We start from the raw sequence: 72,089 nt of genomic DNA on the forward strand, positions 1-72,089 counted from the left end.
ATAGGTGTCCTTTCTCTATACAGAGATAATTCTAAGGGTAGAAGGAGGTGAACATGCCTGACCGATGACTGAAACTATCCTGCAGACCCTCTAACTCGGGCTATAAAGCTTCCCTCCTCGTGTGTGTTCTTATATTCAGAAAGCAGTTGTCTCTGAATAAAAACGGAGGCAATACTGAGACAGTGCAGGGAAGAAGGCAGTTTGCTTGCATATCACCAAGCCTAGATAGATGCTTGGTGTTCCCTGGGCACAAGCACCAACCAAGAGTGATCCCCGAGCACAGAGCCATGGATAAGCCATCAACACAGCTGGGTGTGGCCCAATTTTCCTACCCCTCCACAAAAACTTCATTCAGAGTGTGATCATTCTGTTTCTTCCTGTTATTTACTGACAAGAACAACTTATAATCTGTTATGTCGTGGCACCTTTATTTATGTAAGCATTAAGCATGTGTTTCTCCCCCTGATCCTCACCCTCAGACACCAACTAAAAGGGATGTGACACTAGTAGCTGCCTTTCTGATACTCTTATTAATATTCATACAGGAGCAATCCAATGTGCCTAAACTAGGTGATGCAGAATTTTTAGCAGTCTTTTGATGGAATGTTTTGGGCCTGTTCCATGACAGTATGACATTATATGCATGAAATTAGCATGTAGAGATACAAGTGGAAAAATAAAGAGATATTGTATTATGGTAGCAACAGAAAATATATGTGATAAAAAGTCCAAATTATAAGTCAAGAGTTTAAAACAAAGAAGAACAATATATGGAGCCAGAGAGATAGTATAGAGGTTAGGGCAATTGCCTTGAACACAGCCAACCTGGGTTTAATCCTGGCACCCTATGTGGTCCCTAAACACAGCCAGGAGTGATCCCTGATACTGGTGATGAAATTGGTGTTTGAAAATTGTATACAAAAACTTAACTATGAATAACTTTTTAAATCACAATACTAGGAATAACCATAAATCATGGTACATAATTAGAAAAGAATTAAAATTTAAAGGACAAGACTATCACTGTCAAGATGGCAGTGGGAATGTGTCAAAAGTTGTTTATAAAATTAAAGTCTTGGGACCAGAGATATTATATAGTGGGTAGTGTATTTGCTTTGCACACTGTCAGCCTAGGGTTAATTTAACCATCCTCTATGGTATCCTGTGTACCAACAGGTTAATTTCTGATCACAGAGTCAGGTGTAACCCTGAGCATTGCTAGGTTTCACCCCTCCTACCCAAATTACAATTTTATTTATTATCAAAAGTTCAGTAATAGGAAAATAAGTGCTTCCTATTTGTGATGAACCTTGCTATTTAGTATTTTATAGCACCTTGCTATTTAGTATTTTATAATCCTCAGGGCTTATTCTATTTTACTTATGCATTTCTCATGTTGACTATGCAGTGGAACTTACCATTACTGTGTAATAGAAGAAAATGTGGAGCTTAGGTAGGAACAAGCTGAATATCAGACTGAGTATTTGAGGGTTTCTAATGTATTTCACTTATACTTGTTTTTATTCCTTTATTATAATTGGATTTCTTCGCTCTCAATAATTAGGGTCCATGTTTTGGTTCATTTAAGATATAGAATCTTCAATCTTTGTTTTATCTAGTATTTATATTATAGTCTGTGTCAATTCTAAGCTCTGAAGCTGCCCTCCAAAGATATAAGCCTAATTCCTAGATTTCAACACCCATAGAAGAGCCCCCTACCCAAGGCAAATACCCTTGATCATTCTGCAGTTCTCTGGAAATCACTCAGAATCCCTACAATGCATTGATATTCATAACACACCTTCTTTTCCATACCTTTATAAAACCCAGTACTAATTTCTCATTGTTGTCTCAGAACAACAATTGTTGTCTGAGTGTGTTGTCTCAGAATCCACTCAGTACTGTGGAAAATTTTGGAGGAAGGATGAAGGGGTTTTCAGGATAAGGAAGACTTGATGCATGCAGTGATCTATATCCTCTATATGATCTCATGGAAATTTCCTCTCTGCTAGTGTTCTAATATAAATTGAGTCATGCTCAGTCCTGTCTGAAAGTATTGCCATGGTGACACTAAAGCTTTAGTCTAAAATTTTCATCTCTGAGGTAAGGTCCACTCCATGCAACTTCAAGGCAATAAAAAGAGTGTGTTAAAGAATATTTTTTTACTGGCAAAGAGTTTCTTCCCAAAGTTCAATGCCTTATGATTCTGTAGGACTCTTAGCATAATATTATTTCTCTCTGAGTAAATTTAGAATTTGCCTGATAATGATGTTGTAGGTGCTGCAGGATCCTACAAATATAAGTGAACAACCTTTAATAAAACATGAAAAATCTCAATATATGTTGGTAATTCTTTTCCCATAAGAACAGATATTTCACTAGAAAAAGGGCAAAGCTGCCAGCTAATCTTTAGATTAGTAGCAGGCACTAGGAGTGTTTGGCAACTGCACAAAGAGATATCAAAGCTAGAACTTTGTCTTTTGATGAAGTATTGCCCTTTTCCCCAAGTAATATCTAATTATTAATGCTCTGCCCTAGAATAGTAACACCCGTGCTCATGCACTCATTGTCAAAGGCCTGGAGTACAGAGCAGACACTGGCTAATAATTATAAGATTTTTGAAAGTAAGTAAAAGGTCATTTGCAGGGATATTGTCATTAGGATGCCATTTCAAGATATGCTACATAAAAATAGGTCTCATCTAAAAGCTGCCTTCCTAACAAATTGATATTACCATAATTGAGGTATGGTATGATTTTTTTTAAAAAGGGGGGAATGTAAATATTGAACTGAACCTAATTTTGTTGCTTATATTACTATATATTAATGTGACCTGAAAGTATCTCTAATTTTGTCATCTGTAAAGTGGGTTCATCAGTATCATTTCATTGGTTGTTATGAGGATCAGGTGGATGAAGAAAATCATTTTACTCTGAATAATCTAACTGCACTGCACTGTAGTACTGTTGTCCCATTGTTCATTGATTTGCTCAAGCGGGCACCAGTAACGTCTCCATTATGAGACTTGTTTTTACTGTTTTTGGCATATTGAATACGCCACGGGTAGCTTGCTAGTGTGGGCAGGATGCTCTCAGTGATGGAACATTGTATGTCTTAAATCCAACTATGAATAACTCTGTAAACTACGGTGCTTTAACAAAATAAAATGAAGGGGGTGGAATAAACAAAATTTATCACTTGAAAAAATTATTAGACTGTACTGCTAGAGTTGATGAGTATACAGGTATAGTTAGGATCAGGGAAGAGAATATCTAACTCTTAGTGTTTTATGGCCAGAGAAGACAAAGCCTACTAGACCTTAGAGAGAAAATTAAAAATGAGACCAACATGGAAGAGGAGAAAAGTTCTAGATCAAAAGGACAAGGGTATGAGATTCCAAAAGTGTAGCTAGGGAGTATAAAGTCTTAACATGGCTGCATGGTATTGAGGGTACATAAAAACTTAAAAGCATAATTCCCATATAACCCACTGATTCACCCCCTTGCCCTATATTGTAAGAACACAAAAAACTCAAAGAATACATGAAACACTCGTGTTAATTGAAAAGCTAAATACAAGAATGAAGATAAGGAAACAACCCAAAAGCACCGTGACAGTTAAATGGATAAAGCAGTTTTTGTATAAATGCACAATAAAATATGACTCCGTTATAAGAAAAGATGAAATTTTACCTTTTGCTATAATATGGATGGAGCTATGGGTATCATGTTAATTGAAATAAGTCAGAGGGAAACAAGAAAAAATCTAGATGATAATACTTACATGCTATCTATAAAGAAACAAAGCAAGCAAGAGGACAGTTTCTAATTATAATAAACCCTTGGACTCCAGCTACATAAATGAGATTGTCAAGAGGTGGGGGGTCAGGTTGTTGCCCTCCACAAGGGAAGGAGAAGCAGACAAAAGGGGACAGGAGCACAGTGGTAGGAGGCTTTGGGCACTCTGGTAGTAGTGGGAGTCCAATACCAAAAGCATAAACATCAATTAAAAAAAAATAAAGAGAAAACATATTCTAGAAAGGTGGGTGAAATTGTAACTTGAGAAAATTTGAGTTTTGATATGATTTTTCCCCATTGCCATGCTGACAATGTAATGCAGTGGACTTTAGTTAAGGACTTATTGCATAAAAATGAATAATAAAACTCAAATGAATAGGCATTTGCAAGAAATTTCAAAGATAAGATAAAGCCTACTTTAACACAGGGTAAAATCCAGTAGGGCATAGTAAGTGAAAACCAGGTTACCGAGTTTGCAGTGAAGTGGCACACAGGAGATCTTGGGATGGAGGTGTTACTGGCATGCTCTCCACCCAGACGAGATCTGGAGCAGCCGCACATGAAACGGGTCCTCTGCTCCTTAAAGACTATGATCCTGGAGGGCAACTAACCACTTTTGGCACCCAGCAGCTTCTTATAGAAATGCATCTAGACTGTGAACTGAGCTACAATCCCATGCTGCCCGGGGAGGGGAGAGGTTTTTCTCTCTTGACCTTTTTCTTTCTGCTGGCGTGGCCGCAACAGTGGTGGCGGCACCCACGTGGCGATTGCCGTGTTCTAGAACTCACTACCCAGAGGTACGAGTTTGCAGTGATGTGGCGCGCAGGAGATCTTGGGATGAGGGTGTTACTGGCACGCTCTCCGCCCAGACGAGATCCGGAGCAGCCGCACACGAAACTGTGAACTGAGCTAAAATATCAGAAATCCAAAACAGCGGCCGCGTGAGCTCATATAGTCTTCATTCTCAGCAATGGAAAACAAATTATCAAATGATACCTTTTCAGCAGGTTTGATTGTTGGAGGAAATTTCTAAATAATAATAGTTTTCTGTTGAAATATTGAATGTACTCAAGTATAGAGAGAATAAAGTGAAGATCATTAGCCACACGGGTGGGGAGGTATGGAGGGGGGGTTATACTGGGGTTCGTGGTGGTGGAACATGTGCACTGGTGAAGAAATGGGGTGACTGAGTGACTGAGACTTGAACTTGAAAGTTTTGTAACTTTTTTCATGGTGATTCAATAAAAAAAATTAAATTAAAAAAAATAGGTTAACTTTTTTTAAATTTTATTTTTGTGGGGGTGGGGTAAAACAATTGACCCAACTGCAACATGATAAACTGAAATAAGAAGAGAACTGTTTTAGTGGAAAGAGGTAACAAAGCAGGATTATGAACTAGGTTTGAAAGTCCTTCAGGTTGAATAACCCCAGACCATTCTCTGCTTAAAGCAGAGAAGCACAGTTCTGGAGGTGTGAGAACATAACCTGCAGATGTGAAGTGTGGCATTATTCACCCAGATACTTCACAGCTGAAGTCAGGATAGCTAAGGAAAATATCAGAAGGCCAAAAGAAAAACATCCATAGCGCCCCAAATGAAGGGTAAGGAGAATGAAAGGGGAAGAAACCACCGTGCTGGCAGAACCACCGTCCTTGAGGTCTCTGTCTTCCAAGCAAGGAGAGTCCTGTGCCCTAAAACCATTCTACCCCTACCCTTAAATTTTCTCAATAACATACCCAGGATTTCCTCAACGTATATGATTTAGTATATGATTTAGTATACGTGTAGCAATCCAACACAGGCCATCATCCTGGAGCCACATCTTAGTCCAGGGTGCGAGTTCTCTGTTATTCTGTCTTGGGGCTACACCCTGTGGCGCTGGGATTGAGGCCTACACCTAGCTCAGGGGTGGCTCCTGGTGGTGCTCAGGAAACCATGCAGTGCCCGTGATTGAACCCAGGTTTCTGCATACAAAGCCTGTATTCTGGCCATTTATCTTTCAGCCCGAGATGGCCAATTTTTAATGTGTATTTATTCAACCTGGCTGGAGCGATAGCACAGGGTAGGGCTTTTGCCTTGTACACGGCCGACCCATGTTCAATTCCTCCGCCCCTCTTGGAGTGCCCGACAAGTTACCAAGAGTATCTTGCCCATACGGCAAAGCCTGGCAAGCTACCTGTGGTGTATTCAATATGCCAAAAACAGTAACAACAAGTCTCACAATGGAGACGTTACTGGTGCCCACTCGAACAAATCGATGAGCAATGGGGTGAGAGTGACACGATTTTACTTTGCTGATTTTTTATGCTAATTTTAAGTGCACACTTACTTTGTTTTGAACAGAATTCATTGTTCCAGGGTACCAACGTGCAGCCACCATCTAGTGGTCATTTTTAGTAACTGCAGGCTTGGTGTGTTGAGTAAAGGTAATATTTTTTTACACTGTGCAGGAACATAATAATTTCAAAGACTTTAGTGAAAAGTAGACCTCTGTCATTGATGGAGCCCACGAAGGATCATATTTTCTCTCTTTTTAATGTGATCTATGAAGAGTAGAAACAAATGACCTATCTCAGATCTCCTTTCGAGCGGCGTAAGGAAGTTGTAGAATAATGAGTCTCAGTTTCAATAGAGTAATCGGGCTGCAGGGGAATTATATACATCTGATTAAACAGGTAGAAACATGGTCTAGCCAGTCTTTGAAATATTAACTCTTTATGGTATTCTTCACAACCTTACAGGATCTGGTCACTGGCTCTCCCCTACTTCTTCTAGGTTTCTTTCTAATTTAACTCTTGATTGTTACAATGCAGACACAGTGACCTTGACATTACATGATTGAGTTCATCTCTGCCACAGGGACTTTGCAGTTACTGCTCCATCTCTCCAATCAATTATTTTATCACCATATTTTCATCTTATGTTTCTGTAATTATATTTTATTCTCAGTGCGACCTGTCCTGACAACTATACATCTAAAGTTCTTTTCTCTTAGTTTACGATCACTGGTACTTATCACCATTCTTTTCAAAGCCAAAATTTTCACATCAACAGGACACACTTCACAAGGAAATGAATCTGAAATGTGTTGCTTGCTAGTGAGTAGAGTAGGATCGTTCCATTAAAATTGGAGCTCAACAAACAGCTGAGGACTCAGGAAATAAACTAGAAAATGCCTCTAAAATATCTTGACAGAGATGTAGTTGGTCAAAGCGAAGTTTAAGTAGAATATTGGCTAGGCTGAGGGCAATAATTTTAAAATATAAAATTAGGATATGGCATTGAAAACAAATGTGCTTTAGAGTTGAGCGCCCGAGTGGAGACAAACTAGGGACAGTATTAGCATAAACTTGAAGATAAACCAACAATTAGCAACCAACATTTTAATAACCAAGAGGGTGAGGTTAAGAATCAAAAAGTGACACACAAACAAATCTCAGACACAAGCAACTTGTTCCAGAGAGTGGGCCTGGGACTGCGCAATAGGCCCTCTCCACTGGGCTGCTCCAGACAGGGGCAGGTGCTGTCCCTCCACCTTCCCTCTAAGAGCCCTGGTGGTCGCCATTTTCTAGAAGTCAGCAAGAAGCTCCAGGTAGGAGTCATGGTGATGGCCAATCCCCATCTCAAGGGAAAGGGGAGGAGTGGAGGAGTGAGCCCTCCTCCTTCTCCCCTCCCTGATGGGATGCTGAGATGACACCACATTGTCCACTCTCCACTTAAGCTCCCACATGGCCACAATCCAGAGACACACAAACAGAATCTTGGGCCTGAGCAACTTGTTCTCACTGCCGTGCGACATTGTATTATATCCATAACAAGCAATACAAAACACACAGTCCAGCATTGCATTTTCGGCAGGTATAAATAAGGGGTGGTAGACTGGTCTCAAAGTATCAATGGAAACTAAAGTAGAGAAAGAGTATTTTGCAAATTGTCTGCCACACAGGCAGGGGGAGGTGTGGAATGGGTGGGTGGGAGGGGGATACTGGGATTTTGGTGGTGGAAAACATGCACTGGTGAAGAGATGGGTGTTTGATGACCACGTGAAATTTTTGTTACTGTACTTCACAGAGAATTAATAATAACAATAATAATAATCACTGTATCACTGTCATCCCGTTGCTCATTGATTTACTCGAGCAGGCACCAGTAATGTCTCCACTTTGAGACTTGTTGTTGCTGTTTTTGGCATATCGAATATACCACAGGTAGCTTGCCAGGTTCTGCTGTGTGGGTGAGATACTCTCAGTAGCTTGCCAGGCTCTCCAAGAGGGGTGGAGGAATAAAACCTGGGTTGGCCATGTGAAAGGCGAATGCCCTACTGCTGTGCTATTGCTCCAGCCCAATAATAATAATAATAATAATAACAAGAATCAAAAAGTACCAACCCACACTCCACCACCACTGCCATGTTAGCTCATCTATTGGTCCCTGCTTCAGAGACACATGATTGAATCTCAAGAGATCAACTAGTGGCAGAAATTTCTCAAATACACCCATGTCTGACTGACAACTCCAGGGTGACTTCAGGAGCCAAAGAGGACATGTCCCACTCCTGCCAACCCCCAGCAGCGCCCTCCACCCAACAGCTGCCACCAGGCTAGATCTGAATTGACCGTGTCACAGTGGAGCTCAGCAAAGATGTCAAATTGTTGAAAATTTCAGGTTTAGTGGGGCTTGGGACTGAAAACTCCAGGCCTTCTCTGATTGAGGTGGGCAACCTTCTTGCAACCTCCTGTACTTCAGGAAGCCTTGGCAGTCTCACTCACATTCCACCCCCAAGTAATCTCACTGCACAATTATATTCTGGAGATCCCGCATTTTGGGGACTGTGAAGTCGCATGACATCTACAAATTCTATAATACTAAAATTCCAGTAGGAGCACACCAGATTGGATGGGAATGTAACATAGAAATAAGCCAACTAAACTTTATGAAAAAATCAGCCACAAATGCTTTTCTAAGAAGGGAGCATAAAATGAGGCCCCCATAGCCATGCCATTGCACTCCACACCAGGCTGTTTTCATTCGGGCACCCCAAGTGAAAACAAGTGAAGACGGGGGCGGGGTGGTAAGAACTCTCCCCGCTCCATGGTACCCAGCCCCAGCAGCTGACCTCCACAACTTAACCGCCACCATGCTCCAGGCCGTTCCCCACAGCTTGTGCTGAGCCTCACATATGAGTGAACATATTCCTGGACACATCATCAGACACTTCCTACCTATTTTCCATAGTTACCGCACCACATTTGATGGGGTTCAGATAGTAGACAACAAATCATAGAAGGAAATATATATATATATATACATATATACACATATATACATTTATATGGGCTGGAGCGATAGCACAGTGGGTACGGCGTTTGCCTTGCATGCAGCTGACCTGGGTTTGATTCCTCTGTCCCTCTCGGAAAGCCCAGCAAGCTACCGAGAGTATCATGCCTGCACAGCAGAGCCTGGCAAGCTACCCGTGGCGTATTTGATATGCCAAAAATAGTAAAAACAAGTCTCACAATGGAGACATTGCTGGTACCCCCTCAAGCAAATCAATGAACAAGGGGACAACAGTGCTAGTGCTACATTTATACATATTTTCAGATATATATACTAAAACTCACATCACCCAAACTTTAACAAAACGTCAGCGTATTCTACAGAATGTCTTAATGGCTCCTGCCAAAATAGAACAACCTTCACACTGTTTCCTATAGGAACACTTTTTTGTAAGCATGTTCAGCAGTTCTTCATAACAGACAGTATGAAATATTCTGCTCGTGTTCCTGGAGCGAGCAGATATCATTGGGCTACACTAGCACTTAACAGGGATGAATGGAGACGTTATTGGCACCCGCTCAAGCAAATTGAAGATAAACGGGATGACAAGTGATACAAGTTCAGCAGTTCTTCATAATAGACAATATGAAATATGTTATTTTGGTTGTGTTTTGGGACACGGCTTGGGGCTTAGGATGGAAATATCCCAAATTTGGTGGTGGGAAGGTGTAATGGTGGTGGAACTGGTGTTTGAATAGTAAATGTAATCAAATATTGTGAACTAACATATACAATTTTTTAAAAAATTAAGAAAATAACAAAAAAGCAAAAAAAATCATTAACACAGAAGACTCAACTAGCAACAGCAGTTTAGTAAATCTTTGGACAAAGACTTAAAGTTTCTATGGTGAGATAGAACAATATTTACAAATTTTCTTTTACTGAAGTATTTTTCCAATTCCATTAGCCATTTAGTGGTAACAAACAATATAAAATTCATTATTTGGGCTTTCTTTGTGGGCAGACTTGAGGGGTGATTGGGAAAATGGAACAACAGTGAAGGGAAGAAGACAGTGATAGGATTGAGATTAGAATACTGAATGCCTCTAACAAATGCATCGTGAACTTTGTAAATACAGTTTTTAAATAAAGTGAAAAAAAATAGAAAAATACCTTGACCTTGACTATTAGATAATATATTTTCTGCTCCGTTAGAAGCAATTTCTCTATTTACTGAAAAGTCCTTAATAACATCAATAAGAACATAAGGAGCATGTACTTCTCCAATTTCATAACGCTGAAGTATCACCTGAGATTGGAAGCAAAAGGAATATAATTGAAAGTGGAAATTCCTTTCAGTCACATGAGTACCATGTCTGATTCCATGTCTATGGAATTACTATGCTTTGATATATTAAATTACTTCATATGGTAAGTCTGCAGTAGATACCCCAATGTATGCTTTTAAAGATATGCTTCTCCAAGTGTTTTACTCTTGACAATATTTTTCCATGCTATCTCTTATGATTCTCACCTATATCTGAGTAGACCACTGAGTAGAGCAAGTTTTTAGTTCTCATTTTATATGTCAAAAATATGCATGTGGAAAATAGTGAACTTCCCTGTATCCAATTTCCAATTACACAAACTATCAATTTTAGTCAATTCTACACCCAATATAAATAAGTTCTAATTTAAGTATAAAGTTAAATATAAATTTATATCGGAATATAAATGCATATATAAATATATAAATGTAAATATATAAATTAAATGTAAAATATAAATTTATATTTCTAGAAAATATAAATTTAAAATAAGTAATAATGTGCAAGTTTTAATTATCAGACATAACTAAGATCTGTAAAGATTAGAGCATAGAATTTTTTTCCATAAGACTTACTGATACATCACAGAGATAATTACTTATCCAAGAACATATAGCAGTTTTAGAATAAAGTGTGAGGCAAACTAGTTATAAACATAACAACTAAATGCTGGGATATGTACAAGGCTCTCTCTGCATTTGAAGAAGCCCACGTTTTCTCTTGAACATGTTATCCTCTCTCTCTTTCTCTCCTTCCTTCCCTTTTCTCAAAAAAACCTCCAAATAAAATCTGTTTTACTTAAAAAAAAGATTAATGAGTTTTATAATAATTATATTATTTTTGTAGATTACTGAGTATTTAGGCTGGAGCGATAGCACAGCGGGTAGGGCATTTGCCTTGCACGAGGCCGACCCGGGTTCGATTCCTCCTCTCCTCTCGGAGAGCTCGGCAAGCTACGGAGAGTATCCCACCCTCACAGCAGAGCCTGGCAAGCTCCCCATGGCATATTCGATATGCCAAAAACAGTAACAAGTCTCACAATGGAGACGTTACTGGTGCCCACTCGAGCAAATTGATGAGCAATGGGATGACAGTGACAGTGATACAGAAATGCAATTATATGTAGGATGTAGATATCAGTGCTCATAAATATATAATACATGGCAGTGTATATAATTTATGACAGGTGAATGAGAGTGATGAATGAAGAGATATATAATAACATAGGTAAGTAAAAAGCTTAGTCATTACAGCTTTTTATAGGGTCTGATGAGGCAATGATGGGAAACAGAGAAATATGGAGACACATCAACTGGAGGAGTCAGTTTCAGGTGCTACCAAATTTCAGTGAGTTTCAAATTGAATTGGCTTTGTTTCTCTTGGGGTGAAGGAGAGAAAACTGAGAGAGCCCCCCATTCCCAAATCCACTGTGGCAGTCACAGGAAAGGGAAAGTGCCCCCAATTCCCAACAATCATACTCAGGTGATTGTTGCAGGAACTCATTCCCGATGCCCAGAGCAGGGTTTAGTGTATATAAAACTGTTATATACAGCGAGTGAGCAAAGTGTACTGACAGCTCCCACTTACATTAAATTGGGCATATAAAGGTTTTCTAGCTCCTTGTGGGTGTGTACGCATGTGCACAAGTCTATGTGTCTATGTGTGTTTTTAAAAGAGGGTGAGCTGCTATCTTCTTTAGAATTTTTTCTGCTTCTTGGATACTGATGCTGTTCAATGTTTTACAGACGTGAGCACTCAGTGTGCTTGGAAACCTTCAGTTATGAGGGAATGACTGTGAAGATTCACCAGAAAGATGCAGTGAGCCAGAGCAAGCAACGCAGTATCAGGTCTCTAGGAACTTACACCATCTGAACTGTCAGGAAAACAAATGTGACTGAAACTCACACATCCTTTTTAAAAGAGACTGGCCAAACAGATCTCTGCCTTGGGTTGTTGCGACGGTGACAAATGATGTGTTATTTGTTCCCCTTTTTTTTTTTAATTTTTAAAGCGGTTGCCAATGCTGAAATATCCCTGGTTGTGTTGGACTCAACGCTGCCAGCAATGTAGAGATTCCCTGCACAGTGCTGAGTTCAAGCTGATAGTCATACCACTGTTTTCTATCTTTCCCAGTAATAACCAAACAAGAGATTGTCTAAAAGTAAGTAGGCAAGAACTCAGCTTGACTAAATTGCAGTCATTATAGTGAATCCATCTGGAAAATAAAGTGTGGAGGGTTCCAGTGTCTTCACTTATGGGCACATTGTCAAGATCATGAGGGTATTTATGTAATTCTAGAAGTCTTTTTGGTTTAGAATTCTTTGAATGCACAGTTTGAGTTCATCAAAGAAAGCCACAAATTTCTAGGTTAAAGTATTTCCATAAAACAGCTTGCAAATGAGAACTGCAATGCCAAGAAAAATCAAGACACTTAAAATAACGTTCAACACTTCTAATGCAAAGCACTTTGTAATTCTCTACTAGCCAAATCTTTCTGGAATGGAGATCAGGTAATTTTCTAATTATCCTCCTAAGAAAACAAGTCAGCAGTTGCTCCCAAAGTAACACATGGTCAATCAATATCTGGAATTAGAAGGCAAATCATTCTCAGTCCAGGGACCATGCAGAGCCAGCAACAAATCTGGGTGTAAAATATTGTAAGTTTTAGCAGCGACCAAGATGAGGAATTCATTCCTTAATCAAAAAATATGAATATGTATGTATATGTATAAAGTCAGGAAAAATAGAAGATCTTCCTTGAATTAACAGCCAGACACTTGTTCATTTGAGTTTCTCAAATCTCCTTATAATATATAACCTTGAAGAGTAGAATATAAAGTGTATGTGCATGTGGGTGGGGGAGGTAAGAGAAGCAGAGTAGAAATGGAAAATATTATGGCAGAGATTTTCAAAGAGAAAATAGATATTAAACATATAAAATTAGTTGAATTTTAAAAATTAATGTTATTTCTGCATCTCAGGAGAAAGACAGTAGTCCTCATAAAAGTTTTTAATGGACTATAATAATTAATTTCATGTTATAAATTTATTCTCCAAAGAGAACACATCAAATAAAAGCATGTTGTTTTGATTCTCTGGCTCATAATTTTAAGATTGTCAAGATATTATTTAGTTAAAATAGAGGCCTGCCAAACTTTTGTCTTGATTTTCCATTTAAGTTCAGAAAAACACACTTCTTCCTCACCCCCACCCCAAAACCCTAAATGATAAGTTTTGAATCATAACTGATCATGTCATCTTACATTTAAATGAGTGCTCATCTTTTACGTGACTGATGTATTGGTACTTAAGTGAATATTATAATTTTTTGGATCTGGAAACAATACAATTCTGCTTTACACACAAACTATAATTCAGGAGCATTTTCATGAAAATTAACATGAAATAAATTCAGCAGTCATGCCCATAAGCCACCTGTGGCTGACGCCAGATAATTTCATCATTAGCTGCCAACCAGATTGCATGTCCTTCTCTTCCGAAAGAGGGCATAACATGACACTTGCCATAATCATGCTACTGGATCCTGCACCAGGCTGTTTCTCTCAGGGCTCCCTGGAAGGGGGTGGGTGAGACCCCTCTCCTCCCCAAGGGACCCAGTCCCAGCAACCAAAAACCTAGAGAACTCACCACCGCCCTGCTCACTGCCACTCTCCACACACTCAGGCCTCACCCAAGAATAAACCTATACCTGGACCTCGGGCCCGCATTCATTGCTGTGTGACACTCCATACCACACATGCTACCCACACTTCAAGAGTACCGCACCACATTTGATGGGGTTTAAAATAAGAGGCAACCAATCTTAGAGGGAAATAATTTCTTTACAGACTTATAGAAGGACTTAATGGTCTCTGGGTGAAATACAACAATCTTCACACTCTTCCCTCTAAGGATACTTTTTTGTAAAGTGTTCAGCAGCTTGTCATAAAAAACAAGACAAAATATATTATTTCGGTTCTGCTGTGGGGCAGGGATTGGAGTTCGAGATGGAAACTTCCGAAATATGTGGTGGGAAGGCATAATGGTGGTGGGATTAGCGTTTGAAATTTAAATGTAATCAAAATTTGTGAACTACTCTATAAAAAAAAGAATAATTTTTTAAAATATACCTCAACACAATGCTCTCATTCTTAAAGAGGTTTATTTAAAAACAAAGACATTCCGTAGATGACACTGGCCATAAGTTACTGTACACCCTTGGTTACCTTTAAGATATGTTCAAACCAGGTCCACAGGTGCAACAAATCATTAGCTCATGCTCCTGGTGTCTTCTGTACAGGCCCACTGAAAATTTGTATACTGGTGCCTCCAGACAATTGTTACACCACAGGTTTCCTCCACCATACTACTTAAACTTATCACAGAGCTGCAACTAGATATTTATGACTCAGAACCCCCATTCTGCAGCCAGACCTATCCAAACATAGTGCAAAGGGAAAGGTGTTTCAAACCAACATTCAGGTTCTTTGAAATGCATAGTTACCTCCAGACACTTGACAGCAACCACTGGTTGCTGACAACCACTGGTTACTATGCAGTTCTACCCAGATTTCATTTTCAACCTTTAGTTGCAGTTGCAGACTGTTCACACTTGGTGCCACAAGCCTTGACAAATACTTGCAATTTTACATCTTAGAATGCTATGCATTTTTCCTCAGACTACAACTTCTTCCAGAACTAGAAGATGCATATCTCCCAGGAGTTCAGTAGATTGACCTAACTCCACAGCAGCTATTGTGCATGCATGACTGTGAGCCCTCAGTGCGCGCACTCCACTCCAGCACCCTGTCAGAGACCAGGCACCTGCGAGTGTGAATCATGGGAATCTATGGAAACTGGAGCAACTTCATTCATGTAGTTGTTGCAGAGTATTCATGGCTACTAATTGCCAACAGTTATCCAGGTCCATGCAAATTAAAGTGAACATGTGATTGTAAAACCCTGATTTCCACATAGGAGCACAGATCTTGCATGGCACCAAACATAAAAATAAACAGAGAAATCCACCTGGACTAATAGATGAAGAGAAAGTTTTGAGAAGAATTCCAAACACATAATTATTTTCTAAAGGCCTTGATGAAGACTTCAAAGCAACAATTTAAAGCCAAGGAGAAAGAAAAGAAAAAAAGTCAGAATTTTCCCACAACATGACTTATAGTCCTTCCCCAGGCACCAGTAGAAGTAATCCATGAGTACAGAGCTGGGTGTAAGCCTCGGCACAGGTCTACAGGGTTAAGAACAATGATAAGGTCTAAAGAGCTGAATGCAGGAACCTAAGATCAAATCAATGAACTCAAGGAAAAGGTTGCTCTAACATCAAAAGAGAATAGTGGATCCTTTTCTGGTTCATAAGCATGATGATTGGGTGTTCACACCCTTGTGTGACATGTGCCTCCCTTAAATCTTTTATGCATTTGGCACATTACCCATCTGATGTGACAAAAGAGAATAGCATAAAGTAAGAATAATTTTGAAATTTAAAAAAATATGATATTTATGAGACAGTGTCAAGGAGAACAGTATTGGCATCATGAAAGTAGGAAAAGTGAAAAAGAGGATAACTTACCACTTGAAGAACTAAGAGCTTTCCAAACTACAGAAGAGAAGGATACCCATGTTCAGGAAGCAAAAAAATTTTCCAAAAGAAATAATCCCAAACACACAAGATACATCATACGTTAAATGGCAAAAGTCAAGGAGATAGGGTCCCAAAAGCAGCAAATATAAAAACAAAGAGTCGTAGATAAAGAAATCCCATAAGATGAGCACAGATTTCTCAACTGAAACATTATATATAGGAATAATACAATAACAATTGTATTATTGTTGTTGTTGTATTACAATAATAATTGTATTGAAGGGAATAATACAATATATCTATCATGTTGAATAAAAAGGAACTCGATCAAAAGCACTATACACAGCTAAGTTTTCTTTCTTTTTTTTTTTGTTTTTGCTTTTGAGTCACACCTGATGATGCTCAGGGTTTACTCCTTGCTCCGTCCTCAGGAGTCACTCCTGGTGGGTTCTGGGGATATCATATTCGTGTCTGGGACTGAACCCAGATCAGCCATGTGCAAAGCAAATGCCCTACCAGCTGTACTATTACTCCAACTTTAGCTAAGTTTTCATTTAGAATCTATAGAGAGAAAAATAATTTTTCAGATTAACAGGTAAGGAATTCATAACCAATAAACTGTCTGTCAAACTTGCCCCATAAGTTCCCTGAGCACTGCCTAGGTCAATCCTGCATTCAGACCCAGGAGTAAACCCTAAGCATCATCCAGTGTTGTTTTAATTTAAAAATTTAAAAAAAATAATGATAAATGAATTTTTTAAAATGTTTAAAAATAAATTGTCTAGCCAGATCAATACTACAGCAGGTTAGACTCTTGCTTTGCATGTGGCAATTCAGGGATCCAGCGCTGGCATCCCCTGAGCCCAGCTGAAATTTTTCCTTAATTTCAAATCACAAGCTTCTCACTCTTATAGCTTGGCATGGTTTCTTATCTTCAGGGTTAGGCTAAATATGTAAATAGAAAATGGGATGAAATTCAAATAAGTCTTCAATCAAGTCTTAACACATTTAATGATTCACCCTTTCATTAATATATTCAAATATATCTAACATTCAAAGATATGTTAGATACTAAGCTGTGAATGTGTGAATTTCATGCAAACGTATAAATATTAATTAATTCACATATCAGGTCTAATTGCTATTCAAAACCAGACTTTTCAAAGATAACCGATATTACAACAAAATGAACTAAATGCATGACCCTGTTTTATTATAAAGCACATATTATAATAAAAGATACAAAAAGAAAAGAAATATATAAAATGTTGGATGATGAATTATGAAGAAAACAACATGATGATACAAGTGACCTAATAAATGATAACCATGAAGGATGTCTCTGAAGAAATAATTTTACCCTGAGATGTTAATGACAATAGTGAAACCATATGCAAAGATAAAGCAAAAGAGAAGAACGAGCATCAAAGACAATAAACTTGGCATGTAGGATGATCAGAAAGTAGGTGAGAGTGGCTATATCTAATTATTTATTAAACTAAAATGTTTAGTAATATGGGAAGATGAAAATAGTGAATAGGACAGAAGGATACAGTAATTCATGTTACTACATGAATTTTTAATGAACTATATGAACTGGATAATAATAGTACAGGATAAAGCACTTGCCTTGTGTGTTTCTAGTGGCTAAATGTCGGTTTCACCGTACATTTAACTTTTTAATATCACCTATTTCTAGTACTTTTGTTTCAGTCCATTGTGAAGGAGTATGCTATTTCTGAATATTTAATTTGTGTAAGATTCAGGATTCCTTATTTTGTTCATTAAATTTTGCTTGATCTGTGCAGACAACTTCAGTCCTATAATATTGTTCCTCCATAGACATACCTTGAAGTCTGGTTTCATGATAAATCACAGAGGTCCAAATTCTTGATCTTAGTTTTTATTAGACTCTTACTGAAACTCAAAGAATTCTAGATATTCATTATAAAGATGTAATCTATGTTCAATATTAATAAAAGCTTTTCTGTGTTTGCTCAGAATATCTGTGAGGTCAAAGACTACTCTTGATATACAATTTGTTATGCTTTTTCTCTTTCTAGTTCCAGAGGAGTTTAAACATCAAATGCATAAATCCATGTTCTTCACTTTGAAGAAATACAACTATTTTACTATTTGGGAGTAAACTAGATAGAAACAAAAATGGTGGCTGTGTTTATTTGATAACTAGTCTCCAATTAACTGGGTCAGATTTATCATATTCAGTTTTTGGTGATAGGAGAGAAAAAAATATATATGTACATATGTATATTTCTATATATGAAGTATATGTTGTTCTAAAGCTCTATCACATATGAATAAAACTAAAAATATTATTAAAGGGCAGAGAGTCTCTTGCCCGCACGCCTGGCTGTCTTCCCCGGGGCCCCTTGGAGGAGATGGGCTCCAGCTTCCCTCCCCACCCCGAGCAGAGCTCCCGGTAGCCAAAGACCACCGGAACCTAGCTACAGCCATGCTCGAGGACCCTCTCCACACGTTCGGACAGGCCTCATGCATGAAGGTACTGGCAGAGGAACCCAGGTGTGTGTAATCCCATCAACACCAACATCCAGAGAGAGACTTAAAAGCAAGCTCTCAGAAGTGCAATATCTTGTAGCCTACTTCTCCCTCTGGGAGAAACTAGCAAGCTTCTGAGAGTTTCCTGCCCACATGGGACAGACTTGCAAGCTTCCCATGGTGTATTCATATGCTAAATCCAGTAACAAGTTTGATCTCATCCCCTGACCCTGAAAGAGCCTCCATTGACATTGAGGGCCGAATCAAGACAGACTTCTAAGATCTCAGGGAAAGGACGAAAGCAGAGGTTACTGAGCGTGCTCAAGAAATCGACGATTAACAGGGATTTCATGATTGTGATTCATGATGATTAAAAGAAATTCTCTAAATTAACAAAAATTTCCCCCATGATAATTTTTATATGAAAATCAGTACTTAGCATTATAAGGAAAATATGCAGCTTCATTGCATCCACAAATTTATTCTTTTTTCAAGGCTTTAAAAAGTGTTTTCTAAATGTATCACAAATGGGCTTATCAGCCAAATGTAGATAATTCTTTTGTTTTCCCCATGTTTAAATCGTGGACTTTTTCCTTCAAACAATGTACCTAGAAGCTCAGGATGGAGAGCCTCAAGCTCCAGCCCAGACCCACAGCAGCGAGTCCCATTGTCTGCAGTCAGCGCTAATTTTCAGAACCCAAAAATGTACAGACACTAATGCAGCCACGCAATGTTGCTGAACACGCTCTTCATATTGAAACCAATGAATGAAACAACCAGACTACACTGACCTTACACAATCTCATATTTCAGTCAACTGAACAGAGTGGAGGGATGGACCAGGAAACAAAATCCACTTTCTACTTACAGGAAAAACATCTAAAATCAGAAAATAGATACAGGCTCAGCATGAAAGGAGGAAAAACAATAATTCAAGCCATTGGTAAATGGAAAAAAAAGCTGGGACAGTCATACTTATATCAGACAAAAGAGTATTCAATTGAAAGAAAGTAATTAGGGGTATACAATACTTATTGGTTAAGGGAACAATAGATAAAGAATTACTGATTTTAATCACCAAATGTAGGATTAGCAAAGTTTAGAGGGCTGTTGCTCGCAAGCCTAAAAATATATGCATGGAAACACAAAAGCACTGGGTGACTTGAATACTGCACTGTCACCACCAGACAAGTCAGCTAGACAGAGTGTCAGTAAAGGCAAAGAGCACCAAATGAAGAACTAGAAGAGCTGAGACTAGCAGATATATGCAGGACCTTATGTCCTCAGAAAAGCCAAATATACACTCTTCTCTAGTGCACACAGAACATTCTTCAGATAGATCACATATTAGGCCATAGACAAGCCTCCATGAACTCACAAACATGAAAATCATACCGAATATCCCATCAATCCACAATGCCACAGATTTAGAAATTAATCAAAAAAGAAGATGTGGAGAAACTCTTACACCTAGAGACTAAACAACATGCTAATAAACAATAGTTGGATCAAAGAGGAAATCAAGGAAGAGATTCAAAAATTTCCTTGAGACTAATATAATAAAGAAACTATCAAAACCTATGAGACACAGAAAATGCCATGCTTAGAGGGAAACTTATAATAATACAGGCCTAAATTAAGGAAAAAGATAAAATCAATAACCTAATGCACATCTCAAGCATCTGGGGGATCAACAACAAATTAATCCAGAGACTAGCAGAAGGAAGGAAATAATGATAAACTTAAATAAAGAGTATAAATCAATGAAATAGAAAGCAATACCCAAAAATCAATGAAACCAGTAGCTGGTTCTTTGAAAGAATAAAGAGCAAACCTTTTGCTAGATTCAGGAGGTAAAATGGAGAAAATAATCAAATAAATAGGATCAGAAATTAAAGGGAAAATATTACAATAGAACCCACAGACAGAAGTCCAATACATCATGAGAAATTACTATGAACAACTTTACTCAGTTAAGCTGGATAATTTAGAATTGTACAAATTGTTAGAAACACGTTATCACCAAAAAGTTAATGAATAAGACATAGAAAGCCCTAACGGGCCATCACAAGCAAGTATATTGAAACAGTAACAATTTCCAAAAAAATAAGCCCTGGTGAAGATGGGTTTACTAGTGAGTTTCATAAAATATTCAGAGAAAACTTACTGATGTTGACCTCTAAGTGCTTTCAGGATATCAAATTAACACCTGTATGAAGCCAGTGTTACACTGATGCCCAAAGCAAATAGAGATATTTCTAAGAACCGCAACTTCAGAACAATCTGTTAAATAGTCATCAATGCAAAAATTCTTAACAAAATCTTAGCAAACTGAATCCACCAGCATATCCAACGGAATCATACACCATGATCAAGTGGTATTTATACAGGGATGCAAGAATGGTTCAATATGTGCAAATTAATTAACATGATATACCACATCAGTAAAAGGAAAGATAAAAATCATATGATCATATCAATCAATGTGCTATCTATAACAAGCTCACAGTAAATATTTTTTTCAGAGCTGACCCAAAATGTTAATGGGCATTTCCCAAACTGTTTTATGATACCTCAGCAATTTGCTTCAAACAGTGTGTAAGTCTCATATGATAAATAGCAATGCCCAGGGATTTTAAAAAAATGTTTTCATTAGTGAATCACAGTGAGGTACACTTACAAACTTGCAAGCTTTTGTGTTTACATTTCAGTCATAAAATTATAGCTTACCCATCCCTCTACCAGTGCCCATTCTCCTCCACCAATGTTCCCAATATCCCTCCCACTACCACCGCCCCATCCCCCACCTCCCCACCGCTTCTGCACCAGGGCATTCCCTTTTATTCTCTCTCCTTTTGGGTGACAGCTAAGATAGAGAAGTAAAGTAAAGGAGGTTGGGAGGACCCATTCAGGCTGAAAGGTGCGTGCTGAAAGTAGACTATAGACAGAACATGGTGGTCACTCAATATCTCTATTGCAAACTACAGCAAATATTATTCTTAATGGTGAAAAACTGAAAGAATTTACACTGAGACCAGATACAAGAAAAGGATGTGAGCAGGTCCCTTTCTTACATAACAGTGCACTAGAAGTCCTAGCAACAGCAATCAGACAAGAAAAGAAAATCAAAAGGGTCAAAATGGAAACAAAGAAGTCAAGTGATCTCTATTTGCAGATGGCATGATATTGTACATAGAAGACCCAAAAGAGACCACAAAAAAGCTTTCAGATACAATAAACAAATACAGCAAAGTGGCTGACTACAAAATCAATACACAAAAATCGCTAGCATACTTATAAATAATAAATCAGAGGAGAAACAGATCAATGAATCTATCACATTCAAATTTGTGTCCAAGAACATAATATTTCTAGGAATCAACTCAACAAAAGAGGCAGGGGATCTATGCCATGAAAACTTCAAAAACAATTAAGAAGAAATATAAAAGGACCTAGATCACCGTTGGCCCCTAAGTATAGGGAGGAAAAGAAAAGATAATGAGGGGAGAGTGGGAGCAGAAGAGAAATATGGAAAAAACAGGGGTAAGGGTAAAGGTAAAGGTACATCTGTGGTGTTAAGGAATGATAGGCTAAATATTCAAATCACAGAGTGAACAATCTGAAATCATGAAACCAAACTTAATAACCAAGCTTAAAATATGCCTGTTAAGATGGAAGATTGGTCTGGGGCAGATAGGTTGAAGGTAGGAGAGAGAATCTAGACACACTGGAGGAAGTTGACACTAGCAGAGGGATTGGTGATGGAATATTGCTTGTCAAAAACCCAACTATAAATAATTTTGTAACTTACTATGCTTCAATGAAATAAAATTTGAAAAAATAATAAAAATAAATTTATTTTAAAATAAATTAAAAAATAAATAATAAATAAATATATGTATATAAGCATATATTTATTATGTAATATTATAATTCAATATACAACTTTCCTGAATCCATGTGTTTTTTTTTGGTACAACATTTCCACCTTTAGAGGAAAAGTCATTGAAAAGGTGTTGTTAACTTTTTCAATTATTTTATGTAGCTGTGTTTATACTCTGATTCTTTCATCAATCAATACCAATTAAATTTTTTCTGAGCAGTATGCTGACCCATAATTGGTGTTGTCACCAGTTTTTTTATGCCTTTCAGAATCCCAAGAAGAACTTTATTCTTTCTTCTCCTCTAAATTTACCTAGGAAAATTTAATGCATTTGAAAACTCCTTCTGTCTGAATTGCTCTCTCTCTCTTGTCTCTGTCTCTGTCTCTCTGTCTGTCAGTCTCTGTCTGTCTCTGTCTCTGTCTCTGTCTCTGTCTGTCTGACTGTCTGTCTGTCTGTCTGTCTGTCTCTCTCTCTCTCTCTCTCTCTTTCTCTCTCGTGCACACATGCAGTTTTTGAGTCACTCCTGACAATGCTCAGGAACTGGCTCTGCCCTCAGGATCTTCTAGCAGTGCACAGAGGGACCATATGGGATGCCAGGGATAGGACACTGGTCAACTGCGTGCAAGGTAAGTGCCCTACCCGCTGTACTATTGCTCAGACCCCACTCCTTTTTCTCTTAATGATAGAGAATTTTCAAATTTTTCCTTCAGAAAGAAATACAGTAAATATTTCTATCTTTAGAGACCATATTATACTGATCACAACTACAGAACTTTAATTGTACAACAAAGGCATATATAGGCAACATGTAAATGAATAAGAATAAGCATGACTGATTTTTAAAAACAAAACTTTACTCAAAGATATCAAAATTTGACTTTTATATAAATTTTTATTTCATGTGTCATGGAACATTCTTCATTTAATGTGTTTCAACCACTTTAAGATAAAAAATCAATTATTTGCATTAGTCATACAGAATGGCAGAAAACTTTCATTACTTTGCCAAACAGAATGCAAGGGAAAATGTAACTCTTCTCATCATGTTAAGTTTGTACTTCCTTGTTCTTTATTGCCATAGTTGGCCTTGAAATATTTTAATATTTTCAGGCACACATTTTCCTTTTCCCTCTAACTTTTGTGGATGGTCATGCCATTTAAACAATTGCTCTAAACAAGATAAACATTTTTTAATCTCTTCTTCTCACATTCATATACAGATAATAGAATTTCTGTCAGATGAACAGATTAAGAAGATGGAATAAAATATAGTTTAAAGAAAATGGAATCCTGACATTTACAAAAACATACATGGATCTAGAAGTCATAATGCTTAATTAAATAAGTGTGTTATAGAAAGATAAACACTATTATTTCATATATATGTGATATATGAGATACATAACAGAAATTATTTAAATAAAGCCAAAATGCACTAACCCTTTTGGCATTAAATCTTTTTATTAGAACAAAATTTGGAGAAATTAAAGAGATTAATTAAGTGAGCATTTAATGTTTATGGAAGATATAAGAAAAAGACTCGAGTTTGTGAAAAATAATACTTCATTTATATACATTACATATATCATCTAGGTAAATATTCATAGTAAGTTTGTGTGGAGGCAAATATTTCAACTAATAAATTTGCAGATAACTTAGAAGTTAATATGCATTGGTTTGAAAATATAATATTAAACATAGGACAAATTTAACTGCAATCAGAAACAAAGTGGGTAAAATAGATAAATTAGATAAAAAGAGTCAATTATATAAAGGAAAAATTTGGACCAGTAGTGGTAAACTTAATTATATATATATATATACACACACATATATATGTGCATATATACATAAATATTTGTGCATGGTATTGATTTATAAGATTTATAACACTAGCATATAGTGACGTAATATTATAGTGCAATCTTAAAATCCATAATATATGTCAATATTTATTATTTTTCACTGCTCAACAGTTCAGTTTCACTCAAGTTTTCTTCTACTTTCTGGATAATTTGTTGTCTTTGTAATTCATTCCCAATATAATTAGTTACCTTCTAACTTTTTGTTTTCCATTGTGCTCTCAGTTATACAATTATTCTGCTAAAATTTTTCTAATAACTTTCCATTAAAATCAGAACAAATGTAAAATCTATAATATGGTTCACAAGCCCTCTGTAATATGACTAATAATTATCTCTATAAATTAAAATTTATCATTTTTAGCCCACACCAACTTATAATTTTTATACCAATATTTTTCTCGACTTCATACCTAAATTCATTCAGATCAAATTCAAATATTACTTCCTCAGAAATTATTTCTCTGAAACACTATATAATATAGTGTGCTTCTTTCCTTCTAACCAAATGCATTTTTAATAAATTTTAACATCTAAGTGATTAACTTACTTTGACTTTCAAGAAAGAAAAACATTTCTCTCTCATACTTAGATTATTCATCTCTAAAGTATAGAGAGTTGAGAGGATTCTGAGAAATATTTATTACTTTTTAAACTTTCCATGGAAAAGTAACTTGTTATAGAACAAGAGTCTTATCTACAATATATTCAGTGTGTTTAACACAAATTTGAAACAGGACATACCTGCATTTTTAAAAATTTATTTACTTATGTTTAAAAGTAGCATTAGCTTACAAGACCTTATGCATTATAGGCGCAAATTTTCACACCTCTTTTAAATATGTTACTACTCCAAAACCATTGATAAAGTACCAACATTTGGTGACATTGTCTACTGGATACTCTCTTGATTTCTAACCCCATTTACTCCTTTCTTTGGGCAAAATCAGATGCCTGAATTCACAGTCTTTTATGTTTGGAGTAGCCTATCCCCTTGCTTTGTTTTTTCATATCTCATATATAAGTCTGGTCATCCAATATTGCTTTTCTCCTTCTGATATATCAACTACTATGCATGACTCCATGCTGTTCCAAACATGTTCTAACCACACAAAGAGTGTGGTTACATTTTTCTTATATATGAGAATCCCTTTGTGCTTTCATGTTAAGTACTCAAAGTTTAGCAGTGTTGAGTTAGCTGATCATCCTTAGTTACTGGGGGATTTTTTGCATTACCTATGCCAGTTGTGGAATGGCTGAACCCATCTAGTTTCCAGTGAGTGGAGCTCACTTCCTAAATACTCAGCTCTTGTTTTCGGCAATACACTGAAGGTGTTGGCCCATCACCGTCTCTGAGGTTACAATCAATAAAACTAAACTGTGAAATCTGTGCATTCAGTGATCTTGCATTGGCTTGGAAATTCTCACTGGTGCCTCAACACTGGGGAAATTTTGCTTAGTTTGGAGCTTACTGCAACTGAAAAAAAAAATCTGTTGGGTGAGACTCTTTTATCTCCTAAATGGTTTCTCCCAGTCCAGCCTAAACTGCATGCTTTCTCTGCTGACACTCAACAATTCCTAGTCTCTTTTCCTCTCAGTAATTAAAGTGTAATTTATGTTCAGTCCCCATGCTTTAGGGTATGGGGTTCTATACCCACACCCAAGGAAATCTTCCCTCAGCCATTAGTTCGTCATCGTTGGAGATCTGGCCATCTGGTCAATCACAGACCTTTGAAGAAGGGTTCATCTCTAAGATTACTGATCCCAAAAGCAGCTTGGGTCAACAGCACAAAGTCCCCACAAAGTCCCTGAAACCTACATTCTTTTTCCCTTCAATGAATGTATATGTATATACTAAACCTCTGTAAAATCTTGCATATATCTGTGTGAATGAATATTTTGTGTTCTTTAATAGGAACATAAATTTTGGGTAATATATCAGATTTTTAAAAAATATTTTAACATATTTTAGGTGCTAACAGTTTTTAATACTGGTATCTTTCATGCTGCTTTCATAGTTTTACTGAATTTGATTAACCTAACTATAATTTTATAGTCCTCACTAAAACCATGGGCCACAGAACTCACCTAAGCTGTTCTCATCCAAATGGAGACATTCTAGCAATGCTTCAACACATACACTGCATTAAAAGCTTCTCTTTTTTGTGTGTTACTAGGTATTGTCACATAATTTGAATAATGCCTTTTCCCAAATTGCATAAAAGAAAGTAAAATTAGGGCTAGGGGGCTGGAGCAATAGCACAGCGGGTAGGGCGTTTGCCTTGCACGCGGCCGACCTGGGTTCTATTCCCAGCATCCCATATGGTCCCCTGAGGACCGCCAGGGGTAACTTCTAAGTGCAGAGCCAGGAGTAAACCCTGTGCATTGCCGGGTGTGACCCAAAAACAAAACAAAAAAAAATTAGGGCTAGATGCTTCAGTCTACAAATAAGAAGTGTCTAACATTCCCACTGATAATTGTACCAGAGTAGAGGGAATGTAAGTTTAAAGTAATTTAGTGGGAAGTTGGAAATGATCACTCTGGAAAAGAACTGAGTGCTGAAAGGAGATAAAGTGATGTACATGATAACCTCTCAGTATTTGTGTTGCAAAACACAATGCCTAAAAGGGGGAGGGCTGTAGAGAGAGAAAAGAAAATTTGCTACCATAGAGATGGAGTGGGGGATTGACCCGAGGGAAGCTGGAGACATTTGTACACTGGTGGTGGGTAATGTACATTGGTGAAGGGACAGGTATTAGAACATTACATGACTGAAACCCAACCATGACCAATTTTGTAACTATGTATCTCATGGTGATTCAATTAAAAAATAATTCTTTTTAAAACAAAAACTAAGGTATTATATTTGGAGCAGACTAAGGTCCTCATCCTCAAGCAACCAAGACTGAAAACAAGGATCAAATATCCAAATTCAGAAGACTAGGGGAAAAGAAAGAAATGGGAAAGTATTTGGGGAAGCTCCCAAATGATGGGAGAGGTCCCTTAAAAGAATTCAAGAGAACCGCTGAAACCTTCCTTCTTGTATGATCTTTTAATAAAAATGAGTGTGTCAGCACTTCTTTGTTAACAGGGAAAAGAATACCAAGATAATTATATTCTGGTGTCCAGATCTAGCAGGATTTAGTTCATCCACGTTATCAGGCCCCACCTAGACTGCCCTTGAGACTTCCCATACCAGATTCCCTTTCTTTTGGGGCAAATCCTTAATCTTTCCCTTCCTGTTCCATTTGTCCCAATCAGAAGACTAGGAGACATTAATATCCAGGAAAAATCTTGACACGCCATCAAGCTGCTTTCCTAAGGACCACAGGAAAGTGGCTAATACAGTGCCTTGCACAAAGCCCACCAGGCGTTAATCCCGGGCAACCTACCTGGTCCCCCAAGAGCCCCACCAAAGAGGGGAGTAAGCCCTAAGCACTGCCTGGAATTGCCAAAACAAAAAAAATGATCAAACAAAATTAAAAGGGAGCAGGAACAACTGATGAGAGACTAACGGCATTATCGGCATACAAACCTGGAAAGATTTCCACCTTTTGTTCCAGGTTGGAACAAAAGCTTTAAAGAGGGGGGTTACATTTGACCCAGCAATACCACTGCTGGGAATATATCCCAGAGAGGCAAAAAAGTACAATCGAAACAACATCTGCACATGTATGTTCATCGCAGCACTGTTTACAATAGCCAGAATCTGGAAAAAACCCGAATGCCCCAGAACGGATGACTGGTTGAGGAAACTTTGGTACATCTATACAATGGAATACTATGCAGCTGTTAGAAAAAAGGAGGTCAAGAATTTTGTAGTTAAGTGGATGGGCATGAAAAGTTTCATGCTGAGTGAAATGAGTCAGAAAGAGAGAGACAGACATAGAAAGATTGCACTCATCTATGGTATATAGAATAACAGAGTGGGAGACTAACACCCAAGAACTGTAGAAATAAGTACCAGGAGGTTGACTCCATGGCTTCGAGGCTGGCCTCACATTCCGGGGAAAGGTCAACTCAGAGAAGCGATCACCAACTACATTGTAGTCGAAGGCCATGTGGGGGAAGGGAGTTGCGGGCTGAATGAGGGCTAGAGACTGAGCACAGCGGCCACTCAACACCTTTATTGCAAACCACAACAGCTAATTAGAGAGAGAGAACAGAAGGGAATGCCCTGCCACAATGGCAGGGTGGGGTGGGGGGGAGATGGGATTGGGGAGGGTGGGAGGGATGCTGGGTTTACGGGTGGTGGAGAATGGGCACTGGTGAAGGGATGGGTTCCCGAACTTTGTATGAGGGAAGTATAAGCACAAAAGTGTATAGATCTGTAACTGTACCCTCACGGTGATTCTCTAATTAAAAATAAATAAATTAAAAAATAAAAAAAATAAAGAGGGGGGTTATGGGGGGTGGGGATGGGGGGGAGGTTTACTGTGGTTCTTGGTGGTAGAATATGTGCACTGGTGAAGGAATGGGTGTTCGAGCATTGTATAACTGAGACTTAAGCCTGAAAGCTTTGTAACTTTCCACATGGTGATTCAATAAAATAAATTAATTTTTTTTTTAATTTTTAAAAAATTTCAAAAATAAAGAGAGGAAATGGGAGTCTGGCTTTCATCAGCAGACCTAAAGTGACATAACCATTTATATATAGCCTAGTAGTAGACTTTTAGAAAATCCAAATATATTCATGAGAAATAATAGTGAGCTTGCATAACTGAGTAACATATGGTACAGCGGGTAGGGCGTTTGCCTTGCATCCCTCTCGGAGAGCCTGGCAAGCTATTGAGAGTATTCCACCCGCATGGCAGAGCCTGGCAAGCTACCAATGGCATACTCGATAGGCCGAAACCAGTAACAAGTCTCACAATGGAGACATTATTGGTGCCTGCTCAATCAAGTTGATGAACAACTGGACGACAGTGCTACAGTGCTACAATGAACACACACTACATGTATATGCAACATTATATAACTAAAACCCAATCATTAACAACTCTGTAAGTATATTTCACTGTGATTCAATCAAATCAAAAAAAGAAAGAAAAAGAAAAGAAAAAATATATATATAAAATCTTTCATACTGTCTACTGAGAATTTCTCCCTGAAATTGTGTTTCAGATCACTTTGCCAAAGCTAAATAACTTACTGTTGTCTAGCTTTAGTTGTTTTCTTTGTGCTACACACACACACACACACACACACATACACAAGGGCACACATGCACAAACACCTGCACGAACACACACACACACACACACAATTATGAGCTACAATGTCACCTCTCTTTCAGGATTCAAAGAGGAAACCTTTTCTTCTTTATTTGCATGTTTTAATGATTGTGTGTTTTAATGATTGGTCTCTGTCTGACTAATTGAGCCCATTCACCTGTGACAAATGTAAGCTGTGCTATACTTAGGACAATACATGTTGGTCACTTGTGTCACAAGTGTCACTCAGAATATATTTTGCCTGTACAAATTGCTGATGTTCAATGAAATTTATAGCAGTTAAATTCCAGCAGGTGAGTCTAACTAAATGGCTCCATTTGTTTAAAAAAGATTAAGAGTTGAGAGGGGAGTGGAAATGTGACAATTGCTATTTCTGTCCTTATGCAAAGTCAACCTGATTCTGTATTGCATAGTAAATTTGTTCTATATGGCATATGTTTCCCTGGCAAAAATACATTGACTTAAAGGTTCTTATGCATTTTTTAAAAAAATAGCTCACTATGCTATTTATTCCTTCTCCTTAATCATCTAGAATACATTCAGAAGGAAAAATATAAAATAAAGATATATTATCAGTTATTCACTATAGCAATATCATTTTTTTAAATAAATAAATTCCCTCATCCTATATACTTTTATAGACAGATCAACTTGAAGTGACTTTCCAAAGCTCTTAGAGTTTGAGCCACTTATTGTTCATAATTTAAAATTGTATCTTCTGCACATATTATAATTTCTCAAATACAAAGAAAATTGATAAGTTTGTTTCTTGAGTAAGTTACAAATGAAAGAACAAATTAATGGAAAGGAATATTTTTTCTCCTGAATTAATCCACAAGATCTTTGATGTTACCTTACAGGAATCAACTTTTCTTATATTTCTCTATAATGTAACAAATATTATCTTTTCTTTACTACTCATTATTATTTTATTGGTGGCTGGAGCAATAGCACAGCGGGTAGGGCATTTGCCTTGCATGTGGCCAACCCAGGTTCGATTCCTCTGTCCCTCTCAGAGAACCCGGCCAGCTACTGAGAGTATCCTGCCTGCACAGCAGAGCCTGGCAAGCTACCCGTGGCATATTCAATATGCAAAAATAGCAACAGAAAGTCTCACGATGGAGACATTACTGGTGCCCGCTCGAGCAAATTGATGAACAACGGGATGACAGTGCAACAGTGCTACTACTCATAGTTAAATAATAGAGTAACTTTAGTTTAAAATATTGCTTCCATTATAAAAATGTTTCATTATTTATAAAGTTTGAATCAGTAACAAAATAAAGAACTGTAGATCTTAAAGTCTTAGTAAACATATTTCAATTCTTTCTTTGAACCTAGTGACACACCAATATAAATTGGTCTGTTAGTGAAAAGGGCAACATTAATCAAGACAAAATAAATTCCTCTCACCAACAAAGAGTGATTAACTCCCCAGGTTAAAAAAAAGTGATGTTTTTAGACCTCTTTATCTAGATTATATAAAGGAAAATTTTAAGTGGAGCAGTGTGTTTTTTTAGAGTACTGCTCACACATCAAACACAGCCACCCTAGCTCAAATTGTTCCTGATCTAGACTTGGAAGAATTAGATCTACGGAATTCCAGATTAATAATTTGCTTTCAACTGAAATTATGAAAAATAAGCAGAATCACATACAAGTAGAATCTCAGCAAAGCCTGATCCCAAGCTGAAGTGTTCTTATACACAACATGTGAATTAAGTAGCAATTTAAAAAAGAATGTGGTCTTATTAAAACATTACTCATGTGGCTTCGTGAACACAAACTAACTGAACATAGAATTCGTAATGTAAGGTTAAATTTGCTAAATTATTTGGGGAGGTGTGTCCCAAGCAATGCTTAAGGGGCCCAGGGATCACTGCAAGTGATACTGGTTTATTTATAAATACATAAATACTCCTGTACAACTTTCCAGGTTGGAAAGTTCATTGTTACGACTCAAGGGTATCCTGCATCTGTGATAAGGACCACTAGGACCTATAGGGTTACAAGTAGTGCTGCCACCAGATGTGTAAAAGTGAAGGAGAGAACCCTACTAAAACCACCTTTCAAAATCAAATCATCCTACTAAATACCATTCAACTAAACCCTTAAACCAGGTGCTTTTTGTTTGTTTTAGAGCGGTATCCAGGAGGGCTGTTCTCAGCCCTGTATATGGGAGTTGCTCCTAGAAGTATGTGAGGAACAAGCTGTTGTGCCCATGCTGAATTGCAAGTCTCTCCCATGCAAAGCATGCCGTCAGCTATCTCGTTGTAATAGTAGAATTAGTATAAGAAACGGACATTCCATTGTCAAGCAGAACAATGATAAATAACTTGAAAAAAGGTCCAACTGAAACCAACTTGTGATTTGGAATAAAACAGAATAGGCTAGACTACAGGAACTGAACATTGGAATCAAGACCAATTGTGTGTAATTATATATATAGGAAACAAACTATAATTTTCAAGCATGACTTACGCCATTTCAGCAAATTCTTTTAAGTTTTTCATAATGCCTCCAATTGAAAAATCTTTTGGCTATTATTATATATTGGGACCCAGTAGATCCTAAATAACTAATAGTGTCCAATGATTAGATGTACACAGTACGGTCAACAGTTTTCCTTCCGGACTTCAGTTTTAATGTGTTCTATCTCTGACTAATTTATCATGAATCAAAACTTTATAGATTACATGTGTTTACTTTCTAAGATATTAAGTTCAAACTAAAATTTCCATTTCCAACAAAACAGCAATTGCTCTTTGATAAACCACAACTGAAACACATATAAGTTGAAAATTTCACTTAAAAAAAATTTAAGGTACCATGATTTACAATTATTTTTATTGACCATCAGATATGTAATGTTCTAACACCAACCCCATCACTAGTGTAAACTTTCCTCCACTAGTGTCCCCAGTTCCTACACACACACACTTCCCATGCCCACCTTTCTCTATGGCACTTTTTTTCCAAGCCATTGTGACTTATAATACCGTCTCTGATAAGGTTTCATTCCTGACACATTCCAGCTCTGTACCTCCCCCCAAAGTGACTACCTCCTTCCACCATCATCTGTGTCTCTTTCCCTATTTTATGTCCTCCTAAATTTCCCTATGGTCCTCATCCTATTGAATGCCAGTTCTTGGCTTTTGTTGCCTTCAAACAATTGTTTTTTCTTATCTATGTGGTTCTTTTGTTTGAGATTTTTTGGTTTGTTTTGCTATGTTTCAAGCATGGGAGAGATAATTCTGTCAGTACCTCTCATTCTGACTTATTTCACTCAACACTATAGTCTCCAGATCTATCTATGTAGCAGAAAATTGCCTGGTATTTCATGTTTCTTTCAGTTAAATATTGTGTATATGTACCATAGTCCATGTAGTCAGTGAATTTCACTTTTACTGTGTCTTTTGTTCATCCAAACTATTTCAGTGTTTGTTTCCCGAATCTTTATAATATTAAAAATAACTAAATAAATAATTGAAAGAGTCATACAGAGAGCTTTTGGGGTGGGCAAGATCATGAAAAGATAGGTGATTTTTTCAAGATATAAAATTTTGTGGGGAAGAGTATTATCTCACTAATAAAATACTTAGAGAAATAATTTCAGAATCAACATTTTGGTCTTGGGAACTCTGAAAATTTTAAATTACTTTAAAGGGAGGGCTGGAGCCATAGCACAGTGGGTAGGGCATTTGCCCTGCACGAGGCAGACCCAGATTCGATTCCTCTGTCCCTCTCAGATAGCCCGGTAAGCTACCGAGAGTATCTTGCTTGTATGGCAGAGCCTGCCAAGCTCCCTGTGGCATATTCGATATGCCAAAAACAGTAATAAGTCTCACATTGGAGACGTTACTGGTGCCTGCTCGAGCAAATCAATAAGCAATGGGATGACAGTGACAGTGACTTTAAAGGGAAGAGAATATCTAATTTACTCTTTGAAGTACCTTTAATTTGCCCTTGCCCCCTAATTAAAGATCTTCAATCAAAACTAAGCATCTTCATAATTTCTACAGGTCCCAAACCCAGGTCTCATATTTTTATGAATTTCTTGTCTTCTCTCCATTTTCTGTATACCCATATATGTGTATATATACACATATAATTATATAGGAGATTGACTATAAAAGATTCAATTGTATTAGCTGATTAATAGCAATCAACAAGTTTGACTCAACTATACTATTCAACCTCACTTGTGAAGAAATAAGTCAGCAAAAGGAAAACACCATTAATTCCTAGACTTCCTTTGTGCTCTGTCATGAGCAATATGTCTAGCACTAGTTGCAAATCCAGAGTAATTTCAATTTCCAGGAAATAGTTCTGCTGTGGTTAAAGTATATAACCCCAGCCCCTTGGCTTCTATAACTAAGCTGCTATCTTGACCACTCCATGTCGAGTGGAGGTTGTTCGTAATCTTCCAATCTCTGTTCTCTCACCATTTTGTCTTTGCTTTCTTTTCTTTCATAGCTTAATGAATACCCTGCATATTTTATTACTGTTAAATACCCAGAAAGCTTTCTACTTTACTAGGCTTTAACAGACATTCTACATAAAAAGAAATTCTATACCGAAACAAAATTTGGGAGTTTCTAAGCATAATGCTTTATTGTTGTACCATTTATTTTCCTTCAACACACAGTAAGAGTACATCCCTTCAGTTGAGGTTCCCAAAGCTCTTAGTTTCTTTACTAAAAGGAAAACTGTGCTTTTCCTTTTTACCAGCAGTTTTAAATTGAGAATTAAGATGGTCATTCCCGGACTTTTTAACGTTAAACACCATGGCTTACAAAGTTGTTCAGAATGCAATTGTTTGGGGCATTCAATGTTCCAACACCTATCCCTTCATGACTGTTGGGCCCAGTACTTGTAAAGAACTTTAATACCAAGACACTTTATAACTGTCACTTAAATTCCTCTTGTTCCTCTAAGTATTGACATTAGTTGTATTTGGCTGCCCAGAATTCCTTCTCTTTTACTCTGATCATAGAAGATAAATTTTTCTATAAGTTATGATTCCACATGTTGAGTGTGATAACCACTCCTTATTACCCTCACTTCAGTGGTAGTCATGTCAAATCTTGAGCACAATGACTTGGTAAGAATTTAGCAAGATTAACAGAAAGGGCAATGAAAGCCTATATTAAGATATTGTGACTGATACAGCTATCATAAATATTCTTTCTATCAGATTTGCTACAGGAGATTTAAAGACACACAGCTCAGATCCTAACATAAAAAGAGCATTTAAAATGATGTTACAATTGTGTACTGAAAATAATTTTCAGTCATCATTTTAGTTTTACTGTATCACTGCCATCCCATTGTTCATCAATTTAATCGAGTGGGCACCAGTAATGTCTCTATTCCTCTCAGCCCTGAGATTTTAGCAGCCTCTCCTTACTCGTCTTTCCCAATGATTGGAGGCTCTTTCAGATTCAGGGAAATGAGACCTATCCTTACTGTTTTTGACATATCAAATATGCCATGGAAAGCTTGCCAGACTCTTCCTGTGTGGGTGGGATACGCTTGGTAGCTCGCCAAGATCCCTGAGAGGTATGTATATATTGTTATCCCATTGATCAACTATTTGCTTGAGCAGGCCCAGTAATGTCTCCATTCATCCTAGCCCTGAGATTTTAGCAGCCTCTCTTTACTCGTCCTTCCCAATGGTGCCACATTTGAGGCACTTCAGCGTCAGGGGAATGAGACTCATCATTGTTACTGTATTTGGCATATAAATATGGTATGGGGAGCTTGCCAGGCTTTCCCGTGCAGGCAGTAAACTCTCGGTGGCTTTCCAGGTTCTTCAAAAGAGAGAACTAGGCTATCAGATGTGGATGTGCACTTCTGTGAGCTTGGTTTTATAGTCTCTGTATGTTGGCCGTTGATAGGATTACAAGGTGGGGGGAGAGGGGGGGTAGTTTCTCGTGTGACCGCCTAACTACTGGAAAGTGGGGAATCTGGGTGGAAGAGGCTCAGTCCCAATCCGAGCATCCTTGGAGATCTTGGCCCCGGGTTCCGCACACCTGGGTTCCTCTGCCATTTCCTTCATGTGTGAGGCTCATTCAAATGTGTGGAGAGGTGCCTTGATCATGGCTGTGGCTGAGTTTTATTTAGTTTTTTCCATTGAATTCCATTTAGTTTCCATTTTAGTTTAAGCAACAGAAATTTGTTTGTGTTGGGAAGGCTGCAAGTTCAATTTTTATGATTGTCATAATGTGGTTCATTTCCTCTTAGACTTCTCTCCTTGACTTGCAGATGGCTGTCTTCCCACTGTGCATTGAATACCCTTTTTATCCCCCATGAAAACATGCTCCTGGAATCTCTTTTTTTGTAAAAATTTCCACTTTAGGGGCTGGAGCAATAGCACAATGAGTAGGGAGTTTGCCTTGTATGCGGCCGACCCAGGTTTGATTCCCAGCATCCCCTATGGTCCCCTGAGCACTGCCAGGAATAATTCCTGAGTGCAAAGCCAGGAGTAACCCCTGTGCATGTCCAGGTATGACCCAAAAAGAAAAAAAACTTTCCACTTTCTATGAAGACATCAGAAATACTGGATTAGGATGACACCCATGAATAGCTTTATTTTAATTTAATCATTTAAAAGGCTTAACTAAGAACACAGTCACATGCTCAGAAACTTTTGATCAGAATTTTAATATCAGAATTTTGAGGGGATAGTTCACTTATGACAGTGATCTTACTATTGTACTCTCACTAAATGCATGAGAGTTTTAATTTCACATTCTTGTACCATTAATTATTACCTTTTTTTAAATTTTATTATAGCAATTTATTATAGTAATTCTAGTAATTCTCGAGAATATGCCATGGAGAGCTTACCATGCTCTACCATGAGGGTGGGATACTCTCAGTAGCTTGCCGGGCTCTCTGAGAGGGATGGAGGAATCAAACCCAGGTCAGCCGCATGCAAGGCAAATGTCTTACCCTATGTGCTATCCAAGAATTCAAAAGAAATAAATTACAGAAGAACACATAACAAACAATTATTGCTAAGCTATACATCCTTTAGATCCTCTATTTTTTTCTTTCCCATTTATATTTAATTGAATGGTAATCTTTTCTACTGGGTATAAAATTATTGGGAGGAGAGAAATAGAACTGAATTTTATTTTTTCTATGCTCTGTGTATATGTCCCCTCTCGGAGAGCCAGGCAAGCTACCGAGAGTATGATGCCCACATGGCAGAGCCTGGCAAGCTACCCAGGTTGTATTCGATATGCCAAAAATAGTAACAAGAATCTCTCAATGGAGATGTTACTGGTGCCCACTCAAGCAAATTGATGAGCAATGGAGGACAGTGACAGTGACAATTCTAGAGGAAGGGATATGCTATTTTCTAGCTTTAAGCTGCATTTGCCCTACTGATCAATGCTGTTGTGCATAGCATTGCATATCTCTTTTTTAAAACATAAGTAATATTGCAGTTTAGCATTATATGTATCTGGTGTTCAACATTTTTTAAAAGTTTGCATTCTCTATTTAGTTTCCCACTAAATTTCCAATTCTATAATTCACCTTACAATTGTCCCCTTTTACCAAATTTACCCTCCTCTTTATTTCTGGTAGCCTTTAGTTTAATTTTTACTGTATAATTTTTTTTCAGTTTGTTTTCCCAATGTATCACATTATGAGAGGACCCATACAATGTTTACCTTTCTACATCAGACTTATTTCACTAAGCATAATGCCATCTATTTCCGTCTATACTGATACAAATGATAGCATTTCATCTTTTCTTCAATAGCATGTAAGTTTTATGTTATGTACATGAGTCATATATTCTTTATTCATTTGTCTTAACTCATTCATTGATTGACAAGAATAGTTTCTGTATCTTGGGTATTTTAAATATGCTATATAAAACATAAAAGTATATATATTTTTAATTCATATTTTAGCATTTGGGGATAAAATCCATAAATATGACAACTACATTTTATTTATTAGTAAGGAGAATCTACATATTGTTTTTCATAAAGTCTGCAGTAATTTACATTCCAAACAATAACCTTCAAGAATTTCCTACTTCCTACATCCTATTTCTTTTCTTTTTTCTTTTTTGATACTAGCCATTTTTATGGACATATTCAATTGGTGTTTTTAATGACACTCATTTAATAAAAAGTGAACACATTTTCATGCACCTATTGGCTATTTGAATGTGTATATGTTTAGTAAACTGGCCCCATTTAGTGTCTATTTTTAAACAAATAACTTCGGAGAGGGGATTCCTCCAATAACTTTCTCAGCGGACTGACAGACCCTCCTGGTGATTCTCAACCTATGAGGGCAGTGGTTCCATAAAGGCACAATAGGTGTTGCTCTACCTATTGGTGTCCTGTTGTGCCAGATATTACCCAGGCTATCCTGGGGATCTGCAGGGCTACACCCAGAGATGCTCAGTGGACTGCCTGGTGCCAACTATCCAACCAAGGTCCAAATGTGCAAATCATGTGCCTTAACACTTGCACTATCTCTTTAGCCCTACAAACAGTTAAATTTTTGGTGGGGGGGGAGAGGGGGGATTTTTTCATTTGATGCATCTTACTTCATTATTTTTACTTTTGTTTTTTTGATCACGCGAGTTAAATTTCCATACACAGTTCTAAAGCCATAGCATGCAATATATTGCCAATGTCTTTTTCTATGTATTTTATAGTTTCAAGTCTTATTTCCAATCTATTAATACATTTTGTATTATTTTGTGTCTGTTGCTTTAAAGTGTGGTCTAGTTTCTTTGTTTTGTATGTTCAATTTTCTCAACACCAATTAATGAGAAAATTTAACCTTGCTATGTTGTTTTCACGAGCATCCTTTGTAGTAAAATCTTAGTCCACATGTATGTCTTTATGCTCAGACACAGCATTGGAAATAGAAAAGATTGTTAAAAAGCAGAAAAGAAAAACACTGCCCCCACCAGGGTGGAAATTAGCAAAGAACTATGTGAAGTATGGGTTATTTTATTTACTTTTTTAGAGAGGTAGGTATTATAAGGAAGTTGGATCTTTGTGTTTTGCATCAAAGTAATATAGGACTCCCATTTAATTCCCAGCAATGTCCTTGCTAATTTAGGGTTCTTTCTTGTTGCTAAATAAGATTAATATCTACCTTTCCTGATAGGCTGGTGGGGTCTGTATGTTTAAGACCCTTTAGCTTACAAATTTGGCCTTTAGTGTAGGTAAAATTTGTGGTCTCAAGCCCAAGAAATTGGGTCTTTTTTGTGATCCTGAGGGAAAAAGGAGCTCTGAGACTCAAAGAGAACTCCTGAAACTTGCAAGATTGTTTAAAATGTAGGCTGGTAACCGCTAAAATGGAAGTACTCTCCAGATAGTGGACAAGGTAAGATGCTTGCCTTGCACATAGCTGACCAGGATTAACTCCCTGGAACCACATACTGACTCTGTTAAAAGTGATATTTGAGCCCAGAACCAGGAGTAAACCTTAAGAATGTTCAGGGGTAGCACAAACTCTACAAAAAATGAACAAAAGAAATAATATGGAGCCACTCATAGCAGCTAACAAGGAAACAGGTTTCCTCTTTCACTGTCACCTGCAACCTTCTGTTAGCACAGAGAGTGGTATTGCCCACTTTCGAAACACTACCCTGGGTGAAAGGATAGTCAACTAACATTGAAGAGATATTTACAGTGTCTACTCAGCCTCCCCGCTAGGCGGACCTGGGTTTGACTCCTCCGCCCATCTCAGAGAGCCTGACAAGCTATCGAGAGCATCCGCCTGCATGGCAGAGCCTGGCAAGCTACCTGTGGCATATTTGATATGCCCAAAAGAGTAACAACAAGTCTCACAATGGAGATGTTACTGGGGCCCACTCGAGCAAATCGATGAACAATGGGCCGACAGTGCTACAGTGCTACTCAGCCTTCCATAAGACAAATAGAGCAGAAGCATGATATGAATACAGTAGAAAACATATGTCAACATCTAGGTCCCCCAAACACAAAACAAAGAAATCTATTACTACTAAACTTTGTGTCATTCAAGTTTCTATACAAAAGCTCTCTTTCCTATGGAAGCCCAAAGTATTCTTGAGTTCTTCTGTCTGACATCAAGCCCACTGAAAAAGTTAATAATTTCATATTTGGTGTTCAAAGATGAATGTGCCTCTTATTTTTGCCTTTTGGGTCACACCTGGCAATGAACAGGGGTTACTCCTGGTTCATGCATTCAGGAATTACTCCTGGTGGTGCTTGGGGGATCATATGCGATACTAGAAATTGAACCCGAGTTGGCCAGGTGCAAGGCAAATGCCGTACCCGCTGTGCTATCACTCCAGCCCTGATGAATGTACCTTTTAATTTAAGCTGAATGAATACATATTTGAAGTTCACTGAAAGATAAAGATAGGGAATTTGCTTATGTAACCTGATGTTTAGAACAGAAGTTATTTTTTAATTTTAGTTTTGGTTTTGTTTATTTTGTTTTGTCCTTAAATTTAGTCCTCATATTCTGTGGGTTTTAAAGAAGAGATCTTTATACCATTTCTGAAATATTTTTTAATTTATATTTATTAATTTATTAAAATAATATTAGTTTATAAGGTACAAAAGTATGTACATTTTATGCATATGAATTACCATTTGAATCCACCACCAAACAGCATAGACCTTCACTACAATCCGTAGTACTCTCTTTTCTACCCTTCAACCTTTTGCTAACCTCTGTTTTGCTGTCACAATTTATTTTCACAGAATATTGTCTATTCCCTTGCTCTGATTCTTTATACACTACCTATGAAATAATAGAATTAATATTTGTCTTTCTCCTTCTAAGTTATTTTGCTTAGTATGCCATCTTCTAATTCCACTTATGTTAGAGCAGAAAAAAAAGCTAAACTTCATTCGTTTGTATATTGGTGGTATTCTCTTGTGCATAGATGCTGCAAGTCTTTTATTTTTTATTGTAATTTAAAATTATGATTATTTTAGTTCAGGTAACATGCTTACAGTAATATGTTTTGGCATACAGTGTTAATGTACTTCAACTGTCACTGACATGCCAAAGACCCCCAATCACTATCCTTGTGTCACTTTTTTTTTTGCAGGAGGTGGTGCATGGGTTCTTGCCATGCCCTACCAGAAAATGCTCACCACTGTATCACTGTCATCCCATTGCTCATCAATTTGCTCTAGCGGGCACCAGTAACGTCTCCATTGTGAGACTTATTGTTACTATTTTTGGCATCGCAAATATGCCACGTGGAGTTTGCCAGAGTCTGCCATGCAGGCAGGATACTCTCGGTAGCTTGCTGGGCTTTCCAAGAGGGATGAAGGAATCAAACCTGGCTTGGCCGCATGCAAGGCAAACGCCCTACCCGCTGTTGTATCATTTCTCCATTGCTGCCTGGAACCATCCTAGCAACCCAACCACTAGAGCTAATTCTGCTCACCTGCCAGGGTTTCTTTAATAAAATGCTCATAGAAGAATGATATGCTGGATCATAATTGCACTCAGGCCTCACACATGCAAAGCATGAACATCTCTTTGAGCAGTCACCCTGAACTTACAGTACAAGTTGTTAATCTATCCCCTCTGTTGAGCACTTGCAGTATTCATAAATGTCATCTCATATGAAGAGCACTGCAGTGCAGTTATAGGCATGCATATATCTCTTTAAATTGTCTATTTCTGCTGTTGGTATAGATACCAAATACATAACTGCTATATCATATTTAAGGTTCATTTTCATTTTTTTTAAATATCTCCTCAGTCTTTTTATAGAAGTTAAGCCAGTTAACGTTTCTGCCAACAGTGAACAAACTTGCCTTTTCCTCTGTATCTCAACTAGTGCTGTTGTATCAAGGTGCTCAATAGACTGTAGAAGATTCAGTATAAGTGCTCTAAATTTATGCATAAGTTTCTAAAAGATGAATTATTAACTTTGAAAGATATGATTTTTAATATAAGCAGGTGATTCATGGTGGAAGATAGTATTGCACATTTTCCCAGCTTAGAAATTAATAATGAACAATAATATTAAAGGTACTATAATGTTGAGAAGAAAACATGTTTGACTTTATTCAGTTCAACATTTTCAAACTTAATAGACAAAAAAAGCCTCGTTCTTTTCATATAACATGTACTGACATGATATGCTTTTATGTAAAATTTATTCCAGATGGTGATTTCCTCATCACCATTAACTTTATTCATCAACTTTATTATACCCAATTTATGGTTAATTTTTTTATGATTAAATAGCACATACTTACTAGTACATTTATGTGTTCTCCCTCCTGTCATTTTATGAGATCATTATATTGGTATTTCTTAATTTTTTAAATTTATTTATTTATTTATTTTAAATTTTTTAATTAGTGAGTCACAGTGAGGGTATAGTTACAGATTCAAATATTTCGTGCTTGTTTTTCCCTCATGCAGTGTTTGGGAGCCCATCTCTCCACCAGTGTACATTCTCCACCACCAATGAACCCAGTATCCCTCCCACCCCCCAATCCCATCCCAACACCCCACCTTGCCTCTGTGGCAGGGCATTCCAATTTGTTCTCTCTCTCTCCTTTTGGGTGTTGTGGTCTGCAATAGGGGTATTGAGTGGCCATCATGTGCGGACACTAGTCCACTTTCAGTGCGCATTTCCTTTACCATGTGGAATCTCCACTCACAATTTACTTGATGTTCTTTTCTCCATTTGGTATGACTTTCCCCCAGTGTGTGAGGCCAAGTTCCAAGCTATGGAGCCAACCTCCTGGTATTGTATACTACTATTCTTGAGTATTAGTCTTCTACTCTGTTATTTTATATTCCACAGATGAGTGCAATCTTTCTATGTCTGTCCCTCTCTTTCTGACTCATTTCACTTAGCATGATACTTTCCATGTTGATCCACTTATATGCAAAGTTCATGACTTCATATTTTCTAACAGCGGCATAGTATTCCATTGTATAGATGTACCAGGGTTTCTTTAACCAGTCATCTGTTCTAGGGCACTCGGGTCTTTTCCAGGTTCTGGCTATTGTAAACAGTGCCGCGATGAACATATAAGTGCAGATGTCATTTTGACTATACTTTTTTTGTTTCTCTAGAATATATTCCCAGAAGTGGAATTGCTGGATCAAATGGAAGCTCAATTTCTAATTTTTTGAGAAGTGTCCATATTGTTTTCCAAAGAGGTTGGACCAGTCGGCATTCCCACCAGCAATGCAGGAGGGTCCCTTTCTTCCCACATCCTCTCCATCAGCGGTTGCTTTTGTTCTTTTGGATGTGTGCCATTCTCTGTGGTGTGAAGTGGTATCTCATGGTTGTTTTGATCTGCATCTCCCTGATGATTAGTGAAACTAAAGAAGTAAAGGACCTCTACAAAGAAAACTATAAAACTATAAAACGCTACTCCATGAAATAAAAGAGGACATGAGGAAATGGAAACATATCCCCCGCTCATGGATAGGGAGAATCAACATTGTCAAAATGGCAATACTCCCCAAAGCATTATACAGATTTAACGTGATCCCTATAAGGATACCCATGACATTCCTCAAAGAAATGGATCAAGCAATCCTGAAATTTATATGGAACAATAAATGCCCACGGATAGCTAAAACAATTCTTGGGAAAAATATGATGGGAGGCATCACCCTCCCCAACCTTAAACTTTACTACAAAGCAGTAACAATTAAAACAGCATGGTACTGGAACAAAGGCAGAGCCACAGACCAATGGAACAGAGTGGAATATCCCTACACACAACACCCAATGTATAATCACTTAATATTTGATAAGGGGGCAGGAAATGTGAAGTGGAGCAAAGAAAGCCTCTTCAACAAATGGTGCTGGCATAACTGGACAACCACATGCAAAAGAATGGGCTTAGACCTTGACTTGACACCATGTATATTGGTATTTTTAAACACAAATTTCCAAAATCAAAAGGAAATAGTAAGGAGATACTGGAAATGTCATATTTTAATAGCTTAAAGAATAGGTATATAATTATTCACTGCTCACAAACAAGAATCAAAATATTTATTTATCAAAGTATTTTGCTAAATTATTCCTAATGTGTGTTCCCAGTAATAAAGCTAACATTTCCTTATCAAGCACAGCAAACTCCAAAAATCCTCAGGTTTTTTTTTATAACATACTCTTGTCTCCTGGAATTGCCTTTCCCCAAACATCAGTAGCTGCACCTCACCATCCCAATCCTTCTCACAAGCACGTATACAAACACGTATACATCTGTATCTCTGCAGGCCCCTTTGATACATGTGACAATAAGTTCCTCAACAAATTCAGGTCCAAGGAGTTTGAGGTGTTGTCAACAGGAGCAAGAGGAATATTTCTGCTTGGATTGCTTTGTTCCTAAAACTTTTTTTTTTTTTTGCAGAAAATGCCACTTTAAATGTCTATTTAAATAAATTGGTAGGTTTTTCTATTTTTCCCCAATTTAGTTATGACTGACTTGAGCACTAAACAAGCTTGAGGAGTCAGTACATTATTTCATTTACTTGAATAAAATTATTTTATGGGAATTAAGAGTTGAGTCAATGGAAGCATTTTTTTTCGGTTTCTGTTTAGAAATATATACCAAATCGTTATTTCTGAACATAGCACAAAAGTACAAATATGTATAATTTATTTTGTTTAATAGAAAAAACTATATTTCAAATTTATAGCATTAGTTATCTAACAAAGGTTATCATAATTATTGAAGAAACAATAGTTATCTACTGGGTGAAATCAGTGGTATTATTCATCCATGCATTCAACAGATATTTATGAACTGTTTTCATCTGTATATAAATATGATTCTATGTGCTCAAATCACAGTCAAGGACAAAACAAAGTATCTGCATTCATAGAGCATGTGCAATGTGGGAGGTGGAAGAAAAACACACAAACAGCTGAATATATGAAAATATCAGTTGATGCCTAATTCAATAACTTCAAACATGGAATTTTTTGTAGACTTTCTAAAAAATAAAAAAATCAATGAAAAATAAGTTAGAATATATGCTAATGCTTATTCAGAATTAAAAACTAATTATAAATATTACAACACTGATAACCAAAACTATCACAAAACTCAGGAAAATTCCATAACCTTTATAATAATTTCCTGATATATTTTATAATTCATTTTCACTTTATTTTTTTAGTGGATATTACAAAGGCTGGGTTCCGGAGGACTTCAGCTGCTAGGGCTCTGCTCAGGGTGGGGAGGGAAATTCAACCCACCCCCTCCGAGAGGCCCCAGTGAAGACAGCCAGGCGAGGGCGCAAGAGACTCTGGTATCAGATTTGGTATCAGATGCAGTTAATTCCAGTCTCATCTCCATTCTCCTCTAACTCTCCTTCCCTGAATCTCATTTTCTTCCTCTCTGTGTAATCCCATCAATAGTCAACATCCAGAGACTGTAAAACCAAACTCCCTGAAGCTTGGTTTTTCCAACATCTTATGGTCTAGTTCTCCCTCTCAGAGAACCTGGCAAGCTAACTGAGATTTTCTTGCCTGCATGGGAGAGCCTGGTAAGCTCCCCGTGGTATTCATATGCCAAAACCAGTAACAATGATGGGTTTCATTCCCCTGACCCTGAAAGAGCCTGCAATTCGGCACTGTTGGGAAGGATGAGTAAAGAGAGGCTTCTAAAATCTCAGGGCTAGGACAAATCGAGACATTACTGAGACCGCTCGAGAAAATTGACAATCAACGGGATAATGATGATGATGATGACTACAAAGGCTATGGAAATTGCTTCAAATTATTTTATATTATTTTCTATAATTAAAATAATATCCTACATCTCTTGGAGAAGCAGGCTGGTGGGTGAGTCGCAAATACTGATGGGAGGGCCTTGGTGAGGGGAGTGAACACTACTGAAGGGATTGGTGTTGAAACATTTTATGCCTGAAACCGAACCATGAGTAGAATTATAACTTCACGGTGACTAAGTAAATTTGAAAATAAATAAAGTGTTGATTTAGGTTTGCTACTCATAAACTTAATCAAACTTTGTGTAACGCCAGCATTATTAATGTTTTACAAATGTTTCATTCAGCTTCACAATTCATTATTTGTAATGTCATAAAAATTTTTGCAGCACATTTGAGTTAATGTACTAAAACACAGAAAGCACAACAATCCTATTTTGCATAACTACAATTAAAAAAAGAAGATAAACTTTTCATTACCTAATTGTTCTATGATGTACAATCAATTATACTCCTGACAGGATAGCATTTCTATTTCAATTAGACTTCAATGGGAACCAAATTCTCCAATTATAATTGAATACATCTGGGGATTAAAATAATTTTCCACTGATTAGCTTCTGGTGCTTTATACTTCAAACATTATTTCTTCCCCATTACCCTTATAATTCCTGTGCCAGACACTGTAGAATACACTACAGTGATTATACTTTACCTCATCCTGCTCTTTTATTCCATGAATGTCAATGGTATTCTTTATTCAACTTCTTCTTTTTAGACTTCCCATGATGTTTGTTGCCTTGCTAATACCACATGTCAGAGTGAGAGCTATGATATATGATTGAGTTTTTAAAAATTACTTATAATTTTCAGAAAGAAATTTTGCTAAGTTGGACACCAACATAACAGGTATCAAAACTAGTATAAACATTTAGAGAAGAATTTGCTCTATTATTTCTCTGAAATTTTGTTGCTTTATTCTATATATTTATTCTTGCATTTACTCCAAGGTTTTTTCCCCAAGAGTTCTTCCTAATTAATGACTGAGAGATCAGAATATTCTAGTCAGGCCTATTTCTGAGAAACACTGGATATCTTTGATGGAGATCTTTACTTGAAAGATTCAGAATGAACAAACCAGCCACTCTACCATTTACCATTAATTTAAAAATCCTTTAGGGTGGAGCAATAGCACAGTGGGTAGGGCATTTGCCTTGCACATGGCTAACCCAGGTTTGATTCCTCTGTCCCTCTTGAAGAGCCCTGAAAGCTTACTGAGAGTACCCTGCATATATTTGGTCTTCCCTTATCACTTACTATTATCTATATCACAATCACTTATAGTACAGAGTTGACTTTTTTTCACATCAGATAAGTAGTATGCCAAGTGCATAACAAGATTTAAGGGAGGCACATGTCACACAACCATGTGAACACCTATTCATCATGCTTATGAATGGGAAAATAATCAGTATAGAATTGATTTTTATATATTACTTCAGACCTTCACATGAGTCAAGTCAGGATTTTCATTGCTACCCATGAGTAAATTAATGTGTATTAACTTTTGTGCTTAATCTGCTTACTTCCCACCCAACCCCAATCCTGGTCTAGAATTTGTCTTATCACAAATTGTCTATGTAGAACTGTTATATTGTACAAGGAATAAGGTAGAGAGAGCCAAGGAGATTCTTTAATCAATTAGATTGTTTCTTCTATCTAACCAGAATTAAAATTAAAAACAGATAACAAATTAAAAATGTTAATGTAATTATAAAAATTTTCATATAGAAATAAGTTAAAACTCTTAAAATATGCAAATATATAGTATATTTTACCTACCTCAATTGTCCTCAATAAGGTATAGCTTACAAATCTAGTTATAAAAATTTAACTCATTCTACATTCAAAAAATGCTTCTACTTTAAGAAAAATTGCAAAAATTATTTATTAAAGAAAAAATATCAAAATAGTTTTAGGCATCATTCATCAAGTTGGGTAAATTTTCATTTATGGGCTGAAAGACTGATAAAATCTCTGCCCATATCTGATGGTATTTATATTTTCAGTCTGAATGGCAAAATATATATTTAACAATTAATCTATTTTTTTTGGAGGGGTCACACCTGGCAATGCTCAGGGGTTACTCCTGGCTTATGCACTAAAGAATTACTCCTGGCGGTACTCAGGGGACCATATGGGATGCTGGGAATCGAACCTGGGTCAGCTGTGTGCAAGGCAAACACCCTACCCGCTGTGCTATCACTCCAGCCCCCTCTATTTTTTTTAAAGCTAGAATTTTACAGTAAACACCTTATAGTACTTCATGAATTGGTACTTTGTTACTATATAAGTGTAATTAGATATTGATGTTGGTTTTAGTTATATAAGCTACATAGAATTCCATTTTTATAAAGGTTTATCTTATTCTTAGTTCTTACATTTGCAAAAATTTCATAGACTATGAGAATAAGTTTTAATTGGTAATAAGTTTGATTGCTAACTAAATTTGTATAACCAGACTGACAGTAAGAGATATATATTGGGAGTTTCATCAGAATTGCATTTAAGTAACTGAAATTACAATTATAAGCCATTTTGATGTGCTTAGTATACTCTCTTTCTCCTAAAGTGAATGGTGTCCACAGAGCCTTCTTTAAGAGAGAGAAGCAGAGATAAAATGTGTAAAGAGAGAAAGAGAGAAGGAAAGAAAGAAAGAAAGAAAGAAAGAAAGAAAGAAAGAAAGAAAGAAAGAAAGAAAGAAAGAAAGAAAGAAAGAAAGAAAGAAAGAAAGAAAGAAAGAAAGAAAGAAAGAAAGAAAGAAAGCTGGAAAGGGAAGGAAGAAAGAAAGAAGAAAGAGAAATAGGGAGGAAGGAAGGAAGGAAGGAAGGAAGGAAGGAAGGAAGGAAGGAAGGAAGGAAGGAAGGAAGGAAGGAAGGAAGGAAGGAAGGAAGGAAGGAAGGAAGGAAGGAAGGAAGGAAGGAAGGAAGGAAGGAAGGAAGGAATTAGAAATGCCAAGTTGCTTCTCAGTTCAGTTTTTTTAGTCACCTAAACTTATTTTCAATGAAATAGTAATAACAAGAATTGGGAATAAGAAAGTAATCTAAGTTGAAATTTTAGCAAACTTTCTCTTTTTTCTGCTACAGTGTCTCTTTTCATCTTTCTCTGTAGCCACCTGGAGAGCTTCAGTATTTCCTATTCTTTGAATTACAACAGAGAAATGTTGACCCTCCAGCAGCTAACCCTGAAATAGATGCATTGGAGAAGGATCTAAGGAGCAGAAAACTGGGTCAAGCCTAACAAACAAAGTTTTGTAAGAATCCATATTTGAGTCAGTTCTCGGAAAGAGACTGAGGTTGGGGTGAAGGATTTGAAGGTTGGGATTGTGCACAGGCTGTCAAGGCAATTAGTTCATGACATTTTCTTTTTTTTACGGTCAAATGGGGGAGGGAAGTGAACTAAATGAGTAAACTTGCCCCCAGAGAATCAAGTGTGACTACACAGTAAAGTGTCCACATTCAAAAAAGTTTTCAACATGTAAAATCGTTATAGATGGCAAAACAGAGTGTGGGGTAACTACTTTCTTTTAGCATAGTGATGGCTAAAAGAAAATTCCTGATAGATTGTAATCCCAAACAGTGCACAAAATATACCTAAAAATCCATCACATATAATATCTATTTGCTTAGTCATTAAACAGCTATGTATGAAAAGTGCCTGGGTACAGTAATAAACAAAAATATACAATTTCTAACTATAAAAAATGAATGGTTCAGAATGTGGTAGACTTGAGAAGACAACAAAATTATACAATCAAGATAGAACTAATATCTACTAAATGACTATGGTAGGTGTGAATAGTACTACATGCTAGCAAGAAGCAAACTTCCTGTCTTCAGGATGACACTCATTCTTATAAGAACAATTAAATAAACAATATTTAAGGTAAAGATTAACCTCTGGGCTGAAAACCCTGAGACCTTTGCAGAATGGGAACAGGAAGATTCCCTATCCTTCAGGACAAGCTCCCCTGGCTAAAACCATCTTGAGAATCACCATATGCTTAAGCTGTGAGTGGCATCACCCCTAGTAGTGATTACATCTATTTTTCATTTTTCTGTTTGTTTGAGTCCCACACCCAGCTGTGTTCAGGGCTTACTCTTGGCTCTGCTCTCAAGAATCATATGACCACTGCATCCGGCCTCCTCCGACATACGAATGGCCCAGCTCTACGACTCCTGGAGTACACCACTCACTGCACATGGAGCAGAGTGATCACTCTTCCAAATGTCACAGTTTTAACAGACTAGTAGGAACACAACACATTTGTTGGGAAAGTTGTACAGAAACCCACAAAGATCAATGAGTGAAAACAATAATGCAAAAGACTCAACTGTTACCAACCTACTCAGTAAATAAATCTTCAGAAAATGATTTTAGCAATACCATCATGAGATATAACAATGATCATAAATTGACTTTATTGATTTTGTTCTGATAATTCTATTTTCCATGCCACTGTAAAAATCAACATGAATTAAATCTGTTTGCGTCAACCACAACACCCAAAAAGAGAGAGAGAGCAAAAGGGAATGCCCTGCCACAGAGGCGGGGTGGGGTGAAGGGGACAGGGTGGGGGTGGTGAAAGGGATGCTGGGACCATTGGTGGTGGAAAATGGGCACTGGTGGAGGGATGGGTACTTGATCATTGTATGACTGAAACGTAAGCATGAAAACTTGTAAGTCTGTAACTTTATCTCACGGTGTTTCACTAATAAAAAAATTAATAAAAAAATGTTTGTGTCTACTGAGGGGAAGAGCTTTGGGTTTGGGACAGAAACTGAAGATATCGGTGGAGGGAAAGCCACACGGGTGGTAGGATTCATGTTGGAACATTGGATGCCTTAAACAACTGCATTTATGAACAACTTGTAAATCAATAATTTCATTTTTAAAAAGAAAGGAACATGTGTATCACTTTATATGGAATAATATAATAGTCAATATTTTTAATACTTGGTGATTTAGGACAGGCTCCTCAATGCAAGTGACTATTTAGCAGAAATGTGAATTAAAAAGAGAAAATGAACCACAGAGAGGATATTGAAATCAAAGGTACGGAGTTTGAAATCTGTTTGCATGTTTAGGGAATGTCATAAATAACAAATTTATTGTGCTTACAATTTTACTGTGCTCTTGTTATATGCTAGGAACCAAACACAATATAAGTAAAATTAAGTTTTACTACTCAAGGGTCAAAATATTATCCCTAAAGGATTATAATAGAATCAGATATTAATGCAAAGCACTCCCAAACAGCCTCTACAGAGTTGTAAAATTAAAAAAAAAAGTGAGTCAGCATTAAAGACTCCATCTTGTTCCTCATTGTTATTTCTTCTCATCTTTTACTGTGTCTCATTTCACCTCCCAATCTTTTTATTATTTTTTTAATTTTATTAGTGAATCACCATGAGGTACATTTATAGACTTACAACTTTTTTGTGCTTGTGTTTCAAGCAATGCTCAAGTACCCATCCCTCCACCAGTGCCCATTCTCCACCACCGATGATCCCAGTATCCCTCCCCACACACACACATAACCCATCCACCCCACCCCATCTCTGTGGCAGGGCATTTCCTTTTGCTCTCTCTCTCCTTTTGGGTGTTGTGGTTTGCAACAGAGGTATGGGATGGCTATCATGTTTGATATGTAGTCCACTTTCAGTGTGCATCTTCCATCCCCAGTGGGTCCTCGAACCACACTTTCCTTGGTGTTCCCTTCTCTATCTGAACTGCCTTTTCCTCCAGCAGCATGTGAGACCAGCTTCCAAGCCATGGAGCCAACCTCCTGGTACTTATCTCTACTATTCTTGGGTGCTAGTCTCCCATTCTGTTCTTTATATTCCACAGATGACTGCAATCTTTCTATGTCTGTCTCTCACTTTTTGACTCATTTCACTTAGCATGATACTTTCCATGTTTATCCACTTACATGCAAATTTCATGACTTCATCTTTTCTAACAGCTCATGCTCCCCAACCTCAAACTCTACTACAAAGCTGTAACAATTAAAACAACATGGTACTGGAACAAAGGCAGAGCCGTAGACCAATGGAACAGGGTGGAATATCCCTACACACAACCCCAAATGTATGAACATCTAATCTTTGATAAGGGAGCGAGAAATGTGAAGTGGAGCAAAGAAAGCCTCTTTAACAAATGGTGCTGGCATAACTGGACAACCACATGCAAAAAAATGGCCTTAGACCTCGACATAATCCCATGCACCAAAATAAGATCAAAATGGATTAAAGGCCTCAGCATCAGACCAGAATCCTTAAGGTCTGTTGAAGACAAGATCAGCAAAACCTTCCACGATATAGAGGCTAACAGTATCTTCAAAGATGACATGCCACTGACCAACCAAGTGGAAACAGATAAACAAATAAGACTATATTAAACTAAGAAGCTTCTGCCCTGCAAAAGATACAGTGACCAAAATACAAAGACAATCTACAGAATGAGAAAGAATATTCACACAATACCCATCTGATAAAGGGTTGATATTAAGGATATACAAGGCACTGGTTGGAATCTATAGGAAGAAAAAATCCAACCCCATCAAAAAAATGGGGCGATGAATTGAACAGAAACTTTCTCAAGGAAGAAATATGAATGGCAGAAAGGCACATGAAAAAATGCTCTTCATCACTAATTATCAGAAAGATGTAGATCAAAACAACTATGAGATTCCACCTCACACCACAAAGACTGGCACACATCCAAAAGAACAAAAGCAACCGCTGTTGGCGTGGATGTGGACACCTTCCAATTTTAATAGCTGGTCTTGAGCACTCTGTGTTTGAAATGGAACTAGGTCCGATTAAGGCTGGGGAAGAGCAAATGACAGGCCCCTTAAAAAACTAAGAACTGCTCCAAAGTTTATCATGACCTCATCTTTAGAGAAGAACCAATCACATGAGGCACCTCTAGAAGATTCCAGACCTTATCAGACTACTTCTCCGCACTGACTACTTTTCACAATTTTATGTTAAACTACTCTCTCAACCAGTCCTCCAGAAACCACTAACTCCAGTCTGAGAGCAAGAAGGCTTTTGAGTTATGTCCCTCCTCTTCTCAGCTTGCTGGCACCTGAATAAGCTTGTTTTGCTTGCACCAAGTCTCAGCTTTGAATGGCCTTTGAGCATCGAGCACCAAACCATGGGTTTAATATCAGGAAAGCTCTAATAAAGTTGATATGTTGTATAATAGTCACCAGTGGATACATAAATTGAACTCTGCACAATTAAGCCAGTTGTTAGAAAACTGAAAAAAATATATACCAAGCCTTACACCATTTTTCCTGGTGTAGATTTAATGTTGATTTGCAAATGAAAGTAAGAGGAAAACTGTATTACTGTGAAAATGAGGCATTAAGGCAAATTACTTAAAGGTCCAGTGCACCTGGTCACAGTCATGAAGAAGGAGCTGGATTGCTAATGTGCCATTATCTGGTTATCCGCTCAGGAAACATGTGAGCACACTGAGCCCCTGTAACCTAGTGAAGACTGAGATTACCCACAGCTTATTCAGAAAAATCACAGATTCTAAGTAGGTGCTCAAACTGCTGTGAAAAGTGGAAGAAAGTCACTACCATTGACACTTTATGACAGACAAGTATTTGCATCCGTGTTGGTTTGTAGACCTGAGTGGAAGATGAAAAAAAAATAGATTGAAAAGTGATATAAAGTAGGGAACTAATAATAAATTTCTTCTGCCCAAGTGTTCTTAGCATCCAAATGCTTATACTAACCATATCCACACTTCTATATAGATAATGAGACTGTGGTAAACTTTTGGGAATATACCCTGGGTGCCCAAAAACACACAGTAGAAGCGTGATCTGGGCTTCTGTGTCCATTGCAGCACTACTCATCATAGCCAGAATCTGGAAACAACATGAGTGCCCAAGAACTGATGATTAGATAAAGAAACCATGGCACATCAATACAATGGAATACTAGACAGCCATTAGAAAAAATTAAGTCATGAAATTTGTTTACAAATGGATGAGTGAAATGAGTCAGAAGGAAAGGGACAGATATAGCATGACTGCTTTCATTTGTGGGATATTAAAAAAAACTATGAAACTAATATCCAAGGCTAAGGGAAACAGGGATCAGGAAACAGGGATCAGGAGGACTGTTCAATGGTCGGAAGCCTGCCACAAGAGTGTAGGGGGGAAGGGCTGGGATAAGGGAGTGAAGGGCAGTTAGGATAGAGGAAGGACCAGTATAACAATAGTACCTGGAAATTATCATTTTGAAAGGCACTGAATGTTGAAAGTAGGTAAAGGGACACTCTTGTTAACTTTTGAGTATCTGTACTGCAAACTATAAGGTAAGAAGAAAGGAAGAAAGAAAGAAAGAAAGAAAGAAAGAAAGAAAGAAAGAAAGAAAGAAAGAAAGAAAGAAAGAAAGAAAGAAAGAAAGAAAGAAAGAAAGAAGAAAGAAAGAGAGAGAGAGAAGAAAGAAAGAAAGAAAGAAAGAAAGAAAGAAAGAAAGAAAGAAAGAAAGAAAGAAAGAAAGAAAGAAAGAAAGAAAGAAAGAAAGAAAGAAAGGAAGGAAGAAAGGAAGAAAGGAAGAGAAAGAAAGAGAGAAAGAGAAAGAAAGAAGGAAAGAAAGAAAGAAAGAAAGAAAGAAAGAAAGAAAGAAAGAAAGAAAGAAAGAAAGAAAGAAAGAAAGAAAGAAAGAAAGAAAGAAAGGAAGAAAGGAAGAGAAAGAAAGAGAGAAAGAGAAAGAAGGAAAGAAAGAAAGAAAGAAAGAAAGAAAGAAAGAAAGAAAGAAAGAAAGAAAGAAAGAAAAAGAAAGAAAGAGAGAAAGAAACAAAGAAAGACAGAAAGGAAGGAAGAGAAAGAAAGAGAGAAAGAAAGAAAGACAGAAACAAAGAAGGAAAGAAAGAAAGAAAGAAAGAAAAAGAAAGAAAGAAAGAAAGAAAGAAAGAAAGAAAGAAAGAAAGAAAGAAAGAAAGAAAGAAAGAAAGAAAGAAAGAAAGAAAGAAAGAAAGAAAGAAAGAAAGAAAGAAAGAAAGAAAGAAAGAAAGAAAGTGCAAAACTAGGGTCATTGGTGGTGGGAAATGTACACTAGTTGAGGAATGGGTGTAGAAACATTGTATGACTGGAACTTGATCATGAACAACTTTGTAACTGTATCTCATGATGACTCAATTAGAAAAATCACTGTATCACTGTCATCCCATTGTTCATCCATTTGCTTGAGCAAGTGCCATTCCATTCCAGTGCGGACCATTCCATTTGTCCCAGCCCTGAGATTTTAGCAGCCTCTCCTTACTCATCTTTCCCAACGGTTGGAGGTTCTTTCAGGGTCAAGGAAATGAGACCTGTTATTGTTACTGTATTTGGCATATTGAATACGCCATGGGGAGCTTGCCAGGCTCTTCTATGTGGGCGGGATACTCTCTGTAGCTTGCTGGACTCTCCAAAAGGGATGAAGAATGTATATCAGAGAATACAAGCAAGTATGTTAAAACCAAACACATGAGTGCTGCTTTAGGCACATCAGTGGGCTAGACTATAAGAGGTGTGAGGCCATTTGTGGCTCAGGAGCTTTGTTTGATATAATCTCTGGATCTTGGCCATTGATGGGATTACATGGCACAAGGGGTAGTTTGTGGTTATGACTGCCAAGCTGCTGAAAAAAGGGGAGTTTGGGGTGAAGGAGGCCCAGTCCCGATCCGAGCAGGCTTGGAGATCTCTGCCTCAGGTCCCGCATGCCTGGGTTCCTCTGCTGGTTCCTATATGTATGAGGCTTGTCTGAGTGTGTGGAGAGTTGCCTTGAGCATGGCTCTGGATGGGTTCCAGTGGTTTTCGGCTGCTGGGGCTCTACTTGCAGTGGGGAGGGAAACTCAAACCCCCCTCCCGAGGGGCCCCAGTGAAGAAAGCCTGGCATGGCTGAAGGAGATTCTGCATCCATTAGAAAAATTACAAATAGTATTTTCTTCCTAAATTTCTGTGTTTTCTAAATGCCATTTAGCAATAAACCAAAATTTTTTCCCAAAGGACACAATGAGCCAATTAATAAAGTTAAATAAATGTATTTAAAAGTTAAATACATTTATTTCGTCATCGTGAAATAAATGTGTAAAAAAATTCCTTCCTCTTATTAGAAATGATTTAATTTCTAATTAAATTTAGAATTAAGTTGCCACCACACATGTACTCAGATGTCATATTTTGCTATTGACATAGAACTGTGACTCCTGGATCCTAGTTGTCTTAGACTAGTGTATATACACACTTTCCAGATACTGGCAACTAGAAGGCAAAGCCCACAGGGAAACAAAAGGGAAAAGAAAAACTGCGGCAGCCTTTAGCACCAAGAATTCTCAGATTATTTACTGATTTTTATCTAAGTAAAAGGAGCTGCTTAGTCTTTGAAAAAAAAAGAATGTTTTTTGATGGCCTCCTGGATGCAAAGCTGATCAACATGTATCTACACTTACAAAATAATTAAATTAAATCCTATCACAAACATAACAAAATAAACTCAAAATGGACAAAATACTTAAATTTAAAACCCCAAACCATAAAAGTATTAAATGGAAACTAAAGGAAAATCTTATTTTATTTATTTACTTATTTACTTATTTATTTTTATTGAATCACCATGTGAAAAGTTACAAAGCTTTCAGGCTTAAGTCTCCATCATACAATGCTCAAGCACCAATCCCTTCACCAGTGCACATGTTCCACCACCAAGAACCCCAGTAAAACTACCCTCCCACCCCCGCCCCCCTGTATAGCTGATAATTTTCACTTTACTTTCTCTTTACTTTTATTGCATTCAATATTTCAATATAAAACTCACTATTATTATTTATAGTTTTCCCCCCAAACTTGAGCCTGCTGAAAAGGCAGCATTTGATAATTTGTTTTCCATCGCTGAGAATGAAGAAATATGAGGTTTTGGATTTCTGTATTTTAGTAAACTAAGTCCAGGGAAATTTTTACCAGAAATCGCATCATTGCAAGCTCATACCTCTGTTTAGTGGACTTTATAAGAAGGCAATCGCCATGCCATGCTGCCCTCCGGGAAAGGAAAAGCCGAGAAAGAAAAACCTTTCCCCTCCTGGAGCAGCATGGGTCCTTGGCTTAGTTCACAGTCTGGAGGCATTTCTGCAAGAAGCTGCTGGTACCAAATGTAGTTGGATGGCCTCTGGGATCATGGGAGTTCAGTAATGGAGGGGCTGCACATGTGCGACCGCCGGGATCACATCTGGGTGGAGAGCAGCGCTGGTACCATCCCCCATCCCGAAATCTCTCTTGCTGCAAGCTCATACCTCTCTTTCGGAAAATCTTATTTTATAGTCTAATATGTTACCAAAAGCACAGGCAACAAAAATAAAGATGGATATGAGAGAGTATATAATAGGTGTAAGGCAGTTGCCTTGCATGTGCTCAGCTCTGGGTAGATCCCTATCACCACATACCCCAGAGCACAGAGCCAAAAATAAGCCCTGACTAAATCTGGATGGTACTTTCCTCAAATAAAACCAAGGAATACATTGTAGGATGGCCTAATTAAAATTCTTAGCACGCTCTCTAGCACTGTCATCCCATTGTTCATTGATTTGCTTGATCGGGCACCAGTAACATCTCGACTGTGAGACTTGTTACTGTTTTTAGCATATTGAATTAAAATTCTTATCACAGCCAAATAAACAACAGAGTTAAATGCATCCTAAATAATGGAGAAGACAGTTGCTATTTAAAATAGCAAAGATTTGAAAACAATCTTTGTGTTTCAGTGACCATTGTCTGCTGAAGAGAGAAGACATAATGTGGTATATATTCAAGTGGAATATCGTTAAGCCGTTAAAAGTAGGATTACACCCTGTCATTTGCAACAACATGGAAGAACCTAGAGAATATTATGCTTGGTGAAAGAAGCCAGATGGGAAAGAAAAGCATCATATGATTTTACTCATTTGTGGTATATAGAGAAAGCAGACGAATAAGTGAGCTAAATGAGTAAGTGAAACAAAAATGAAGTTTTGTACTATAAAACTCCTGCCACATGCTTTTGCGTGTTAGTGCATCATATTACAGCCAAACTCACTGATGATAAAGACCACAACTTCTGGCACCAGAGGATACCACTTTAGAATCCTCAACTATTCACCAGTTACATAAACTGAAATAATGTATTAATCTTTCTGTACCTCAATTTTCTCAGCTCTTAAATGATAGTAATATTATCTTCCACTTAAATTTGATATTAAATTGAGCAATACAGGTAGAATTCTTATAATGATGTCTTACTGATTTTTTATAACTTATGCTTATTAATCATGGTTTTGATGCTTTTAAACAAAAAAATTAAACAAAAAATAAATCACAGTTGTTCTGTTAAACTAAAATGTCTAAGTGAACTCCAAATAATTGTTCAATTCTTTAAATAACATTTTCCTTACTAATACAGGATTCAAAGCTTTATGGGTTTCTTTTACATGATAAATCAATGTAAAGGGATGAATTCTAGTTTACAAATCAGGTTTCAAAGTTATAAATCTATTTAATAAGATGATTTGATGCTTAAACAAAGCAAACTAAACAAGTTTTCCTTCCGTTAGTATGACAGCATTTGATCTCTGTATCTTGAGTCTCTGAGGAAAAGCATCCAATTTATAGAAGCTTCATACAGTGCCAAGATGCCAAGCTGAGCCATCTAGTTCCGGATACCATCTGTCCACATAGACGTTCTCCTGAGATATCCTGTGGGGTTCTCAGTCAAAGCCTCATGGGGGTTGCCTACTAAATATCTTTTCCCCTATCAATTAATCTCTTCAAAGAGTCTGAGACTTCTATGACTCACTTGAATTTCTCTGGTATTTTCATGTCATGCTGTCGCTGGTAACTGCTATGCGAATATCTCAAACCATAGACATGACATGCAGCCTGCCCTTTTGAGTTCCAGAGAGTTAACAACAGTCTTTGTCTTACAGATCTACCCTCATCTTTATTTACTTAACTCTTCTACCTATTCACCTATGGTCAGTATCAACAACATGGCTTGGAAAGGAATATTTTGGGATACAAAAAAATTAAATTTGGGTCTGGAGAAATAGTATGGGGGCTAAGGCATTTGCCTGGCTATGTAGCCAACACCAGTTGGCTATGCATATCGGTCCCTATGGAGGGACCAGGGATCACAACACTTGTTAGGGGTCATGCCTAAGCACAGAGTCAGAAATAGCCCAAGGGCCACTGGATGTAGATTTCAAGCCCTGCACACTAATAATAAATTAATTCAATTTAGGCTCAGGAGCCTCGGGAAGGCTTCCAATTTGCTAACAAAAGAGTATGAAACAATCTTCAGAGTTGAGAGCAAAAGCATCAAGTTCCTTCAGATGACAATGGAAAGAGGAGTAGGGTATCAGCAGTGCATGGTGCATCTCAAGGCGCCAAGTGAGTGGCAGAAGAGAAAGGGAACACTGTACATGCACAGGATTGTTTTCCAAGCTGTGTCCAAAAGTAAACGGCTTTTCTTCCTTTTAGTTAAATTTTTTCATTTCCCCCTTTCCTAATTTTACTTGGATTTGTGCCAAGTAATATTTAATTAGCTCTTTTGAATCTACCTTGCTTAGATTTTATAGTTCTGTTTGTCAGGTGCGTTTCCTTTATACTCTCTCCTGTCTTTCCTAACTGGGAGCCTCATATGGCCATTTATATTATCTCTATTTAACTTTTTAGCTAATTTTAAGTTCTTGCACCTCTGTTTTTTAGATCAATTTGATTCGTCACTGCATCACTGTCATCGTGTTGTTCATCGATTTACTTGAGTGAGCGCCAGTAATATCTCCATTTGTGCCAGCCCTGAGATTTTAGCAGCCTCTCCTTACTCATTTTTCCCAACAATTGGAGGCTCTTTCAGGGTCAGGAGAATGAGACCTGTTATTGTTACTGTTTTTGGCATATCAAATATGCCACGGGGAGCTTGCCAGGCTCTTCCATGCAGGCTGGATACTCTCGGTTGCTTGTCAGGCTTTATATATATATATATATATATATATATATATACATGTGTGTGTTTATTTACTTACTTATTTATTTATTTCCTTCTATGATGATGTGTTGTGTGGCTGCTTCATGGCCATGCGTTCAGGAATATGTTCACTCATGTGTGAGGCTTGGCCCGAGCATGTGGAAAGCGGCCTGGAGCATGGCAGCGGTTGAGTAGTGGAGGTCGGCTGCCGGGGCTGGGTCCCTGGAAGTGGGGAGGGCTCTTACCCACCCCCCTCTGGGGTGCCCAGAGTGAAACAGACTGGCGTTGAGTCCCAATTTGATTTATATTTACAATATTGGAAGAAACAATATAAAATATTTTCTTATATTTTGTCATTCAAGGGAATTTTATCACATTTACTAAAAATAGCAAGGACAATTCAGAAATAATTCTCAATTTCTACATTCATTTTCAGTAAAAATTGTAGAGTGTGCACTGCTGAATTTCAATGTAAATGGCTTGAAGCCTCATCTTTTGAAATTCTTTGGAAATAGGTATATTCGGTTATACAATCCTAGCCACAGTAGACATCAGAAAGTAAAGCTCAAAATGTCAAATACAGATGAGTGAAATCGCAACTTTTTTTATATTAACAAAATTATCAACTACAGATGGAAGCTATGAATTGATAAATATTTTTCTTTTTTTCTGGTCCATGAATTGGTACGACTTACTTGTTAATAAAAAATGAAGTCTACATGGAAATAGAGGTGAGGATTTATGCTCCAATTAAAAGAAAATAACAGACTAAATGTATATTAAAGAATTGTTCTCAGGTGCCTGGTGTGAATATTCTGACCAGCAGAATGAAAAGTTTTATAAGAAAACCAAAGGAAAAGTACTCTTTGAAGTGGGTAGGACTTTTGCTTCTAACACAGTTCATGCTGTTTCAGGAATGGTAAACATTCAGACGCAATTGCTTGCACATTTATGCATAAACAGTAAATCTAATTGATTGTTTTATGATTTTTCCAAAGTTAATGCTAAATCTCTTTTTAAAGATAGTCTCAAATACTTAAGAAGATATTTCAAGTCCACAAAAAGAGGCAGAGTTAGAATTTTGGTATTTTGTTACTACCCTGGAAATGTCTATCTACTGTTTCCTAATAAGGCCTTTGTGAATTATCACAACATCCTTATGCCTTTTGGACATCAGAGAAGGAGACTGATAGCTGTGGAACCAGGTGAGACTAATCGGTCCTGGCAGAGCCAGAACTGCTCCAATCATCCTGTACCCAGAAATAGGATTCAGTAGCCAATTGGTCTAAATGGCCACAGGCAATATACACTATTATTCTAGGAATGGTTAAACATAACAGAACCAGAAATGATTTTGTTTTAATAACAGCAAGAACATACTTCATAGGTCTTCTTCCTTTTTGAAACAATAACGAAATGCTGATAAGCTACTAAGTTAAGAAATGAAATATTACATCTGTATTATCATTACTGAGACAGAAAATTCATAGTGATATGAACCAAAATAAAAATGTCAATTCACTGAATTCTAAGAAATTCCTCTTTCATTTTAAATGTTATTCTTATTTACAATACAAAAAAATACAAAGTTTTGACCTAAATTAGAAAAGAATTGTGATTTTTCTTCAGTTGATACTTTTCATATTTTACTTAATCAGGGTCTTTATTTTCTTAAACCATTGGTATTCTGGGCCCAAATAAAAAGGACCTTTATAGTGAGTTCCATTCTGAATGACCTGCAAGGTCCCAACTTGGAGAGTATTGCTTTTTTATTTTATGGAAACTTTCAGCTTTCCCGTGTTTCCAAAATAAAGTCATTTACTTTACCATTCACGAGAAAAAGAAATATATAAAATGAGGATTACGAGATAGCATAGTGATTCAGGTGCTTTCTTTGTATACAACTGACCCCAGTTCAATCCCAACAGCACAAAAGTTTTCCTGAGAACCATCAAGAATAAAACTTGAGCACAGCAGCCAGGACTAAGCCCTAAGTACCACAGAGTTCAATGGCTTCATTTAAAAATAAACAACAACAACAAAAACTTACCAATACTAGAGTTCTTTTTTATTATTAGTTTTTAAATGTAGGAGAACCACTATTTCCTCAGCCACTGATTAAACTGACTAAAGTATGCATGAACTCCACATTCACTGTATCACTGTCATCCCACTGATCATCAATTTGCTCAAGCGGGCACCAGTAGCGTCTCCATTTGTCCAACTCCTGAGATTTTAGCAGCCTCTCTTTACTCATTCTTCCCAGCAGTGCCACATTGGAGACTTTTTTAGGGTAAGGGGAATGAGACCAATCATTGTTACTGTTTTTGGCATATTGAGTACGCCATGGAGAGCTCACCAGGCTCTGCCGTGTGGGGCAGGATGCTTTCAGTACCTTGCCAGGTTCTCCAAGAGGGAGAACAAGGCTATAAGAGGTCACACAGCCACAAATGCAGCCACACACTTCTGGGAGCTTTGTTTTATAGTCTTTGTTTTATAGATTCAACAGGATCTTGGCTGTTGATGGGATTACATGCCACTGGGGGCAGTTTGTGGGTGTGGCTCCCATGCTACTGGAAAATGGGGGATCTAGGTGGAGGAGGCCCAGTCCCAATCCGAGCAGGCTTGGAGATCTCATACCCGGGTCCCACACACCTTGGTTCCTCTGCCGGTTCCTTCATGCGTGAGGCTCGTCCGAATGTGTGGAGAGTGGCCTTGAGCATGGCTGTAGCTGGGTTCCAGAGGTCTTTGGCTACTGGGGCTCTGCTCAGGGTGGGGAGCAAAACTCAACCTGCCCCCCTCCGAGGGGCCCCGGTAAAGACAGCCAGGTGTGAGGTCAAGAGGCTCTTCATTACTCTTAAAAAATAATTATTGAATATCCATGAAACAGACCATTACAAAGATGTTCATGACTGGGTTTCAGACATACAATCATGCAACAGCCATCTCTCCACCAGTGTACATTTCCCACCGCCAGTGTTTCTTGTTTTCCTTACCACCATTCCCGAACACTTCCTCCACCACCACAGCCTGCTTCTATGAGAGACACTTTTCTCTCTTTTGATCTTTCGTGCATATGGCTTGCAACATGGAACTAAGAGGTCATTGTGTTTGTTCGGGACATTTGATATTTTTGTCGGGATAGTAAAGCTTTTTTAACTGGTGGTAGCTTTAGGGTGTGAATATGAAATGCTGAGGCTTCCAGAAGTACAGAGTGATGGGGGGGGGAGCCCATCCTGACCCAGAGAAGGCCTGGAGATTTCAGTCACATAATCCACATACCCAAATTTTCAGCATTATATCAGTGAGGTCCATCCTGAGACAGTGGATTCCAGCCAGGGGCATGGCAGTGATTTTGGATTGGGGAAGCAAGTGACTACTGGAGCCTTTGCTTGGGCTAACACCAGGCTAACCCAGCCCGCTCCTATTTACCTCGGTCTGTTCAGCCTTGCGTGGGTTTGAGATTAACTATGGCTTTTGATCTTTTCTGAGGTTTATTTATAGGTCTCTGAAGCAAGGCCATAGAAGAACTTACAGTAGTGGAGCTGGAGTTGGTTCATGGGGTGATTGCTGAAGCTTTCAGGAGTATTTGTAAGTGGGGGGTGGTAGCTCGTCCCAACTCCAAGAATGTCTGGAGATTTCAGTCACAAAACCAGCAATATATGAATATTTAACAGATTAGTATCTCTCTAAGGTCTGTCCTGAAACAATGGAGTCTGGCCAGGGGCATGACAGTAATTTTGGATTGTGGTAGCAAAAGTGTCTGCCAGGCACTCTGCTTGGGCAGGCACCAGAATCACCCAATGCCCTCCCATTTACCCTGCCCTGTTTAGCCTTGCACAGGCCTGAGATTAATTGTGGCTTTTGATCTATTTCAAGATTTATTTATGGATCTGTGAAGCAGGCTGATAAATGAGCTTGCATAGCTGAGCCAGAGGTGGTTTGTGGATGTGCCTCCCACATACCTAACTGTTGGCCATTTATCTTCTCTAAACTTGGGGAACTTGGTCCCGAGTTATTAGGCTCTGGCCAGAGGTACAGTGGCAATTTGGGGGTATCAGAAAGCCTGATGGCACCATCAGGCTGCTGATGTACTCTCCCTTGGGTATAGGGTAAACTGCTGGAGGCTCCACACCCCCATAGCGTTCATTTATTGCTAAGAAATTTAAATACAAGTTTTAAAAGCATGTCAAAATTGATTTACTAAATGAATCTCATAAACTGTTATTTTGAGAGGTTGGAGATCAAGAAGATGATTCAAAGGACTTGAGCACATTCTTTACATGTAGGAACCTTTAGTTGGTGTGAAAATTTGGTCCAATTTTAGTATTTTTGCATGTAGTTACCCAGTTTTCCCAACATCATTATTAAAGATACTTCCTTTTTTCCATTTCAATATATATTACCACATTATTCCCTCCCCCAACTCACCAACATTCCTTCATCTATCCATTATATTTCCTCTTCCTTTTCATTTTTTTTTGCCACACCCAGAAATGCTCGGGGGATACTCCTGGCTCTACACTCAGGAATTACTCAGGGGATCATATGAGATGCCACAGATTTAATATGGGTCAGTCACATGCAAGGCAAAAACACCTTACCAGCTGTGCTATCTCTCGGCCCCATAGAAATCCTACTCCCTTTTATCCTCATCTATACTCTCTTCTCCTCTGGGAATCTATGTTGTCTGCTCAGTATTCGGGGTATTAGTCTAGTTTTTGTCTGCCTCCTTGCTTCGTTCACTGTGGTAAATTTCATACAGGCTTAATAACTAAATACATTGTGCGGTCACATTCTTTAGTAAGAAAATTACTAGTCCTTTATTTTACCTCTTAATTTAAGTGTAATATATATTTATACATATGTATATATAATAGTTAACCAACTTAAAATATGTGAACAAATATGGTCCCTCAGAAGATAGTCATAGGAGGTAGCAGAACTTTAAGACAGAGGAACTGGTATCCCTTGGTTACCTTGTACAGAGTTATCTGTCATCTTGGACCATATACCTCCTTACTGATTACATGAGGAAAAGTAGTGAATTTTGGTTCTATATATTTCAACAGCTTATTCTTAAATATAATGTGAGTAGTATAGTCCTTTGAACTCAAAAAAATTATTTTTTTTTACTTTCTTGGGGTAACACCAGACCATGCTCAGGGGTTACTCCTGGCTCTGCAGTCAGAAATAACTCCTGGCAGTGCTCAGGGGATTCTATGGGATGCTAGTGACTAAACCAGGCTTGGCTGCTTGCAAGGCAAATGAGCCATATCCACTTCACTGTCACTAAAGCCCCCCCAAATTAATTTCCTACCAAAGGTTCTATTTTTTTATATTTTACAACTTCAGTTATTACACAGCTCTGAATAATATATAACTCAAGATGAGATCCTCAGACTTGGTTGGACTTGAAGATAAAGCTAAACTTGGAAAGAAAACCTGAATTTATCAAATTGAATTAACAATGTGCTCATTACTAATTTAAATTATCTAGATGAAAATAGAAATGAGGGCCCAGAGTGATAGTACAGCAGGCAGGATAAGTACCTTGCATGCAGTCAGGCCAACTCAGGTTTGATCCCTGGCAACCCATTTGATACTGCAAAAACCGTCGGAAGTAATTTCTGAGTGCAGAGCCAGGAGTAACCCATAAGCATCACCAGATGTGGCCCCAAAACCAAAAAGAAGAAAATAGAAATGAGGGTTGGGATTAAGATGTAGAATAATTTTCTTGCTGACCTGGGCTATATATTTGGTACCACATATGGTTCCCCAAGCCCAGCATGACCCCTTAGTGCAAAGTCAGGAGAAAGCCCTGACCATAGCCAGGTATTTCCTCACCCAAAAAATATTAATTAATAAAATAGAAATGAGGATGACAAAACCAAAATGGCAAACCATATGTCAGAGTTCTCAGTGAATGTGAAAACCTTGAACATAATAATGGGAACATGACTTAAGGCAATTGCTAGTTGGTTAGCCAAGTGTCTCAATATAGCAAGGAAGCTTCCTTTTTAAGCTTGAAAAACTAGTGTTCTATAGAAATCTTAATGCAGGTTGCTGATAATTCTACTCCAAATAATATTGTCTTCTAATCTGGAAAAGTATTCAATGTCTCTAAATTAAATGGCTCTCACCTATAGAATGAAGAAATTGAATTAGATTATACCAAGTTTTCTTGAAACACTGATATTTCATGATTTTCACATAAAATTTAATTCAAATGTTTTCATTGTAATAACAGCCTATTCTTGTTGTTTAGAACCATGCCACTACCCCTTTAGTGATACATGAACTCTGGGGTAGTGCCTCTAAAGGAGAGTGATGAAATTGTACATAAACGTGTCACTTCTCTTCTCATTCCAGCAGAGATGCTCAATTTCAAATGTTTGCTCCTTTTAGCCGTAAGGTGTGTGTGGGTCACAACTGTGTGAGCTGATGCCCAGTTACCATGATCTGTAAAAGAATCTGATCCCACGATGAGTTTAGGCCTATGGTAGGATCAAGATTGGACCGATCAGGCTGTGCTTTGCTTAAGCTTTTCTATCTTATTTGGTTTTAATTACCCAGCTGGGAAGAAAGTGATTCCTTCTATACTAAATTTTCTTCTCATTTAGCTACTTGGATGTTTCCTCCTTGGTTTGTTATTTTACTTCTTTGTTTCCAATAATTTTCACTTTTAATACATTACTTCAAGTAATATATATATATATATCTTAATACACATTGCAATACAAGTTCTCCAAGTTTTCAAATAATACTATCACAATTTTGATCACTGTTATGAGTAAGATGCTATTCAAGTACTCAGATAATGTGCTTTTAGCCTTTATATTGCCCTATTTTAGCTTTGACAATAAAGTTGCTTATGCTGATTTGCTACATTCAACATTCCAGCACCAATCCCACCATCATTGCACCTCCCTACCACCATTATTTCCAATTTTCCTAACCCATATAGCAAGCAATCCCTGAATAATTTACTTTATTTTTATTATGATGATTTGCTAAATTTGATCAAAAAATTATAGTTTGAGATGTCACACAGCCTCATTTGTGGCTGCACACTCTAGGAATTAAAAATTTTGAATGGGGTAATACAGCTGGAGATCAATTTTAACTGGATTATAATATTGTGACATATGTCAAAAAGCATCTCTGCAACTAGTTGGTCTCTTTAAGTCTCTGAATTATGGCCAGTCTGGTGGCCCAGACAAGTCAGCCTGACCTGGTGTCCAGAAACATCTCTACAACTTGTTGGTCTCTTAGTTGTTGTTATTTTGGGACCAAACACAGCTGTGCTGTTCAGAGCTAGTAGAAATCTCTGGGCACTGGCTGTTGGTCTCTTTCAAGATGTATATGTGAGTCTCTGGATCATGGCCAGTTAATGAGCTTAGCTGGTGCCAGAGACAGTTCATGGACATAACCACCAGGCTTCCAGAAGAACAGCCCATCCCCAATTTCATGAGAGCCTGGAGATTTTAGTCACAAAACCTGCATTCCTGCATTTTTCAATGGATTCATTTCTGGATAAAACTGTCTTGAGCCTGTGCAGTCCAGCCATGACTATGGCAGCAATTGCAATGTAGAGGCTTTCAGCTCCCAGGGCATTGTTTGGATAAGTGTTGGGCTCACCGACCCCCATCTTGGGTGCCTCTGATGACTCCACCTGGTGCAGGGTCTGGAAGCGTCTTTGCCAAGAATTTCCAAAACTTGAGGAATACAAACACTCAGATCCAAGAGGTTCTAAGGATTCCATTGAAAATTCTCTCTAATAGAAAAACTCCAAGGTACATTGTACTCAAATGACAAAAGCCAAAGACAGAAATAGAGTAAAGAGAGCAGCAAGGTCAAAAAAGCAATTTACACACAAAGGGAAGCTCATATGATTCACAGCAGATCTATCAAATGAGACTCTATGTGCCAGAAGAGACTGGAGTACAAAAAAAGGATTGTTTTAAATACTTAATGTGCAGGGGTATTTTCAGGCACAGAGAATAACTAGAAAAGCAGAATAATGCTAAATATTGGAGCTGGATAACATTTATGTGAATATTCATAGGCTAATTATTCTAAATAGGTTTGTATTTAAAATATTCTACAATAATTTTCCACAATAAATATTTTCACATGTTTATATACAATCCAGACAAAAATGAGATGAATATCTCACCATGAATAATCTATCCATCTATATTATCATTCATACTTTAAGGAATGATACAGAGCAACAGTTTAGTAAAGTCATAACTTTGAAACCAACTTTGCAAGAAGCATTAAAGACAAAGCATTAAAAACCCTTTAAAAGACAAAACAAATTTCCTAGTACTTGGCACCAAGTATGTTATTCACTCATGGTGCTTATAGGCACCTTCTACTAGTTTAAGAAATGATTGTTTACTGCCAGTTTGCTAAGAGATTTTATAAATGTTTAATAATGGATTAAATTTTTGTTTATGCTGAATATTCTATGCTTAAGTGTTTACTTTTCATTTTTTAAATATCCATATTTTTATTATAATTATTTACTTATTAATGAGGTACTAGAATACTATCTAATATAGTTCCTAATATAAATCCAATAATCCCTTTCTTAAAACAAAACATTTTATATAGACTTGTTCATAATTTTCCCTTAAGGTTTTTTAATTGTCAAGGGCTATAGAGATAGTCCAGCATATAGGGAATTTGCCTTGCATACTTCAGAGTCAGGAGTTATCTGAGTACCACCAGGTGTGGCCCAAAAACTAGTATTGATTCTTTCTTAAAGAAATGTAATTTTTGAAAAATATTTATTCTATCAACTTATAATTGATATATAATTTTGTGGAATTTCAGTTTAGCTCTATTCTTCCATACACTGCCTCTCAATGATACATAATTTTTTATTAAACATTTAGTGATCTTTATAGTCTTTCATATATTTGCTTTATATCTTTTACACTGACAAGTCATCAAGCATTCAATAGATTTGTTTATAACTTGTTTTTGAGTCAAGTTAAATTCTCATTTTATAGGAAAGATGTCTCATATTTATGCTCCATCATTTCCACCTTTAGGTATGTCCAACAGCAATGAGTTTGTAGTATTTATTGACAAACCTTTTCCCATCAGGTAATGTCAGTTTAGCTGTCTCTCATTCACAGGCATCTCTACATCATACTTTTCTTCCAACTTCTAGAAATTATTTTGTTATTCAATTATTTCAGATGATAATGACCTGATAATTAGGCCCATGACAATATGCTTTTAGTTAGAGTTCCTCAGTTCCCTAAATTCATTTTTATAAATTATTTCTTTATTAAACCTTTCTAAAATTCCTTTTTAAGGATATTGATTGATATATTCTTCAAAGAAAGCTAAGCTCATAACTTCCTTCAGATAACTCTATATATCTTTATTATACTGTGGTGGCTTTGAAGGCCACACCTTCACCTGGGGATAGGTCAAAATAGAGCAAGTAATGCCCTACCCATGTAGCTATTGCTCCAGCCCCACCCTGTACCAGAATTATTAAGCTAAACTGCTTTCAAGTTTTTGATCTACATAAACTGTGTGATGGAAAAAATTTGTTCTCTTATGCTGCTAACTCTAGGGAGATTGTTTCATATAGCAATAGATAACTATTGCTAATATAGCTAATATAGAAAGAAGTAGACACATACCTTAATATAAGAGATTAGGGTATAGAGATATAATGCAATTTTAAATTATTTCACATTAGTCTTCTTTGTTTTCAGTGATTTAACTATGTTTCTAGTAGGTAATCTATAAAGAAAATCTTTCAGTCTTTTATATTCAGTAACTTTGTTCTTGTTTTCTATTGATGAATTTTCTGTAGTTGATACCAGTCATGCACCATACATTTGTCTCTTGAACTATGGGCTAAACATAAAGCTCATTTAAGACTTGTGTAGTGCTGATCATTAAAAGATTTTACCATAAATTTTGCCACATACGTCTATAACTTTCATGTTCTATCCATTTTTCTTTTCACAGTGTAACTTTAAGACTGAAAGCAATGACATATATATTGTCTTCCTCAAGTGAATTATCAAGGGAGGTGCCATGACTTCATTATTTTGTATTCTTACTTTCAATGCAGTTGTGTATATCATTCAAATAAAGACCTATAAATATGGATACACCATGCAATTTATGTTTAGTAAGTACTCTTTTTTACCTTATCTTATGTTGCAACAACAAATATATACCTCCCTAAAATTCATATTTTGATTTATATTTAATTCATATTTATAATTTTCATTTTAATTCATATTTACTTCATATATTTTGATTCATATTTAAAACTCATTTGAGTTAGAAGATTTTCGTTTTACCCTTAGTCCTTCGGTGATTCATTCTGTTGAATTATTATGTATTTTGCAAAGATTTCAGGCCTTTAAGAATTTATTTGTATTTATTTGTTTTAGTTTATTGCAGTTTGCTATCAACTATATTGCCTTCATCCATAACCCCTAAAGCAATTATATAGAAAACATTGCTGTTGTTAGATTCAAAGGACATAAATGAAGATGACTTTGTTCTGGTGTTATTGGGTTGGCACTTGGATAAATAGAAACATATGTGTCATGTCTAAAAGAAATGGATGACTTACTCTCCTTGATAACTTGATTTGGCAAAAATAAAACTGGGTTTCCTGGCTCTTTTGCCTTTTACCAATAAAAATAAACCGTTGAGACAGCTTTTCTCTCATTGACACTCTGTTAACTGCCAATATTGCAGGAGCTACACAGTTATAAATATGTAAAGTGTTATATACGCAGGCCTATTTTGCATAGTTTGCCTGTGTCCCCAGCTGCCTGCTATTTTTGTTCAAGTCAACATGCTTTTGATGTGCTTATTTTTTTGTTTTGTTTGAATTCTGTGATGCTGAATGATTAGAAACAGTTTATATAAGTCATCAGATATCAAAATGTTGCTGAAATAAATCCAAAATCTATCCTTCTGTGTTTGGGTATAAATATAGATACTAATATGACAGTAATATAGAAAAAATGCTTTATAAAATCCTATTTACATATTTACATACAGGATTTAAATCATACCTAGGTCATATAAACAATGTGTATATAAATTCAGAAGGATAAAGTATGTACAGTCGTGCAATATAGTTTCAGACTAAGATGAAAATTCAGATATATTTTTGCACAACATTTTTGTCTATAAATAAGTTAAATTTAGGTGATAGTAAGACATTTATCTAATGGCACATAGTCCAATTAATAACAGAATGCACAGAAGCAGATTTTTTAATGACTCTGGTTTAGTGTTTGTTTCTCACAGAGGATCAGGGATAATGTGTTATGCCATCTAGGAGAAGGCGGCATAACCTTCATCTAGAAATGAGTTATTCTCTATGCTCTGGGTCTGCTGCTCTCACTAGAAAGGACAGCCTTGCGCTTTTTTATACCCAGAGATAAACAAGTTCTTCTAGGCAGAATCTCACTTAATCAAAGATTCCAATGTAAGGACAATTTATAATTTAATACTGAAAACTAAAAAATTCTGTGGGCTCAGCCAGAACCAGAAAGTGAAAATAAGCACTATATCATAGTCAGACTACAGAGAAAGCTAGATATATATCACTGTTATTTATTGGCCATAAAGAATTATAAGAAATATCAAGGATTTATTCTTATGTAATCATAGATTTTTTTTCTCTAAACTTGGAATATAAAATCCCAAAACTGAAACAGTCTAACAGTAAAATTGGTGAAATATCTGGTACAATGGCATAGTGGATGCTGAAGATTCAATAAAATAGATATAATGTTCTGTCAAAAAAAAAACTGTCATTCATCTCTAATTACTAACTGTTGAAATTTGAACCAAACCTCATTTCTTAAAATCTTGCTTTTTTGAGAGGAAAACAAGATCAACTATAAATTGATTTAATAATTTGAGAAATACTAAAACATCCATTTAAATTACAGCAAAAAAAATTTTTTCTGAATGTGCCCTCTGTGTCCTCAGTTTACAACTTTTCCTATGTAGTATTGCTTAATAATTCAAAATATAGTCAGCTATTTGCCTACCTAAAACAGCATCAAAACTCTTTAATATCACAAGTCTAATGTAATTCCATGTGGAATGTCCACTAGGGATAATATTACCAATTGGTATCAGAAGCACTATAAATTACTCTCTATATCTTTTAATCTATGTCAAAATCACCTTATCATTGGTTGAGAGATATAGCTTCTTTGGCATTTTCTTCTCCTTTGTTATACATATGATTATGTTCCATTTATCTTAAAAACTCTTCAAGTTTTTTCTTCCTCCTGGATGATCAAAACATTAAGTGGATGTATCTCTTCTTTGCACACTTTAGTACATTTTTGTTGGTGAGAATATATACCTTTATTAGTATCAGACTATTTGTACTGGTAAAAGTCCTATTTTCTTCAGATAATTTAGATCTGTCTATTTAAATCCCCCTACAGTCGATCTAACATGCAACTTTGAGTATGTAAATTTATTCTGCTCATGTCCAATTTCTTGGGGCACCATCTAAATACAACTTCTATTTCTGGTTATATTAAGATTGTATAATGGCTTAGTGTTTTTAAATTCAAGAAGTGACATGTGGGCTAGAATCATAATACAGAGGGTAGAGCATTTGCATTGTGCATGACTGATCCAGGTTCAATCCCAGGCACCACATAGGGGTCCATCAAGTTCAGCCAGGAGTAAGCCCTGAGAACTGCCAGGTGTCACCCAAAAATAAACAAGTGACAAGTGTTTCCAAACACTCAAAACAATGTCTTAAAAGTCAATTTCTT

General features: G+C 37.1%; 2 non-coding genes across 2 annotated transcripts; one reads left to right on the plus strand and one right to left on the minus strand.

Annotated features, from left to right (window-relative positions):
* The first annotated feature begins 15,755 nt into the window (after nt 1-15,755).
* LOC129403109 (small nucleolar RNA U13) lies at nt 15,756-15,858 on the plus strand. The gene has a single exon (XR_008629082.1). It is a non-coding gene; the product is annotated as a small nucleolar RNA U13 (small nucleolar RNA).
* Nucleotides 15,859-46,579: 30,721 nt separating this feature from the next.
* Nucleotides 46,580-46,683, minus strand: LOC129402608 (small nucleolar RNA U13). Its single transcript, XR_008628724.1, has one exon. It is a non-coding gene; the product is annotated as a small nucleolar RNA U13 (small nucleolar RNA).
* Between the last annotated feature and the right edge of the window lie 25,406 nt (nt 46,684-72,089).

This window comes from Sorex araneus, chromosome 2 (genome assembly GCF_027595985.1).
Source record: "Sorex araneus isolate mSorAra2 chromosome 2, mSorAra2.pri, whole genome shotgun sequence".
Taxonomy (NCBI): Eukaryota; Metazoa; Chordata; class Mammalia; order Eulipotyphla; family Soricidae; genus Sorex; species Sorex araneus.